Below are 68,359 nucleotides of genomic sequence, written 5' to 3'. Positions count from 1 at the left end.
GGCTGTGTGCAGGCAGGGTGCATGTCGGTGCAGGGCTGTGTGCAGGCAGGGTGCAGGGCTGTGTGCAGGCAGGGTGCATGTCGGTGCAGGGCTGTGTGCAGGCAGAGTGCAGGGCTGTCTGGAGGGCTGTGTCCTCGCAGGGTGCATGCCTGCGTGAAGGCAGGGTGCAGGGCTGTGTGCAGGCAGGGTGCATGTCGGTGCAGGGCTGTGTGCAGGCAGAGTGCAGGGCTGTCTGGAGGGCTGTGTCCTCGCAGGGTGCATGCCTGCGTGAAGGCAGGGTGCAGGGCTGTGTGCAGGCAGGGTGCATGTTGGTGCAGGGCTGTGTGCAGGCAGAGTGCAGGACTGTCTGGTGGGCTGCGTACTCGCAGGGTGCAGGGCTGCGTGCAGGCAGGGTGCATGTCGGTGCAGGGCTGTGTGCAGGCAGAGTGCAGGGCTGTCTGGAGGGCTGCGTGCTCGCAGGGTGCATGCGTGAGTGAAGGCAGGGTGCAGGGCTGTGTGCAGGCAGAGTGCAGGGCTGTCTGGAGGGCTGCGTGCTCGCAGGGTGCATGCCTGCATGCAGGCAGGGTGCAGGGCTGTGTGCAGGCAGAGTGCAGGGCTGTCTGGAGGGCTGCGTGCTCGCAGGGTGCATGCCTGCACGCAGGCAGGGTGCAGGGCTGTGTGCAGGCAGGGTGCATGTCGGTGCAGGGCTGTGTGCAGGCAGAGTGCAGGGCTGTGTGCAGGCAGAGTGCAGGGCTGTCTGGAGGGCTGCGTGCTCGCAGGGTGCATGCGTGAGTGAAGGCAGGGTGCAGGGCTGTGTGCAGGCAGAGTGCAGGGCTGTCTGGAGGGCTGCGTGCTCGCAGGGTGCATGCCTGCGTGCAGGCAGGGTGCTGGGCTGTCGGCATGCCTGCGTGCAGCGCTGTGCGCTGGCAGGCTATGCACCCGCCCGCAGCGTGCGTGCCCATGTGGGCCAGGCACGCACGTGAGGCTGCGAGGGGCGTGGGCGCGCCGGCGCGGGGGGTGTGCCCATATGTGCAGGGCCCACACGTGTGTGTGCATGTGTGCAGGGCCCACACGTGTGTGCCGGAATGGATCGGCTGCGAGCCGTGCCTCTGCTTGCACCCGGAGGTTTCTGCAGCAGGAGCCAGACCCCCGGGGGGGGAGAGGGGGGCGGGCTGCAGTGGGGTGAGCTGCACCCCTGCCAAGGTTGGGTCCCACACCCTGTGTGCTGTGCTGCCCGCCCTGGGATTCCTCATTCCGTAGGAGCTGGGAAGGAAAGAGGAAGCAGAGCCTTCTACACTTCCACCCTTGGGAAGCATCCCTCCCTTGGGCGTCTCGGGGGAGGGGAGCATCCTTCCCAGCCCACCCCCAGGCAGTGGTGGCATGGGCAGGGCTGGGCAGTACCCTAGGAGAGGTGGCAGGTTGGCAAGGAGCCTGCTGCTGTTTATTTTTGCACAGCCTCAGCACTATGAAATAAATGTTGGAGGGGGCAGAGCTGAGGCAATCTCTTCCTGCTGCACCTCCCTGTGTCACTCCAGCAGCTGCGGAAGCCATCAGCTGATCCCAGCTCTCAATGCATGGGGAAAGGGCTGGGCAGGGCCAGGGACTCGAGAGTCATGGGGCAAGTGCCACCAGCCAGGCTCCATCTGTCCATCCCTGAGCCCTTGGTCCCTGGCACTCATAACTGTGGGCTTTCCGTTGGGAAAGGGGAGGTGCCAAGCCCAGGAGTGCCATAGCATGGTAGATGGGGATGTGGGGAAACCGAGGCACGGCTGCTAGGGCGGGAGTCTACACAACCTTTCTCCATGCTGCTGACCACCTCTCTGCAGGAGACAGAAGGTGGCACAGAAGTGGCTGATGGAGCCAACCGTGGGAGCAAAAGTACTTCTCTGCTCCTCCCCTGTCCCCCCCACAGGAAGACAGGGCACCTTCCTGGAGCTGCAACAGGAAACAGTCACAGAACCCCTGGTGTGGGTGGCCTGGGCTTGTTTCAGGCGAGGGGACAGAGCTGTGCCCTGTGTCCTGGGGGCTGCCGCCCTGGGCACAAGCACACACAGGGCATCTTTCATCTGCCCGTGGAGGGGGGCAGCTGCCTGCTCCCCGCTCAGCACCCGCGTGGCTCAGGGTGGCACACTGGCTCCTGAAAGGGCCAATTGAGTGTGGCTGAGGTCATCCACTGGCATGTTTACCCCGTGCCCACAGTCCCGGGATGCGGCCGGCACCCAGGCCGTCCCTGCCTCCCAGCTGGCCAGGGACACACAGCTGCGGGCAGAGCTGGCATTGCTGCCAGGGAGCAGAGGTTCTGCAGCGGGGTCGAGGGCATCAGCATGGCCTTCCAGCCACCGTACTCCCCGAGCCTCTTCAGGAGGAGGGACTGGTAAGTGGGGTCTGGCATGGGCAGGGTTGGGGGACATGTGCCAGCCACGGGGGCTGGAGGGGACAAGCCCTTGGCAGCTCTGTGCAGGACCAGTCCCCTGGCATGTGCTAGGCTCGTGCTGGCACAGGGCAATGTGCATCATCCCCCCACACAGGAGGGACAAACGGGTCCCACATGTGTCCCCCTGGGGAGAAGCAGCCCTCCCATGGGCAACTCTCCCACCAGGGAGATGATTCTTCCTCATATCCCCACATCAAACCTGGGTGCCTCAGGGCACCTGTGCATGCCCACCCATGGTTTATGGGCAGCACAAGATCCCACATGAGGTGCTGGTGCCCTTTGCCACTCTGGACAGTATGGTCCTCATCCTGCCCTGGGAAGGAGGCAGTTTACTGGGGAAAAAGCTGGTGAGGTCTTTTTCTAAGTAGTAGCCATACTGCACCGTGCCTCAGTTTCCCTTTCTGACAGTGAAATGCCCCTCTGTCCACCCTCAGCCCTTTCCCCAGTGAGGGAGCACCACAACTCACCTGCTCATTGGGTCACCCCTGTGCTGGCACCTTCGAGCCAAGTGATGGGCACCTTCAGCACCTTTGGACTGGGGGTTTGGGGTCCTCTGCAGCATCTCTGGGGTGAGGTGCCCCTGCCAGCACTGAGGGTACTGCGCTGTGGCACAGGCTCACATAGAGTTTGCTCAGCTTCAGCCTCTGCCATAGCTTTCCAAGGATGAGCCCACAGGGTCAGTGGCAGAGAGGTGCCTGCCTGGGTCCTGGGCAAAGTCCCCTCAGGTCCAGGTCTGGGTCCAGGTCCAGATGCAGGGGCAGGTGAAGGTGCAGGACTGGGTGCAGGTCCAGAGGGCAGAGATAAGCATGGGGCTGGCAGAGCAGCCGAGAGCAGGCAGCCAAGCACAACGGGGGCATCACCCTGGGCAGAATGCCAGCCTCATGCCCCTCGTGTTGCTGAGGGCATTCTGGGGGCCCTTGCACAGAGGAGATGGCACAAGTGGCTCTGCGGGTGTGGTGCCAGACCGGGTGTCACTTCAGCTCTTGCACGCCCATGTGCACACGCAGGGCCGCCGTTCCCGGCTGTGCAGCCCCCAGCAACCTCCGTAGCCCCAGCACCGTCGGGCACCGCAGCCTCTGCCTCGCCGCAGCCCGGGGAGCGGCCTCAGCCCCGGCGCGGGTCCGGCCCCGCTGCAGTGCAGGCCCCGGCCGCGGGGCGGCCCCCCCCTCCCGGCGCAGCGTTATGCAAGGGCGGGCGGGGCCGGGGCGGCTTGGCACCGGGGGAGGCTTGGCACGGCCGGGTTGTTGTTGCCTGCCGGGGTTGTTTTGCGCTCCGGGGTTGTTGTTCCCTCCCTGTTTTGTTCCGCGCACCCGCGTTGTTTTTCACTCCTGTTTCGGGTTGCGCTCCCGGTTTTGCTTTGCACGCCCGCGGCTGCCCTCCTGCACACCACCACTACCCCAGGGCCCTGCTGTGCGGGCACCTGCAGGCGCACACCCCAAAAATACAGAGAGTGGTTCGTCCTCTGAGACCCCGGGGAGTTTCCCCCCGCCCCAGCTGCACCTCCATCAAAGGAACGGGATGTTTAGGAATGTGGGGTGGCAGGGTGGGTGCCAGGGAGTGCCAGGGGTAGATGGCGTACCAGGGCTCTGGTTGCAGAAGATGAGGGGTGCAGGAGAAGCTTCACAGATGAGGAGTGTAGAGTGGCGAGCACACAGTGCTGAGAGGGCAAGGGTCTCACACTGGGAGGGGGCTGTGCTGTGTTGCGCTGTGGTGCAACTGTGAGGTGCTGGGGTGCTGCAGTGGGGTGCAAGGGTGCAGCCCCTGGGCGCAGGGGTGCACGATGCAGGGATGCACACTGCAAGGGTGCACGGTGCAGTGCAAAGACGCAGGACCATCTGCTACGGTGCTGAAGTGGGGTGCAAGGGTGCAGCCCCTGGATGCAGGGGTGTACGGCGCAGGGACGCACACTGCAAGGGTGCACGGTGCAGTGCAGAGCCGCAGTACCGCCTGGTAGGGGTGCAGAGGTGCAGAACTGGGGTGCAGTACCGGGGTGCAGTAGCGGGGGCACAGGGGTAGCAGCGTAGTACCGAGGGTACAGGGGCAGGGTGCCGTACTGGGGGCAGGGAACCAGGGCGCGGCGCTGTGGGGCTACGGGCGGGCCCGGGCCCGCTGGCCCCTCCCGCCGGGGCGGGCACCGCCGATATAAGCGGGGGCGGTGCAGCGCTCGCTGCAGTGCGTTCGGCTTTCTCTCGTCGTGCAGTTCTCTGCGGCCCTAGCCATGAGCACCGGCATGTACCAATCTCCCATGGAGGTGGCTGTCTATCAGCTCCACAACTTCTCCATCTCCTTTTTCTCCTCCCTTCTCGGGGGGGACGTGGTTTCCGTGAAGCTCGACAACAGGTAGGGGCAGCCCTAGTACCGGCCGCTCTCGCTCCACCGCTTTCGCTCCACCGCTTTCCGCCGTGGCCCGAGGCATTGTCCGGGCTTGGGGAGGGGGGGAGTCGCGGTGTATTGTATCTCCGCAGAGGGGGTGCCCGGTGCAAGGAGTAGAGGGGGTCAGGGTGCACGGATCTAAGGGAAGGGGGTGATCAAGGCCCGTTGCTGACGTCTGCTCCTCTGCTCTTTTCCAGCGCTTCCGGAGCCAGCGTGGTCGCCATCGACAACAAGATCGAGCAGGCAATGGTGAGCTGCTGCCCCCGCCGCACCCCTGCTCCTCACTCCTCGGGGGTTCTGCCCGGCTCGGGGCGCGGTCCCTGCTCCCCGGGTGGGTGCTGTGCCCGGGAGGGGGTCCCCATTCCAAAGAGCCAGTTATTGGGCAGAGCGGCTCCTTTGTCTGCCCGCCGCAGCTGGCCGGGCTCCGGGAGCGCCGCAGTGCGCAGGGGTCTGCTGGGCGGGTGGGGCCTGGGAAGGGCCCTGCAGGGGTGGGGGGTGACCAAGGCAGGTCCCATGGGTGATGAGGACCTGCAGGCTGCCAATCCTCCATCTGGGGACCTGGAGAGTGCTTATGGAAGCAACAAGATGCAGCGGGGGGAACCTGGGTGCTGATTTGGGTGGAGGCTGCAGTGAATGAGCACTCGGCCCTGGCCGAGGTGGGGGGTCAAACAGCCTTTCAGAAAAGTGATACTTGAGTGCCTGGGGGGAGGATGGAAACGACCCCTAGGGTATAACCCTCGAGTAATCAGTCTTTTCTATGGCCTTTTGCAGGACCTAGTGAAAAATCACCTGATGTATGCAGTGCGGGAGGAGGTGGAGGTCCTCAAAGAGCAAATTAAAGAACTGTTGGAGAAAAACTCCCAGCTGGAGCGTGAAAACAGCCTCCTGAAGACCCTGGCCAGCCCCGAGCAGCTGGAGAAGTTCCAGTCACGGCTCCCTGCGGAGGTCCTGTGCCCGGAGGAGCAGAGCCCCGGGGTGGCTGCCCCGGCCCAGCACTCCAGGGGCTCTGCGGTGTAAGGTGGCTCTGTCCTCGGGGTGGGCAGAGCCACAGAACTCTTTCTACTTAATCTCCTGCAAAATCGTTTCCACCTTCATCTCACACGAAGGACTGCCAGAACCCCGGCACTGAGCCGTGCCCCCGGGCAAGCCTGGCCAGCCAGCGGAGCCAGCGGCCGTCTCCTGCACGAGGATGCTCTTCTGCCAGGGAGACCTGGGCAGCCGACCCCTCCCCATCCAACCGCCAGCCGTGTGCCAGGAGTAAACCTATGGCCTGCCTCTCCCAGGCTCTACCAAAACCTGGGGATCTGCAGCACCCTGGCACCTTACTGGGAGTCCACGGTTGGAAGGAGCACGTGCCAAGCCCCCGTGCCTTCTCTGCACTCTGCAGGGGGGGGTCTCTTTCTGGCAAAAGCCTGATGTTGGAGGAAGACCGTTGTTTAGTGAGTGATGCAGATGTGTCCCGCTGCCTACCTGCCCAGGAGCGTGCCAGCCCTGCACCTGACCCTGAGCGGCACTGGCGGTGGCAGTGACGGTGTAGAGCACAGCTGTACACACATCAGTGTGGGGATTACAAAGAGAAAAGAGCTTGGTTTGGTAGCTTGGGCATCTTCTGTAGCTGTGTCTATGTGTAAATGTACGCATGAGCGGTGCCCGTGAGGGGCCCGGCCCTGGGCCAGCCATGCCCACCTCTGTACAGCTTGGGAACTGGAGGCAGGACTGGAAGCCAGTGGCTGTAACTGGGTGGCCGACACTGCAAGTTGCACGGAGGAGGGGACAGAGTCACCCTTCCCTGGCATCACCGTGCCCGCCATGTGTCAGCACCGGGAGGATCCAGACCGACCCCCGGGCAGAGCCACCGCAGGAACTGTGCTCCATCCCTGGGCTGGGGGGAGCCAGCCCGCGCTGGGGGCTCCCCACCTTCCCCAGCCAGCTCTCTGGGAAGTGACAGGATGTCCCTTTGGATGTCAGAAGCGGTGACACAGTTGTGTAAATCTAGGTAGAAATGGCAATAAACTTTACTTTTTATATAAACATGCGCCCCAGGCTCTGTGTCTCTGGCTGCTGGGGGGGGGGGGGGGGGGGGGGCAGTGGGATGGGACTAGGGAGGATACTGAGCTCAAACCTGCCGGGGGCTGGGAAAACCTGGCAGCTCCTTGCTGTTGAAGAGGGTCAGTCTCCTGCTAAACCACCCTGGTTGGGCCAGGATGGTGTTTTGAAGATGAGCAGGAACCCCCTCCCCAGGAGCTGGATGTGCAGCAGGGAGAGGTCCTGACTTGCTAGGACTCTGTCCTGGGTGTCCTGTCAGTGACCAGGGCTGTGTGCTGGGGGAGCAAGCTGGGAGGAGGCTCTTCTCAGGTGTGCACCCCCAAGGTGACTGCTCTTTGTTTTTTTCCTGTGGTTTTGATCAGTTGCTTCTCACAGCTTGAACTACAGGGTGAGGGTCAGAGGATGGATCAGCTGGACTAGACAGTGCTGGATGGGGGCTATCCAGTGCTATCCTAGGGTACAGGCAGGCTTGGATTCAACCCTATGGTGTGTGTGGGAGAGGGAAATAACCTCCACTTTGGGGCTGCTGGGTGGCTGTGCATTTGGGTGAGGGCCAAAGGCTTGGGGGGTAATGAGAACCAGAGGTCTGGGAGCAAAGAGCTATCCCAGCAGTGTTCTCCCTAGACAGAAGTGTCTAGCCAGCAGGAGCCATCAGCCCAGTGAAGGATCCATGCCCAGGGCAGCAGGGAAGTGGCTCTGCTTCATGTTTCTGCTGCTGTAGTGAGGGTGAGGAGGCCCCAGCACGGATGAGTCACAGCAGAGCTGGGGAGCCCGGGGCCTTGGCTCCCTAGAAACGCCGGCTAAACAAAAAACACAGGCTCAGGGGACTCAAAACCGTTACGGGGTGCCTGTCCCCTCCCTGTCCTGGGGCTGTCCCAAACCACAGCTGCATGCTGCAGACACTCCTGTACAGGGGCTCAGCATGCACCATGGGCATGTGTGTGACTCTTGCCCTGCTGGCTGCAAACAGGTTTATGGACCCCTGTACCATCTGCATGCACATCCCTGCACCCATGGAGACTGCACCAAGCCAGAAGGCACACAGGCAACACACCCCAGCCCTACCAGCCTCATGGGCCATGCAGCTGCTCTAGAAGGGCTCTTTCCCACCACAGCTGGATGCTAGCTGTGTGTGCACTGACCACTGTAGGGAGTGCTGGGGATGTCACTGGGCTCCTGGCTGCTGGGAATTGTCTGCCTGTCCTGTGTCTCTTTTGTCAGGGAAGGTTTGGGCTGCAATGATGAGCTCTGTAACCCATCACCCTGCTTGCATTGAAGGGGTGTAGAGATGGCCGTTGGAGACTGGAGCTGTGTCTGCCACCTCTCCCTGTCATCTGTCCCCGTCTTGCCTGCCCCACAACCATTGCTTGCCTTTGTGCAGAGGGGACAGGCCATGGCACCCAGGCAGATCCCACTTAGCACAACCACTCAGCAAAACCTCTGGCTCCAGATCAGCTTCCTCCCACGGGTGGGCAGAGCCTTCTCCTGTCCCACAGCATGGTGTGACACAGTGCCAGCCAATGGCACAAGGCAGCCTTGCCAGAAACCCCTCCCGGCAGCTGGCACATGCCAGCAGAGCTGCAGAAGGCTGAGCACAACCCAGGGGTCCCCCAGGAGCAGTAAGGGAAGAGATGAACCCTTGGACTCAGCACTTAGCAAGCCTGTAGGTGCAGTGGCTGAGGGTAGGGGCTGCAATCCCCACCTCTAGGGTACACAGGGCCTGCCCCCATCTCTAAGGGCTGGAGGAGGTCTGCCAACACCCCTGCATTGCCCTATGCCCTTCCCAGGTCTGGCTATGGAAACACCCTTCCCAGACTGCACATCCACTCCTGGACAGGATGTCCCTTTCCTGTTCGATGTCCCCTTTGCTATGCCACAGGCCTTGAAGGAAGGGTACAGGTTGCGCAGCACCAAAAATGAGATAGAGGCCCCTCCCTTCTCTGGCACTGCACTCTTTGGCTCTCTGCCCTTCCATGCCCCTGGTGCAGCATGGGTACCAGGCTGGTGTGGCACCCAGCCCTCTCCAACAGCTCTGTGCTCCCTGAGCATAAGGAGGCAAACCCAGGCAGCAGAAAGGGAAGCAGAGCCAGACCCCAAGACAAAGCTGAGCTGAGGTCTGCCTGAGGACACGGCAGGGACTGAGCTGGGCTCCCCAGGGTTCAGAGCACCCTGCTGCCCCGGGTGAGCCCAGCTCAGTACGTCCCTGTGGCAGGGTCAAAGGTGACAGCTGCTGTCCGGGCAGTGCGGGGTTAACGCTGCACCATGGCCATCTCCGCGGCCACTCAAGATTTAATGAGTCTTGCTGGAGGCTTCAGAGGAATGAAGAGCTGCTGCTGAGCAGGGTGGTGCTTGCCAGGCTGGGGTGATGAAGCCGGCCCCGGACTCCTGGTACCCCCCAAGCCCTAGCACCCCTGGCCCCTACAAGGGATGCAAAGGTGGCATTGGGGTGGGTGAAGTTTTGTACCTACTTCTTATTCCTTGTCATTGAGCCAGGGTGCACCTGAGTTGTGGAAGAGGATGGGGGTGAGCATGGAGATGAGGATGGAATGGGGTTGTGGATGTGGGCAGGATGAGGATGGGAGTGAGGATAGGGATGGAGATGGAAGGAGGAGGGAGAGAGAAAGGGGAACAGAATGAGGAACATCCCTTTTCTCACTCCCTGCTGGACTGAGCTTCCAGGACTACTTCCAAATGGAGTCTGGTTCAGCTCTGGGCCAAGATGGGGACTTTTTGCTGCAGAGGCAGGGGGGTGCCTGTGTAGCTGATGCTCAGTGCAGCATGCATGGTGCAAGGATGCCTGAAACAGCATGGGGGCAAGAAGGAAAGTTTGGAGGTCCACCCCAGGGTCAGGTGTTTGTGGGGAGACACCCCCCAGCTTTGCACATTCTTGCTCTCTCCACTGCACCCCATCTGGGGAGGCTCTGCTGCAGCCAAGGCATTTGCCTTATGCAAGTGTTCCTCCCTGCTCCTCGAACGCTGTGTCCCAGCCCGGCCCAGCCCCGCGGGAGCCTTGCAGATAAACCAGTGGCTGGGATTTTCCACGCAGCCTTCGGAGCCCAGCTCCCTCCGTGGATCCAGATCAGATGGTGTCTCTGGCCAGGCTGGGGTTACCCCACTTCAGGCTGCTCAGGACCGTTCACAGGCCCAGGGATCCACTTGGGGGGGGGGGGAGGAAAACCAAGCTCCAAGATGAGGGTTCCCACTGCAGAGCAGCACAAGTGGCTGCCAGGCCCAACCTCAGCATGCATCTTTGTGTGGCAGGAGCCAGGGGCAGCCAGAGCCTGCACAGGGGCAGCAAGGGCTGCACAGGCATTGCCTACAGCAACCCCCTTAGGACACATACACAGGCATTGAGGAGACACTGGCACCCCTTCCTCAACTGGGCAATGCACAGGAGAAGGGAGAGATGCATCCTGAGGATGAGCCAATGACAAACTGGGCCATGCAGGAGCCCGTGTCCCCCAGGAACCCCTGCAGCAGGGCAGATGGGGATGAACAGAGGGGCTGCCCCACATCTGGGGCTGCATGAAGGCCTCAGGAGTGCTGAGGGTTGGGATGATGCTCAGAGCTGGAGGGCCTGAACCATTCTGCCTTCTGCCCTGCAGCTCAGCAGTACCTCCCCTTCTTCCATGCCTCCGTTTCCCCTCTGCACTGTTTCTTGTCGCCTTGAAGAGGGTTTCTCCAGGCCAGGGCCCTGTGACATACCAGTGCTCCTACAGACAGTCCCCAGCTGGGGACGGGGCTGCAGGGACCGCACAACAGCCAGGGTCAGACCAGAGACTCAGGCCAGGCACTGGGGAAGGGAGCTGTTGCCAGAGTATGCATGCCAGGACCAGGCTCTGGCAGAGCTGCCGGCAAGACGTAGCTGTGCTCTTTGCCAGCTTTGCCTGCCCATGGGCACTGGCACCTGTGAGGTACAGGCAGTGCCTCCCAACACAGCACAGGCTGTCCCGGCAGGTACCACACCGTTGTACAACCACCCAGACCCGCCCAGGCTGCGGTGCTGCAAGGGCACCCAGCAGTGCCAGCCTACAGCTCCATCAGGGATTACTGCTGCTCACTGGGCTGATTCTCCCTCCCTGGTGCTCTGCCACCCTATCACCCCTGAGCCCCGGCGGGATGGGGACCTGCCTGAGCCCAGGCTGCCATGGCAGGCAGGAGCTGCTTGCCACGGGTACAGAACTTGATCTCGGGGTGGAGGTCACATGAAAGGGTGCTCAGGTGGGTACATTGTGTCTCTCAGTGTTTTGCAGTCCCTAGCACCTTGCCCTGACAGCCACCACAAGCGTTTGTCAGTGTCAGGAAGTGAAATAAACAGCAGGCAGTCGCCTGGCAGCAAGACCGCAGGCGGGGCCGGAGTGCAGGGCAGGGTACACCTCACACCTCACCGAGGCACCCAACCCCAGGGACTGTTGGGGACACCCGAAGGGGGCAGGCAGGGGTTCATATCACAGCCTGCTCCTTCACTCAGCCCTTGGGTGTCCTCCCTGCATGCTCAGGAACTGCAGAATCAGTTTTCCTGTTGGGAAAAAAAGTGCCCTGAGTACTGACACGGTTTGTGGGCCACGTCTTCAGCTTGGTCAGATACTGAGGTCTGGCAAGATGCTGGGTCCATCTGTCCCATAAGGTCCCTGCATGTGGCCCAGGGGTATCATGCATCAGGAAGCCAGCAGCACTGGCTGCTATTTTATCCCCAGCCAACCCAGACAGGAGCCATCTGCTACGGGTCAGCACACTGAGAGCCATAGCTTTGTCCCCGTGCTGAGGTGGCTTTGTGTGCTGGGACAAGCTTCCCAAGGCTGGGATGCTGCTGGGAGCTGCTGGTGCAAGGCTGCAAAAGGATTTCAGCTTCCCAGGTAGAAAGAAGATGGAGCAGTCCCAAGGAGCTGAGCTTAGAGGAGCAGCAAGAAGAAATGGAAGGAGATGGTGTGTGAGGGCTGCACAATGACAGCAACAGGAGGCAGGTGGAAACAGACTGGGTCATGCAGGAGTGTGAAAAGAGGGCACTCAACACACAAACAACCTGAGATTCCTCCTGCCTGTCTGTGACAGCCAGTGTGACTTGTCTGCAAGATTAATGGGATCTATCAGAGGTGATAAGGAGGCTGCTAAGCCATGAAATGTTCCCGAGAAAGTGAACTTCCTCATTCCTGCCAAGAAAGGGAAATTCATTCAGAGCAAACAGCACTAGGACAAACAACTCAGCGAGAAACAGAAAGTTCTGGAAGCCAGACAAACAGCCAAGAGACCCAGAGGCTTTCATGTAGGAGGAGCTGTGCTCGGAGGAGCCTTGTCCCCTGGGGGACTGCCACATAATGAATGAGCAATGGGAGCTGCAGAAGGTGCCAGGGATTAGCCGGGATTTAGGGGCCTGGGGGACCCGGCCAATTTGCTTTAATTGATCATTAGAAGCAGCATAATCCCCGGGACAATCAGCGTGGGAAATCCGGGCAGCCATGCTCCAGGAGGACTTCGCTGGGGCACAAGTCACAGAGGGGTTGTCTCAGTCTGGGCGGGAGGCAGAGCAGAGGGGGCACGGGTTGGTTTGCACCCTGGGGAAGGCTGACCTCTCCATCCTGCCCCTCCGTGTCCCACTGCCACCCCACAGCCAGGACTGTCTGCAGGCCGTGCCCGGGGAAGGGGCAGGCAGCTGGCAGACCACCCCGGTGATGGCGATACTGGTGGCAGTTCCGTGCCAGGTTTACCCAATCCCCAAACACTGCCATGGACGTTTCTCCTGAGCTCAGCACGTAGGTTTCCCTGGCTGTGTTTAAGGTCCCCTGCCAGCCTTCCTAACCTTGTCAATGATTACCCAGGAGAGAGGTTGCCCAAGAGCCACTGGGACATGAACAGGTCAGGCATGACATCCCCATACAAACACAAACAGCTCTGGCCGGGCAGGGTGCCAGCTCCCAACAGTTCCTGCAACAGCCCTTTGCTGACACAGCCTCTGGCGTGAAGAGCCACCCAAGGGTGAGCTGTGGCAGTGGGGCAGGCAGGACACCCCAACAGCCCCTGCAAAGCCGAGATCCAACCATGAGGAGGATCAGCCATCTGCCCCTCTGCTCCTGGAGGAGATAATGTCCCTGAGGTGGTGACACTGCCCCATGGCCACTGCCATCCCTGCCTGCATGCCACATGTGTTTGCTGAGGCAGGTGTGGCAGGGAGGAGGGCACCCAAGGCCACTTGGGTACCATACAAGGAGAAGAATGTGGGCACAGGGCACACCCTGCTGCCTGTCCACCAACCTGGCAAACTCATAGTCACTTCCACCCCGTCCCCAGCAGCCCTGGCTCTGGGGAATGTGACCATTATTCAGCCCTTGCTTGGGGCTGCCTCCCAGTGTGGTGGCTGGTCTGTGACCCTTGTCTCGTTTAGGGGCATGGAGGTGATGGCAGAGGTGCAAAGAGATTCCATCTGATCATTCATGGTGATTTGCCTCCAATCATCAGCCCTCATTGTGGGGAAGGAGACACCCAGCTCATGTATGCCAGATTTCCAGGGCCCTGCATGCAGGGATGGCCCCTGTGAAGGGGAAGATACCTCTGGAGCCCCCCAACATTTGAGCAGCTGCCTTGGAACCTGCTTCTAACCTCAAGGCTCTTCTGCCCCAAGGCTGTGCTAGGACCAGACAGGGCTCTTGGTGTTCCTTCTCCCATGAACACCATGGAGCCTCCAGGAAATCCTCCCACTTGCCAAACGGGTGCTCTGGATGAAGGAGTGGGGTGTGGAGCTCCCCTCCCTCACAGCACAAACCCCACCTCCTCACCACAGTGATGCTTACAGAGTAGCCCAGTCCCCTAGGTCCCTCAGGAAGGGTCTCACTCTGCCCTCCATGCCCTGACATCCCCATCCCATTGCACAGGCAGTGCCCAGATAAGGTCCCCCTGGAGCTCCTGCCCCAAAATGGGCAGAGGGGACTCTGAGGAAGGGACATGGGAGGGGCTGCAGAAGCCGATGCAGCAAGCAGCCTGCCCTGCAACCAGGGTCACAGGCTGCTGCTGAACAGGCAGAGATAAGGCCTGGAGCTGGCTGGCAGGGCCGTGTGGCACTGGAGTGTTTGTTTTGTCTGAGCTCTCCACCCCACACCACCACACACAGCAGCCAGCTGCTGCAGCAGCCCTGCAGGGTGCAGGGTTGGCTTTGATGCAGATCTCCCAGGCTGTGGCATGTTCCAGGCTGTGGGATCACAAGCTGAAGCCCCTGCCATGACTTTCAGTCTTTGCTTTTTGCTGTGGGACCTCAGTGGGGTTTTGCAGAAGGAGTCCCCAGTGGAAGGACCCCAATAGGTCTCACCTGCTGCACCCAGAGCTCAGAGGAGGGGCAAGAGGTAGAAGCTGCTGCCCTCTTGGAGGATGTGTGTACTCTATTTGCACTCAGACCAGCGACAAACAGCATCACATTTCCAGCCTTTCCCTTCCATCCCTGCAGAAACTTCCCCTTGAGCCTATCTAAGCTGTCCCCTCAGTCACTTTGGTAGTTCTTCCATGTCTACAGCAGAAGATGCACCAGAAGGTCAAAGATAGTCTTTGGCCACCTTCAAGCCAAACACAGCTCTTGCCTGAGAGATGTGAGGCATACAATGGGTCTCCTGACCCACCATGAGCATTCCACAGTGTGAAACATCAGTGAGGTCCTGTTTTTAAGCAGCAAACTCTAGACCTGCCCCCAACCCTGCTGTTTCTGCTGCCTGAGCAGCTGCTGCTGCCCTGCACTTCAGGGAGAAGCCCTGGAGAGGAGTCTCACACTGGGGAGATGCAGACAGATGACCAGTGTGTGCTGGGACCCTCAGCTGCTCCTGGGTCTTCCTACAGACACCCAAACCCTCCCCTGCACAGAGTCACAGCAAGTGACACAGCCTACATGGTGCCAGGGGCACTGTGGCTGGGTCAGTGCCACAGGAAGATGCTCATATGGCAGGAGGGGAGCTGTGGGGGTGAGTGCTGGCAGGGCTTTGGCTGGTAGGTGGTGCCTTGGCAGCAGCTTGTTACTGATTCTCCAGGAGGGAGACCTTTGGACTGTGGAAGTTTCGAGGCTCAGGGAGAGTGAGAGTGCAGGCAGAGTCCAGGCTCAGAGCTGGCTGCCCAGACTTCCTCATCTGGGTGCTTACTGGGCTGGAGGCATGCTAGCAGCCCTGGGGTGAATGCCCTCTGCAAGGACTGGTGCATCTCTTCCAGCAGCAAAGCCTCTACACCTAAGAGGCCCTTTTTTGCTCCCATGTTCATTCACATCCCCCCCTCATTCAGCCCCCCTCCAATCCCTGCACAGCATGAGGGGCATGCAGAGCCCTCTTTCTGTCTCGGGAGGTGCCATCCTGTCTTGGTGTGAAAAGACTTCTTGGGGGAGTTGTTTGGGGACTGTTGCAGAGAGCTCATCCTGGGCCAGAGAGCAGCTGGGTCCCTCCAGGCTGTCCCAGCCCCATGTTGTCCCCATATCGATGCCAGTGCCCGATTCCTGCACCCTGGGCTGTGCTCACACGGCCACAGCAGCAGCCCCTGCCCTGCACTTGGCAGCAGGGCAGGACCCCCGGGCACTGCAGCTGCTTGTCGGCCACCTCAGCTCCCAGCCGGGACCAGCTTCCTCCCATGGAGGATCCCAATTAAACCAATTTCTTGGACGGCTCCAGCGATGCAGGAGCCGGAGGCTTTGTAGTTGTGCAGCCCCTGGTGCCACCCCCGGGGTCTCCCTGTGCCCCCTGTGCCCTCCCCATGCCCGGGGCAGCACCTGCCCTCTTGTGTAACACGTGGCCCGATCCTGGGGCGGTGGCACCGCTGGCCCCACTGCTCCTCATTGGGAACAGATCCCAGCAGGGGCCGAGCGCCGGGGCCCGGCCTGGCCTCACCAGGCACAAACAAGGCAGCAGCCTGCTGCGCCGGGAGCCGCAGCTCCTCTGAAGCTGCCGCCCGGCCCGGGCCCCGCCGGTGCCAGCCCGCTGTGCCCAGGAGCCGTGGCGCCGAGCGAAGTGGCACATCAAAGCCCTTCTTGCCTCAGCTCCCACCGGTCCCAGCCAGGCACAAAGAGAAGATTTGGCTGGGGAGAGGCAGGGCTCCTCCTGCTCTGAGCACCCCTTCCCCGCGCTGGAGCCCAGCCCCAGCACACAGCCAGCGCTGCGGTTGGGGTAGAGAGGGATGGGAGCTGCCATGTGGGAACGCAGAAGGTGGCAGAGCAAGTCTGCATGGGTGGCAAGAGGGGCAGCAGCCGGGTGGGCTGAGCTGTTCATCGCAGGGCACAGGACCCGCACGCCCAGAAGCCCAGGACAGGTGGACAGACAGACGGTGGCAGGGACCTCCATTGTATAATGGGAGGATGCTCCGAGGTCCGGCTGCAGGAAACTCCTGGGGTTGTGACATCAGGGAGACAGCCCCAAAAGTGTCACATGCCAGTGGGACAGTGCATGGGCACATGCCTGAGTCAGGGTGGTAGTCCATGGCACCCAGACAGTGCCAGGGCAGGATGGATGTGGATTGTGGTTAGCCAGCAGACAGAGGATGCCTTGTGGATGGCCTTGGCATCCCCAGCACCGTGGGAGAGTGCATCCACACCAGGACACACACAAAGCTCTGCACCATGGACGTGTGCACACACCTGCAGCCATACACAGCTCCATGCTCAGGGGGACCAAACCTTCATCGTTCCTCAGGCAGCCACTGGGATGGCAAAAGGCTCTGGAGATGTAAGACCTTGCTGCAAGGGAGGAGATGAGAGCAGCTCAGCTGCCTGTGACAGCAGCAGTGGAAACTACTGGTTCTGGTACCATCCAGAGCCCCAAGGCTTCCCTGCAGACTAAGAGCTTTGGGGCTGGCTGCCGGGCAGCAGTGCATAGCAAATCCTTGAGCCATGGGCTGCCTGCTGGCTCTGGCAGGCAGTGTCATTATCATTATTATTGTTATTACAGCAAAACCAACAGCAACAATAACTGCTGCTCACTGCAGTTGCATCATTGCTGGCATCACCACCACTATCAACTCACCGGGAAACTGCCAGCCCAAGGGCAGGAAGCACAGCGGACCGGGAACTCACCCTGTGCCAGTGCTTGTCCAGTGATCTGCCCTCTCTGCAGAGGACCCACAGCCCTGGGCAGAGAGACAGGGGTGGAGGTGAACTGACAGCTCTGAAACACTCTGCTATCAGCCTGCTGGGAGCTGTCCCTGTCCCCAGGGGCCTGGCAGGGTGTCACCTGGAGAACAGCCAGGGTGGGTGTCACCATCCAGAGCTCTGCGTCTGCCAGGCAGGATGCCCCACTCGTGGGAGGGGACCTCTTGGCTTTCTGGCTCTCCTCCTGCCCCAGGAAATGTTCCTGTTAATGGGTGGATTATTAGGGAATTAGGGGTTTGTACAGTAAGTAGGTCTGGTCTGTAGGCTGCTGAGGGACAGGGATTACCCTGGGACAGTGGTTGTGTGCTAGTACCTCTCCAGTCAGAGCTGGTGCTGCTGAAGAGCTGAGCCCCGTGGGTGCTGGCACCCACCCTGGCTGGTGGTGCCTGAGCTCCACTCCCTTCAGGAAGTCGGAGCAGGGATGCTGCATGCCTCTGTCTCTCCATGTCACCCTCCTGTCCTTGAACTCCAGGTCTCAGCAGGGTCCTGCTTTGTGGCTGGGGCTCCCAGCTCTCCTAGAGACTGAGACAGGGCTCCCAGCCTCCTGGTGTGGTGGGGCTGTGCCTGGGAACCAACCCAAAAGCTCACTATCTGCCCTAGGCAAGAAGAGGCAATCCCCAGCTTCCTGTAACTGCTCACTGCTCTCTGACATCACACTTAGGAGAAGCACACACACGGCAAAGGCAGCCCACACCCAGCAAAGGCTACCCACCCCTCCTGCTCTGACCTCCCTGCCTTTGCCCAGCCTGCTTCCTTCGGGATGCTGTGGGGAAGCAAAACAGCCAGAGCCCAAGGCCAGGCTGTCCCTTGTGAGGCTGAAGCCAGGAGCACTGTGCAGCATTTCTGGCCGGTCCCAGCTCTGCCCTGCTGTGTGCAGCGCAGCTGTGATGGTACTCACGCGTCTCCTGCTGAATGCCACCACATCACTGCACGGGGGGGGAGCAAGGTTCTTACCCTGAGAGCAAATCCCTGCTCTGAGCCAGGCCAGGATTATGCTCAGGGGATTCTGCAGCAGCAGCTCTGCCCAGGAGCCTCCCTGCTGCCACAGGGCCACAGCACTATGCCAAGGGGGACAGCACACGTGTGGGGACATGTGAGCATGCACAGAGACCCTGCACCAGGCTCTGGGATTGAGTATCCCACCAGAGCCCAAACCTCTGGGGCTGTCACCTGTGTTTTTGTCCTGGGGAAAACAGAGAAGCAACTTGTCGTTGTCACCTCTGCCAGCACCCCCTCCCCACTACCTGGCTGGCACAAGAGCTTTGCTGGCTGGTGAGGCCTGGGCAGTGCCAGCAGAGCAGAGTGGGGCAGACCCTGCTCTCAGACTGGATGTGATTAGGCAGACAGAGGCTGAGAATAGCATGGCTGCGCCACAGGAAAGCTGTAATGCCAATTAATCCAGGCTTGGGGACGTGGTACAATCCTCTGGGGCTGGTGGGGATTCAGACAAGGAGAGAAAATGCCCATGCAGTGTGTGGGTGCCCAACCAACCCCTGGGTCTGGCCACCAGCATGCCCATCCTTGAACTCTATCCCTACCTCCTTGCTTGGGGTGACCTGTTTCTGCCCAGGGCTGTAAGAACTGTCCCCTGCTCCCCTTCCACCACCCTGGGGTCACTTCAGCTCTGACTCTGGTGACCAAGAAAGGTCAGACACTAAAGGAGAAGGTGACAGGGTTGCTTCATGGCTCCAAGGGAGCTTCAATGTTCCTGTCCATCTGATGCTCCCCAGCGTGGGCCAGCCACCCACAGAGCTCATCCCTGTGGCATCTGGGGCGGGCAGGTGCCAGGAGCCGGGCACGGTGCTCTATGTAAGTCCAGCATATCTCCTCCCTGCCTGCTGCTCCCACCACAATGGCAAGCAGACAACCTGCCAAAAATGCCTTTCCCTTCCCACTTCACCTCACAGCAGGACTGTGGGACTTGTGGGGAAGATGGGGAGACATGAAACCCCAAGGCTGGCCCGGCAACCCCACTCCCAAGCTGTCCCACTGCATCCCATCACTAGGATGGGTCCCAGCCCTGATGGTTTATCCTCTGCTGTGACTCAGCCAGCTCTGCAGGCTTATCTTCAGCCTCCTCCTCCCACGAGCTTGCAAGCTGCTTCTGGGCAGCCTCCTTCTGCTCACCATCTCTCACACCTTCTGCCCCACTTGTGCCAGCCCAAGAGCTGGCACAAGGCAGCACAGGGTTATCTCCTTCAGGGCAGCTTTCAGAGGATGGTCCTCAGCACTGGGTAGGAGCCAGCCCTCAAAAGCATCCAGGCACCCAGAGGTGTCCCCCCCCATCCCATCGAGGTGTCTGGGTCAGCAATTATTAGGAAGTGGGAAACACAAGTACCAACCAAGGCACTGGTGGACTGAGAAAGAAGCTGAAGGTGCTTTCCAGCCCAAACCACTTCCAAGAGGGATCAGTTCCCAGACACATCAAAACCAGAACATTTTCTTCCCCATTCAAGTTTAATTTTTGCATCAGGACTGCTTATTTTTAACCAAAGCCATGAAGCTGGGCACAGGCACTGTGCTTCTGCTGACTCTTGTTTTCTTTTGGGAACCCCCCAATTTTCAGGTCTAGAAGGTCCCACAGACAATGTGGAGATCACAGTGGTGTAGAGGAGGATCTCTGGGCTGACAGCTCAGATGTGCTGGGCATGTATTTTCAGGTGCTGGATCCCACTTTGAACCCTGCCCTACCTGATTTTGACTCTAGACTCTGGATCTCCAAATCAAGCTGACCTGAGGCACCCAAGAAGCTTCTGCCCCCCCAGCCCTGTTGTGCTGCGGAAGAGGAAAGCCAAGAGCAGCACAGGGCTCCTTTTTTGTTCAGAGCTGGTCTCTTCAGCTGTTTGCTGTGCAGATGACGTTCACCACGGCTGTTGTACTCTCCCTGGAGAGGGAACGTTTTGAAGCTGCCTCTTGCGTGGCAGAGGCTGACGCAAGGCGCATGCCTGGGGCTGTGCGTGTGCAGGATCAGGCCATCCCGGTCTCTATCCAGCCAAGCACATCACAGCACTCTCATGCTGGAGCGCTTCGAGGCACCGCTGCTGTGCCACCAGGGGACTCTGCCCGGGTGTTCCCCCCGCCCGGGAAGGGCTGCCGCGTCCCCCCAGCAGCAACACTCCCGCCGGGCACAAGCGCGGCGAGCCTGCTGCAGCCACTTCCACGCGTGGAGCCCACCAAGCCCCGGCGCAGTCCTGCCCGTGGAGCTGCCGCCCGGCCCGTTACCATGTTTGGGTGTTTCTGAGCCAGAGGCTGACTCAGAGCTCCGTTCCCGGGACTTGTTTACACAGCCGGAGCAGAGCGGGAGGAGCATGCGCGACTCGGGCTGGCACTGTGGCTGGCACTGTGGCTGGCCCAGCGTGCCCCCCATGAGCAGCTGGCTCTGTCACCCACTCCCATGCCCCTGCGTTCCTTTCAGAGCAGGAGCTGGCAGGACCCCAGCCAAGCATGGGGAGCACTGGTGGGGCTCACACAGTGTGGTGGAGGCAGAGCCAGGTGTGCTGCTCCAAGCAGGTGATTTTGGGCTGCTCTACCCCTCTGAGCAGGATCAGCCCAGCAGCTTCATTTTCCCTTATTTATTTCTGCTGCTGTGCAGTCCCTTACCCTTTGCCAGCTGTGCCTGTGGCATGGTGATGCTCCCATCCTGCCACCAACTCTCTCAGGAGCAGCTGGCATGCATGCCTGACTCAGGCAGCTGATGCCATTGGGGTTTCTTGGAAACCAAACCACTTCTGGGACTGCCTAGAATAGCACTCAGCAAACAGCACAAAACTCCCCAGGGCTGAGCAAGAAGTCACTGCTCTCCTGCCTCGCCCCTGGCGTTGGGCAATGCCTGTGGCAACCCCTGGCACCATACCCTCCATGAGGAAAGGGAGATGGATGTCTCTGGGCCTCTCCAGATGGCTGTTTCCACCCAGATGCCACCAGCAAGCCTGCAGCAGGGCAGGCAGAGGTGCAGATGAGCAGAAGAAAGGCTGTTTGGGGCACTGTTTTTTCCCAATCTCCAGCTCCACAGTGCTGGAATGGGCACCTGGAGGCCTCTTTGCAGCCCTTGTACTGAGGCTGCTGCTTGCAGCCCTCAAAGGACATTTCTTCCTCCAGAAGCTTGGTCACAGCAGGCTTGTTTATCCCATCAAGTGTTTGTTCTGGAAAGACAAACTGGGTTTTTTTGGGGGTTGGGGCTTTTGGGGGGGTTGGGGTTTTGGGGGGGTTGTTTGTTGTTGGGTTTTGATTGCTTGGTTCTCAGCCATGAAAACACCTGGCTTGACATAGAAAATGAGAGAGACTGAGAAAAATACATTGAAGCAGGCTCCTCTGCCTCTGTTCTTCCTTCCCTGTGCACCCTGAGCAATGGGCTTACCCTTAGCAAAGCTCTTCCAGGAAGCTGTGACCAGCCCAGGCTGGCACAGACCTGGCCAGCCTGCCTGGCTGGGTGTCCTGCTCAGGTAGATCTGAGGGCTTGGGCTGGGGGGAACCCCACGGCTTCACAAAGCAGGGACGCCTTTGAACAGGCTGACTTGCTTCTGCATGTGTGGAGCCAAGGCAGAATGTGGCAGAGAGAAGAGCCACGCCATGGTAGGAAGGAGACAACATCACCTCCCATTTCCCCGTGGTGGTTTTGGTCCCTGGCTGGAGCTGAGCAGGCAGAGCAGGGCTTTGCTACGAGACTGAAAGCGAAACCCACGTTTCCTGACTGCAGGCGGCAAGCAGAGGAAGAGAAGGAGCAAAACAGCCACCTGTGTCCCACTGCTGGGAGAACTTTGCGTGGAAGAAGTTGAGCAACAGCAAATGGGGACTTCAGGGAGGCCTTGTGCATGCCTTGGTGGCAGGGGCAGCAGAGAAGGACTAACAGTGCTGGGGAGCTTTAGTCAAGGAGCTTTGTGGGTGTCCTGGGTGCTGGAGCCAGGTGGGTGCTTACAGGGCAGAACAGGCAGTTCTTGCTCCTGTGTGGGAAGCTGTGCAAGAACTTTCTCCACAGCCCTTCAGTCACTGCTGGACCTGGCCAGGGAGCAGGCAGTGTTGCTGGTGTGCAGCAGCTGATCCCACAGCCTTTGCCACTGGGGTGGTGTTTCTAGGGTTTCTGGGAGCCTCTCTAGCACACCCTCCCCAGCTGCCTGCCATGCTGTATGACCATGGGTATCTTCCCAGCCTTTCTGACCACAACAGCTCCCAGGATTTCCTTCAGCTGTGTTCTGTGGGTATTTCAGGGCTTTCCTCCACCCTGCCCTATCCCAGCCATCCCCATTCCCAACCCCAGCGTTGCTCTAAGAGCAGAAACCAAAGCCTGGCCCTTCCTGCCTTCCCACAGTGTCTGACAGCTACTGCCCAAAATAGCTAGAAAAGCCCTAAAATAACTACCACTGCCCACTCATCCCATTCAGTGTCCTGAGGAAGACGTAGGAGAGCGTGCAGGGGTAGGGGTGGGCAAGCAGAGGGCCCAGCCTAGGAAAGTTCCTCCCGTGGGAGCATGACTTCCCTGGCCACGCAGGAAAACAACAGTTGCTGTGGTGACGGCTCAGCGCTTTCTGCTTCCTCCCACAAAATGGGGTGAGTGTGACATCAGCAGCCATCATCCCTGACAGCACAGCTCCAGCCTCTCCCACCCTGACTCAGTCCTGGCCACCTGCCCCAGCCCCGCCTGGCACCCAGCCAGGCTGAGGATTTGGCTTCCCCAGTCACCCTCTCACCATGCCCAGGCATCTCTACCTTTCCTAAAGCTCTCTTCAGGTAGCAGGATGTGGAGCCTGGGTGACACTCAGCATGTTCAGGCTTGGAAATGGGGTTTTCCCATCCCTCCAGCCCTGTTCTGGCTTAGCCAGCAGCATGAATGCCACCCCTGGCTGTGTAACCCCTCTGCCAGTGGTGGATGCTCAGGCAAAGCCACTCCAGTCCAGGTGCCCTTCAGCTGCCTTCCCTTTCCATCCAGGGCATGCTGGGGCAGCCAGCCTGACTGGCTGGACTGTCCAGTGTGCCCACCACACACTTCCAGAGCCTTTCCCAGAGAGTCTTCTCCTGCAGCCTTCCCAGACAAGCACCCTGGGGTGGGCATAGGGATCCTCTCTGAGCTACTTGTCGCCAGCACATCCCCAGCGCTCCAACAGAGTGCTCCTTGTTCCTGTTGACATTTGCAGCTCGTCTCCTTCCTCCAGGGGGGCCATGCCAAGAGCACCCCTGCCCTCTTGACTCATCATGTCATCTGGTCCCAGTCCAGCCGGGATCCCCTCACCCCCGGGGTGCCTGCGCTGCCTGTTTGTGTCTGCTGCTCCCTGGTTACCAGCCCCTGAGTCACCACAGAACCTCCCAGCCAGGGCAGGGAAGCCCAGAGTCACATTTTCCATGAAAGTCTTGCAACGTTTTCAACCTTTCGAGGTGGGGAGAGATGTCATCAGGTTGTGATGCGGAGTAGAGACCTCCCAGGGACCAGGACTGCCTCCAGCCCCATGAACGGGGACCCTACAAGCACCGTGCTCTGCCAGCCCCATTCCCTGCCAGCCCCATCCCCTGGCCAGCCCCATGCTTTCCAGCCCCATGCCCTGACAGACCCAGAGTCAAGGGGCTTCCAAGCAGACCCAGTATGGCTGCAGAGCAGGGCACTGGGGAACATGAGCTGAGATGCCAGGAAGATGAGGCAAAGCCTGGGCAGCCAGGCCTGGCAGTGAGGCTGCAGCACGACATGCAGCATCCATCACTTGGAGGCTGCAGCCTTGCAGCAGCTTTTCCAAGGCAGCTGGAAGATGACACCTCTCAGGTGGCTCTGCTGTGCCTCAGTGTGAGCCTGGGGCTTGGCTTCATTTCTGCCACATGGCACTGGTGGGTCTCCACCACCCCAGGGCTGTGAAGTGCCAGAGCCACAGTGCAAAACCCTCTGGAGCGAGTACACCATCCAGCCAGGGTCCAGGCCCGTCCATGATGCAGACCTCCCACATCCAGCTCCCTGGAGAGCACTGGGCAGTGTGTGCCATACCAGCTGGGCACAGCATCAGGCCCTCTCCACCCAGCCCCAGCAGCCCTAAGGTCTCTTCCAACCCAAACCACTCTATGAATCTATGAAAGTGGATGGAAAGTGTCTCCAGTGTAAAGCTTATCACACCTGGCCCCGCTCTGTGGCACAGTCAGGCTGCAAGGGGTCAGGCAGGGTGGTGCTGACAAGACTCCAGATTTGCCCACCCATGCCAAACTGGGCTCTTGCACCCTGAGAGCAACCTGGGGACACACGCTGCTGGGCTCCGAGATACAGCTCCTCCTGAGTGTGTTACACCCTGATAGTGAAGCTGATCTGCTGCCAGCTGGCCAAATCCTGCCCCCTTAGGGACAAGTGGAGCCAAATGGCTCCCAAACAAACAGCAGCTAAAGCTTTCACGGTCCAGAAAGTAGCTCCAGGGCAGATAAGGATACAAGGAGGGGGGGTGTGAAGTAGTTGCAGGGGAAAGGCATTCTTCTATCCATGCTTTCCCCAAGAAAGATTGGACTGGATGATCCTTCCAAGCTGGTGTTTTCTGATTCATCTTTTGGGGAATGCTGCTTACTCCCATCAGCTCTGAACACCCTTCCCTTTATAGAAATAGAATAGACTAGAGTAGAACAGAATAGAAATAGAATAGAACAGAATTAACCAGGTTGGAAAAGACCTTCAAGATCATGGAGTCCAACCTATCACCCAACACCATCCAATCAACTAAACCATGGCACCAAGCACCCCATCCAGTCTCTTCCTAAACACCTCCAGTGATGGTGACTCCACTACCTCCAGCCTTCCAGGCTCCCATCACCCCCTCCCATGTTCAGCTCATGAGAATCACAGGATCACTGAGGCTGGAAAAGACCTTTCAGATCAAGTCCAACCTTCAGAAGAAGGCAGGAGGTGTGCAAGGACAGGGAACAGGCACTAGCCAGGGAAGGCACGGAGCAGGCAGATACAACAATCCTGTGCCAGCCAGCAGATTGTCACTGGTGGGCTGGGACATGGGGGACACGGGCACAGGAGCCCTGATGCTGAGTGAGGGGTGAGCAGGTTCACTGCGGCTGGGCAGACAGTGGGGCAAGATGACTTCCTGCAGGCACTGTGTCACCTCCGGCCCTTCCTCTTGCCCAGACAGACAGACAGACACATGCTTTGGTGAGCAACCTCACCAAGCATGCTCTGCACACGTAGGGAGCAAACCCACAAGTGGGCACTGAGGTTTCTCACCCCCTTCCTGCCTTGCAAGGTCCGGGGTGGGAGTCTTGATGAAGCCTCCACTACTTTGGAGCTGGCAAAGGTAAAAGTGCTCTCAAAAAGCATTATAGCAAGAAAGGTCAGCAGGATCACAGGGGGCTTCATCCCCTGTTAGGGTTGGAGATGGTAGAGCTCCTCTTGAGCCCCATCTCTCTCCTCCCAGCACCATCCAGCCCCGCAGCCCCCGCCCAGCCCCACCAGCTTGCCAGGAACCAGCATCTGGAAGGGATCAGAGCTGCAAACCGCTGCAGGGAAAGAGGAGGGCTATAAATAGCAGCAAGTTTCCAAATCAAAGACTAAAACCAACAACAAATGAAGAGCACAGGCTGCAGTGCTGGCTTTTCTGCCCAGCCTGTTTGTATACTTAGTCATCTTTTATTCCTAGCTTGTTTTCAATGTTCCCTCATCATTGTGCTGTTCTGGGTCTCTCCTCTTTCCCACTGGGCAGCTTCCCAGAGACACATTTCTTGGAAGGTTGTAACCTCTTTAGTAGTTTTAAACCAAATTCCAGGCAGAAATGTTAGATTTTCTGTTCATTTAGCAAAGCCTTACCCCTGTCCAGGACAGCACTGGCCTTGTTGAACACAGCAGGGTGGTAGGTACAGCTGGGGGGCTCTCATGTTTCACCCAAGTGAGTGGATGATGTTTTCTTGGGAGCTCATTGGTGATAGGAAAGTCTCAGCACCTCCAGGGAGAGGCTGAATGGACACCCAGGTTTGACCATCACAGCTAGGAGGTGGTGGAGGGATGAGCTGCAGAAATCTTGCCCAGCTGCTTGGAGGGTTTCCTTTGGCTCATCCCCAAAAGTCTCATCCCCTCAGGACTACTCAAGCTCAGCATCAGAAACGGGACCCCAAGGGTATTTCCTTGTGTCCCAGGAAGAGGCTTGGCACCCCACAGGTACTTCCCACTCTCCCTGCTGGTGCCCAGGAACTGGCATGATCCATGGGTCACTCTCCAGCTTCTCACAACCACCACAGCTCCTGGTAGTGCATCTTTCATGGGCCACTCATGGCCCCAGAGGCATGTCCAATGGGATAGGTGTGCCTCAGCTCGCAGTGAGTGTGCTGAGTGTTGAAAGACAAGGGAGAGATGAGAAATCTCACCTTTACCCAGCAATCCACTTCCCAGTTCAAAATCCCCAACCACAGCTCATGCCCTCAGGCCCTGGGTGAATGAATCCCTACCATCTCCCTCTCCACCCAGGGCACCACAGATGACTGCAAACCAGGGCCAGCCAGCCCTGGGCAGCACAGACACAGCTTCACGTGCAGCCCTGCCCCAGAGCTGCTGCTGTTTACCAGGTTTAGTGCGCTCTGAGGCTGTTTTCGTGAAGGGCTGAGGCTTGGCAGACTCAGCACTGGCAGCAGTACTGTGCTGCAGCTTGGCCAGGATGGCAGGGCACACACTCAGCCACCCTTTGAGCTATAACCTCATAAAGCTGCTCCAGGCAGCTGATGAATCACCTCTGCCCCTGTGCTGGGGACAAACACGACAAAAACACCTGGGCAGCACTCCCTGAGCAAAGCAGCAGCAGAGCCTGACCCCTTCTTGTGGCCTCACTGCCCTCCACAGCACCCCTGGCCTCCTGCAAAGGGGCAAGGAGATGTTGGTGCTTTGGTGCTGGATCCTCAGGCTCCTTGGCTCATGGGTTTCACAACCACAGCAGCCCCACAGCCTCCAGCTCTCCCCTCCCTGGGCCAAGTGTGGAAGAGGACAGCAGGCACTGGAAGCAGCCAGGGCTGAAAAATGCTTCAGATTTAGTTTCCTCCTTGGGATTCTGGTTGCTGGTGGCTAAAACCAGAGGAGAGCAGGGCCAGCTTCCTGGGGACCTGAAGGCACTCAAGGCCATGGTGGTGGCTGCTAACACTAGCAGTGGCAGCAAGGGCATTGACAGACAAATGGGGACCCACAGAGAAGACATTTGTAGCAATCACACTAGAAAACACCAAGTAGAGCAGTACTTGGTTCCCTGGGGTACCCTGTGGGAATGCTGCCCATCAGTGGGAACATGATGTGTGCCATGTACTCTTGGCCTTTGGACACAGTAGAAATCCAGAGCAAGGTCTTCAGGAGCTAGAGGAAGGCCTTTGGGCTGGATGATAAGATAAGGCTACTTGGTTCGAACAGCTTCATGTCCTCCATCTCCAGACATCAGGGTGCAAGAACATCCTCACTTGGGATGGACCACAGGATCAAAGGCTGATGGCAACAGCTGAGTAGAAAGCCAGACAAATGCTGTGAGGCTGATGGGCAGGGACACCACCCTGCCTTCATGTCTCAACCCTCCCCTTGAGCCCCTCAAGGGTTGGACAGCCCCTGTCCCAGAAACCCAGAGCACCCTAGCTGGGTACCACCCCACTCCTGGGGGCACAGAGCAAGGTGCAGCCCCGGCCTGTCCCATGGGGACCCATCCCTTCTCCTGGGGTGGCATTCAGTGCTGATGGTATGTCTGGGAGCTGCTTATCTCAGGTCATTGGCCCCATGCCCAAAGCCATAGCTGCTCACATTCCTGAGGGTCACTGGGGCAGTTCTCAGAGTTCCAACTGAGCCACAGCTGGGAATGGCCTAGCACCAGGCATGGGTACCAACAGACAGGGGCATGTGCTGGCACTGCTGTCTTGGGCTGGTGTTGGGCTGTGTCCTGCTCCACAGGCTGCCCTGCTCCATGTCCACGTCCCACTGACACAGCCAAGCACTGGTCCCAGGACAGGCTGCCTTGGGGGTACCCCTCCAGCCAGACACCCCCACCAGCACCCACCACTTACCTGCCTCCCACCCTCCTGGCTCACTTCCAAGCAGGGATGAGGAATAGCTGCAGTGGGCAAGCTGGGAATGGGCCCTGCCTCACCAGCATGGTGTGGGGCATCACCTCGCTGTGCCCTCTGGCCAGGGCTGACCTCATCTGGCTGCTGTCAGGAAGGTGAGTGTCACAGCCAGGCACAGCAAGGCAGCCTGCTGCCAGCCCAGCCCAGCACCAGGCTTCCAGAGGGGCTCCTGGCTTCTCTTTCACAGCAAGGGCTGTGCCATCAGCCCACGATAATGTCAGTGTCCTCCCACTCCGGATGAGGGACGCCATCCAAACAGCCTCCAAGGAAGCAATTAAGCAGTTTTGTGCTAATTTGGGGCAAGGAGAGGGTGGCAAGGCTTCATGCCATGCTGCCACTGGGTACACAGGTACCTGCTGGTCCTGTCCCACAGCAGGTCTGGATTCTGGGCCCGGGGTTACCATAGGGGAGAGGCAGCAGCACCCATGCTGCCCCTGTGGTCACCGTAGCTCTGGTAGGGTGAAGCATTGTCCTTGCCCAGCAACCAAGGGCAAGTCCCAAGTAATATGTGAGGATTTGAGCCTCCTTACAGCAGCGGGGAGCAGCCTCCAAGCTGGGCTTTGATGGCAGGTGTAGAGGCTGGTGATGTCACCCAGTGACAGCACACACTGCAAGCCGGGTGGGTCTGTCTTGGAGGCTTCAGCTGCGGGAGTCCCGTGACGATGTGACAATCTCCGCTTGCCTTTGAAAGGCAATGACACAAATGGTGAGTTTCCTGCCTTCCCAATTATGGTGGGGAAAACCTGGAAACTTTCCTAAATACGTGCTAAAAGCATCCACAAAGGAAATGTCAGCAGAGAGGCGGTGACAATACCTTACTTGAAAGGATGAAATACCGAACTCCCACGGACCCAGCCCTGGGGTCACACCCCGGCTCCCCCCGTGCCCACAGGGCACATCTCGCTCCTCTCAGGGGACCAGGTGACAGCGCCTCTGGCAGCGGGGCCTCATCCTGATGCTGCGCTGCCGGGAAACAGGACTTGCAGGAGAACCCAGGACGAGCCACCAGGCGCTTTGCTGACGCAGCACAAAGCTGGAGCGCTGCGCTTGGCCGAGTCCAAGGTCAAGGGCTGTAAATTCCTTGTTATTTTTATCTCCAGGGTAGTAGTCGGCTGAAAACAAGAGGAAGAGCAGCTGGGATGTGGGGAGGGAGGGGTGGAGGGGAGGTGCAAGGAAAGTGGTTGGGTTTGCCTGCTGAAATAAGGGCAAAACCTTAATAACCAGGTGGGAGGGGAGAGAGAAAATGGGCGCTGCAGGGGTGCCCCCAGAGAGGGCCTTGCAGAGGTGGGCAGAGTGTGAGTTTATGCCCCACTAGCCTTGGAGCTGCAGCTGTACGTGTCCTGGCAGCTGGGGTAATGCTGCTGCAGCCCAGGTATGAGAGAGGACTGGAGCACGGGCACAGGGTGCAGGGCAAGCTAGACCCCGGGGTCATGTCTGGGCACACGTGTGCAGCAGAGAGGATCTGCCCTGAAGGCTGAGCTGGGAAACAGCAGCTTGTGGCTAGTGTTGGGAAAGGGCCTTTTCTCCTCTTTGGTGCAGTCCTTAGAAGCAAGGCAGACACCAGCTCCCTCCTGCTCTGCCTGGGGCGAGGATGAGCAGGGATCCTGTGCTTGGGGATCGCTGCTCCATCAGCAGCCACCACAAAGCCAGGGTGCTCAATGGCAAGGTGCTCCCTGCACGCAGTCAAAAGGAGATGGGAGTGCTGGGCTGTGCTCTGGATGTGCCCCCCCCCCCCCATCAGATGGGAGATGGGAGGTGCTGGGCTGTACTCTGGATGTGCCCCCTCATCAGATGGGAGATGGGAGGTGCTGGGCTGTGCTCTGGATGTGCCCCCCCATCAAATGGGAGATGGGGGTGCTGGGCTGTGCTCTGGATGTGCCTCCCCCCCCCATCAAATGGGAGATGGGAGGTGCTGGGCTGTGCTCTGGGTGTGCCCCCCCATCAGATGGGCATTTTGCATGCAGCCTACACATCCTGTGGCATCTCCACAGCAACGGGCAGAACACAGCAAGGGGAGATGGTGACCATGAGGAAACCACGTGCCTTCAGCTCCTCACATCCCACTCAAGGCATCAGTTTAGCTGCTGAGAGAAAGCAGTGATGTTCCTGGGGTGTGAAATGACTAAATGCTGAGTTTTGAGCAGAAAAAAACAGACCAGGAATGGTAGGAGAGAGGAGTCTGGCAGCAGTCGCTGCCGGCTGTGCTGAGCATTCTGGCGCACACCCCCGCGCCCGCTCCCAAGCTGATCGATGGAGCCATGGGGTCCAGCTGGGTGCACAGGGCCTCTGTGCCCACCTGTGTGTCTCACACTGCCACTGGGGCCTGTGGGTCCCGTGGGATCCGGCCAAGGGCAGCTCGTGTCTGTGGACAGCCGCACAGGCTCGCGTGCCCAGCCTCAGCCTTGCCCTCTCTGCCCCAGCCCTGGGGCTGTGCTCCTGGGAGGGCAGCACGGGTGGAGCTGATTCTCCTGCTCCAGGAAGTCCTCAGGTCCCAGACCCTGAGCCCACCGAGGATGAAGCAGGCAACAGAGGAGCAGATTTCCCTGCTCACAGCCCTCAGCCTGCTGCTGGCAAAAATCTGTCTCCTGGCACTCTCCCAGGCCTGCCCTTCTGTCTTTGCCTTATGCCCTGCCCTCCCCTGCCGTCATCTCTGACTGCAGCTGGTCCTGCTCTCTCCACACATCCTGCTGAGACACCAGGGATAATCCCAGGCCCCGAGGTGCTGCGGGGGCGTTGGGCTCTGCAACTCTTGATTCAGGGCAAAATCTCTCTTGGGAAAGCCAAAGTCTGGCTTCAAAGACACCCAGAGATGATGCTCTCTGGAGTCCCTAGGAAAGTCCCATAGCTAGTCTCCAGGTGGCCAGGGGATTGAGATAGCCACCACCCATGGACCCTGCTCTGGGTTGATGGAGCTTTCTTTGTCCCCACAGCTCTATCCTGGGGTGCTGGGTGGCTGAGTCCTGCCAGCCCCTCCATGCCCAGAAAGCCCAAGCAGCAGATGCAAAGTCCACACTGCCCCACTCCTGCCCTTCCCACTGTGCCACTGTCCTCAAGGGACACTTGAGCTGCCCAGAGTACTATCGCTCCCAGGGCTGCATCCCCGAGCAGCAAAGCCAGTCTGCACTGCAGGGCACAGACAGAGGCACTGCCAGGCAGAGCCAATCAACCAAAGCACATCTCTCTCTGCCTGGCAGTGCCAGGCCTGGCAGCTCTAGTATGAGGATGGATGCACGTGAGAATATACTTCATGCTCCAGTCAAACCCAGTGTAAACAAAGCAGTGTGATCTGAGGAGCAAGGGAAAGACCCTGCGTGGGGAGAGGACCACTTCTGTGGCACACAAAGGCCCTTTTCAGTGACCCAGAAAGATGAGTGCTGTGTGCAGCAGCTCTGAAGTTGGGATGGGAGACAATGCAGTGAGTCCACTGCAGACAGAAAGGTCTTTGTGAGCTGCTGAGCATCTCCAGCTCTGCTGCCACCACGGGCCCAAGCACAGCCCAGGCCATGGCACTGGGTGCTCCTGGGGCCAGGTCACCCCAGGCAAGGTCTGCATGGAGAGCCCAGTGCATGGGAAGTGCTGGGGGCACTGGGTGAATACTGGATCACTGGGTGGCACCTACAGGAGTTAAACACTAGAGCTGGCATAAAAAAAGCTTGCAGAAGCTCACCCTCAGCAACTATGGGACACTGCTGTGACAACTGCCAGGTCTCCATTAGTAGCCTCTGACTTGTGCCTCACAGCATCTTTGCAGGCCTCATTGAACCTAACACCAAACCTCCCCTCTCCAGTCCCTAGCTCTGGGACAAATCCTCTGCCATCCCTATGCCCTGTAGAGCAGTAGGAGCATCTGCCTGTAGAGCATCTGCCAAGGGGAGGTGTGGATGAGTGCTGAGTTCATGGAGAGAGGTGTTGTGTAGGGTTGGCAAGGAGCCATGGGAATGCCAGACAGCTCCAGACCCTCAATGAAGCTGCTCACTGAGATCAAAGCTCATCACAAGTGAGTCACCAGCACCCAGCCTCTGAGCAGTGCAATGGTTCCTGAGATAATTCCCTCCTCCTGGAGACAGGATTTCTGCAAAGATCACAGTGTTCTGCAAACTCAGCTCAACAGAAGTGGACACTGCCTGATCATGACCTGAGGGAGGGAAAGTTCTCCTTTTCCATGTCCATGCTGAGCAGGCAAGGAGCAGGAGAGGAGCAGGACCATGTCCCTCTTCACAAGCCAAGCAGGGTGACTTCTGCACAAAACACGGTGCAGGAGCTGTGACCCAGGGGAAGAGGCCAAGAGATTGAGCTGCCAGGTGCCCAATACAGTACTGGCCATCTGCAGGGGCACTGGCACTGCCTGCCAGGCCAGAGGTAGCAGAGCATCCTCACCACCACCACCAGGCTCTACTGGCCCCTTCCAATAGGAGGGTAGGCATCAGGGCATTGCCATGGCTGGGGAGGGCTCAGCCTGAGCCAGAGCTGGCAAAGTGCGTGGCCCAGCCATGGCTCCCTAGCCCTGCCTGGGGCACTGCAGCACCACCAGCAGTGTTACCCAGGCTTGCATTCCCTGAGGAAGGACCACAGGTCTCAGGCACCTGGAAATGCCAAGCCTGGAAGCTGACCAGTGCTCCAAGGGCATTGCAGGGAGGACGTGCTCTCCTGCCAACAGGCAGTGTCTCATCCCTTGTTTTCAACTTTATGTAAGCAGGGAGCCCAGCCCTGCTCTGGGACGTGGTGAAATTGGATCCATATGGAAACAATCAGAAAGGGGAGGATAAGGAGGAAGTTTTGCTTTGTTGACACAACTCTCTGCCCTAAGAAGAAAACAGAGCTGTGAGCCAGTCCAGATGTATTTGCACTGGGATAAAATAACCTGTGAGGGAAGGAGAGGCATGGAGCTGGGATTTGCTCTCAAGTGAACCAGGTTTGGGGGCAGCTTACCCCACATCCAGCCCCAGTGTAATGGCTTTGAGGGTGAAACAGGCAGGTCCTGCTGCACCAGGACAGGGGGGCTCCTGAGGAGAAGATCTTGTCTCACCAGGGAAGTTCTGCTTACCAGGTTGCAGCCAGCCAGCCATGAGGCCAAGGCCAAGGCAGTCACACTATGACCATAAAACACCCACTGGGTTCCCCTCTAGCAAGCCCACCTCTGTCCTCACTCTGCTCCCAGACCCAGTGCCATGCTCCCAAGCCAGCAATGCCCACACAAATAGACTACCTGTGCCCTGGGGGCCTGTTCCCTGCACAGGACAGGGGAAAAGACAAATGCTCCACAACTTTGGGTTAATATCCCAGCACACATGGTCCTGGCTCAGGATGAGCCTCCTGATTCAGCCTGGTGCCTGGCAAAGCAACAATCCATCCAGCCTCCTCACTGGTCCCAGCTGGATGGAGCTGCTACAAAAGAAATTGCCCAGGATCCATATTTTTTGCTGGCTTTCCTTTTTCCCTGTCACTGACAAGGAGATTTACATCAGGCTGAGGTCATCATGCTGTGCTGTGAACAGGCTGGTAGGAGTCTCATCAGAGCTGCAGACAAGGGAAGAGCCCAGCATGGCCACGTGCATGCCTGAGGGGCTCCCAGCAAACACCCAGCCAAGACCTGCTGCTCGTCAGGGGATGCTGGGCACCACCAGAGCTGCTGGAGAAAAGCACTCTGTGGGCACAGTGTGTTCCAAAATTAAAGCAGTTTTATCCCCTAAACTGTGAGTCAGCTTCCAGAGTAGAGGCTGGACACTCCAACCACAGGTCCTGCATCCAAGCTGGGCTGAAACCCAGCTGTGCCCCAGCTGCACTGAGGGCAGATGGATGGGCAAGAGGCCCAGAGAACCCCCATTTCTGGGGTACTCAGGCAGACACAGCCACACTCTCCAGCTCCCCTGCTCGTCTCCGCAGCAGGATCAGGCAGCAGCAGCTCCCTCATCTCTCCTTGGGGCAGGAGGTCCATGAGACAAGCAAGAGCTTTGCAGGGCACTGGGTGCTGGCCGTGCCTCTCACCCCAGCCAAACCTGGGTGCCTGATGCAAGCCCACAGGGAGCTTGCTCTGCTGGCAACTTTCACTGAGTCTTTCATCAGCCAAACGCCTGCTCCAGGTCTTGTGCCTTTCATCAGCAAAGGTCTTCGGAGGGGGAGTCTCAGGAGGTAAATACCTGGAATGTGCTGGGAACGGCTAATCCAGGTCTGCCCTTCTCCGCAGGAGTGGAGGGCCAGGGCAGGTGAGATGGGGCTGCAGGCGCTGGCTTGTTTCCCAACCTGCTCCACAGCAGCACTTGGCCACCAGGCCAGGGCAGGGGCTCCTTGCTCTGACCCCACTGTACATGTGGTCAGACAGGGCCATGCCTGTGCCTATGTCCATCCAGACCAGAATCTGCACACGGTGGTTTGTCCTCTCCTCTCTCAAGAGGTGAAGGAATCCGTGCCAAACCGCTGGAGTCCTGTCATCCATCGTGTCCCTGCCACCCCCTTCTGGTATCTCTGATAAGGTTCTTGGGACACCCTGGAGGACTGTCCCCGGCTAAAGGCTGCTGTCAGCCAGTGCTCAGCAGGGTGGGAAGTGGCAAGGGGACAAGGGCAACTAAGATCTGCCACCCAGGAGCTCCTGGGCAGCAGCACCAAGCTCAGGCTGGAGCACTTCTGTGAGATGTGAATGGCTCCAGCCAGCACTAGGGGCTGGGAATCTGTAACCAGAGGACAGAAGATCCAACTCGGGGGTGGCCAGAGCCAGCTCAAACCACCCCAGGCTACAGCACGAAGTACACGCTCATACCCACGTGTGGAGGTGTTCCCATGCCTGACCCAACTTGTCTCCTTGGGACAATCAGCCAGCAAAGTTAGAGCTACAGCCTGACACCTCCTCACCTCCAGCCTCCAGCCCTGTTCTCACCAATGCTCAGCTCTTCATGAGCTAACAGCCTGCTCCAAAGTGCCCTAAAATACCCCAAAACCTTTCCCTGGGGTAGGTGGCTCAGCCTTTGGGCCTCCTGGGGTGACCAGAGAGACCACCTGCCCCAAGCTGAGCAGCTCAGCTGGGCCACCAGGACCAATTCAGCTTTTTCAGGTGGCTGTTTCCATTCCCTCCCCAGCTCCCCGCCAAGTGTGGATTGTTTTTGGGTAGGAAATGATGGATTCCTTCTCTAATTCCAAATCTGAACGTTGTTTTCTCTTGCATGCCTTTTGTTTGTGTTGTTTGGGATGTGGAAAGTTCCCAGCATTTGTCTGCCTTGGAGACCAGGAGGGGAAGTGAAAGCAAACACTCTGCTCAGCAGAGCACAGGGAGGCTGGAGGAGATGGAAAGCTCAAGCACAAACTAACCCCAAGCACTTTCCACATCTTGGGCTGGCCCTTGGCTGAGCCTTTTGCAATGACCGGGCGTCTTCGTGCCGTGCCTTAGTTCCTCATTCCCAGCTCCCTGTTTCCCATTAGCTGCAGAATCCCAGCCCAAACCAGAGCTGCCTCAGCCTGGCCTGGCCTGATGCAACCTACACGTGGGAGCAGAAAGCTGGGAGCACCTCCAGAGGGATGTGGGCACCATCCACCCTGGCACCATGCACCTCAGTTGGCTCCAGGGCACAATCTCCAGACTCATCCTGTTCCTTCCCCCTCTGCCCAGTCTTACCTTCCATGAGCACCTCTCCAACACCAGACCAGCCAAACACCCTCTCCATCCTCCCAGTGCTCCCAATGTTTTGAGCCTTGCCCTGACCCTCATTTGCAGCTTTTCTTCTTCAAACCTTGGTGAACATGTGTTGGTGTTGACAGGGGAAACATCTGCCTGCACCCAGAGATGGACATCAGTGCCTTCAGAAAACATCCTGGAGTGCCTCTGACCCAAATTCTATAAAGACTGAGGTCCTGTAAAGCTCTCAGGTGTCCATTTTGCCCGTTGAGACACTGAGGACCCTGGATCCCGTTGGTGCAGTGGAGACACCACGCTATGGTCAAAAGCTCCTGCAGGAGGTGAGCCATAGGTGCATGGCAGAAGGTGGAGTTTCTGGGCTGTGCAGTCCAAATCAGAGGTGCAGCTGTGGCATCTGAACAGGCCAGGGTGCAGGGGGGACCCCATCCTCGCAGGTCTTCTTCTCATCCCCTCCCCCTTATCAGGCCCTTTTTAACCAACAGAACAATTTCTGCTTTCATCCAAGCTGCCCGAGGGACCTCCTGCTGCTGCACCTGGAGAACACTCGTTCCCGTGCTGGGCAGAGGGACAGGATCTTTGGTGCTTCCCTAGAAGGTGCAAGCTGGGAGAGAGGAACAAGGGCCTTCCCTGGGAGGAGGAGTAGGATTCATAAGGGAGTTCAAAATGGTCTAAATGCAGACAGAAAAGGCTGCAAGAGGCAGGTGCCTCAGCCCTCCTCCCTGCACCAGCCCTTCATGAACGGTGGCAATTTGGGATGGGAAACAACAGTGAGGACCAGTCCTGGCCCAGCCTGGGGTAAACTGATGCCTCATGGAGAACCCCTTCCTTCCACTTTTCCTTCCTTCTCTGTGTCCTCCTCGGGGTCTGCACAGCCTCTTCTCTGCAGCTGCAGAGGCAGCAAGCTGGGGCCGTACCTTGCCCTCCAGCACAGCACAGCACAGCACAGCCTGCCTGGGTGGTGGCTGACAGCCCCTGGGAGCTCTGTGCCTGCCGGCCCCTCAGCCAGGCCGGTGGCAGCCGTGCCCGTGGCAGCCGCAGCTCGGGTGGCTGCTCAGCAGCCCCAGATAATTTTAGCTCCGCGGGTTAAATACCCGCGGCCGGCGCAGGAAGGAAGGTTGGAGGACTCACTCTACGTAACAGGGCTCCCACCCCTTTCTCACTGCCCCCTCCCACCTGCACCCCCCGCCTGTGAGCCTGGCACTGGTGACGCCACCACAACACTGCCTTGTTGTGCAGAGCTGGTTACGGCCGCAGCTTCCCCTTTCAGCCACAGGCTGGGACTGGAAGTGCCACCCACAGGACACTGCTCCAGGCTCTCCACTGCTGCTCAGCTCCAGGCACAGCTTCCCTTTCTCTGCACCATTCTTGGTCACATCCTACATCCCTCAAGCTGGTGGCTGCTTGGTCCCACAGATTGTCCTTTTCCCCATGCATGGCTGACCCACATGGGTCCTCCCTGGGCAGTGGGGTCCAGCAGCCCATGACCATCTCCAGAGCTATGGGTTGCACTGAAGCACTGAGGGGTGGTCAGTCAGCACCTTCCTTCTTCACACAGCTTGGCTACAGCATTTCTGAGCCAGTCTTTCCACCCTGCACTTGAATTCCAGCACATGGCATGGGCATGGCAGTCTCATGCCGTGTGCCAGTGGCCAAGCAGGACCGAGCAGAGTGCCAAGGAACCCCTACCAAGGCACAAGACTTGTCTATCTATGCACCTCCAGCCGCTGCTGGAAAGGGACACCCAGGAAAGCTGCCTTGTGCCAAGTGGCATTTGTGGTCGTGTGGGAAGGGATAGCACAACCCTGATGGGGGTGAGGCACAAAGCCCCTTGCCCATCCTGCAGAGTACAGCAGCAGGCAATGGCCCAGCACCACTGACTGGGCTGTGGGGACAGGATGGGCTGTGCCTGCAGCACTGCCGAGCCTGCAGCTGCGCCAGAACCTCGCTGTTTGTTTGGGCTCTGAGATAACTTCGAAAGCAGAAGCTGGAGGGGCTGGCGGCTGAACAGTTTGTTCTTTCCGACTTCCACTCGCTGCTGCCTCAAACCACAACGCCCCACAGGGCCCAGCGGCGAGATGCTTCAACCGTAGCCCAGCTGTGCCTGCTCAGAGAGACACCATATCCCCGGGTACCCGTCCCGCAGCGTGCCACCAAAGCCTCCTCCAGCTCGTCTGTCCTGGCAGCCCTTTCGCAGAGCTCTGCCTTCCTCTCCCTGTGCCCTCCTCACTGGGACAGGAGCAGCGGGAATGTTTCTTTTCAGGGGTCTCAGCCCTGCACCCCCAGGCTGGCACCACAGTGAGGAGCTGCTGCCACCTCCTGGCCACGCTCCCGGCCCTTCCGTGGGCTCGGGGGTGCTGCCCGAGTACCCCTATGGGCAGGGCGGCCAGGCTGCAACCAGCACCCAGGGCTGCAGGAATGCCTCTGGGCTGCACCAGCAGCCAGGGTAGCAGAGCTGCCGCTGGGCTGCACCCAGCCACAGGCAGCTGAACAGAGGAAGGAGCGAGAGCCAAACACTGCCAAACGCTGCCAAGCAGCTCTGTCCCTGTCGTCCTGTCCCCTACCCTCCCCGCCCATCCCCACCCCACCCCCCCCCCCCGCACGGCTCTTATCTGCCCCACGCACAGCCGCTCTGAACAGGGGCAGAGAACAAGTGAGGGAAACAAGGCCACTGCCAGACATGTGCCAGGGAGCATGCCAGCATGGCTTTGCCAAAGGGCAGCAACAGGCAGTGGGTTTGGGTTACCTTTGGGCAGCCCCAGGCTCTCCTGGGGACAGGCAGCCTCATTCCCCCAGACAGGGAGGGGCTGCTGGGGCTGCAGGGCTCCGGTGTCAGCCGCTCAGAGACTGAGCCATAAAGGTGGCAGCCCTCTTTGACCAAAGGGAAGGGCATTTTCCCCCAGCTGGGCATCAACACCCCTTACTGGACTACACCACCTTTACTTTCAGCTATCAGAGCATCACAGCCAGTGACAGAGTCCCAGTTTCCAGCAGCAACTGGGAGCTTCCAAGCAACTCTAGGGACAAAAGCTGATGCCCAACATCCAATACAGACTTTTCTGCATCCAAAGGATTGTAATGAGGGCCTGATCCTGTGCCTGACAGCCAGGAGCCAAGCACATCACCCTGGAACCTGACAAGACCCCTCTCCCAGTACAAGGCCACCAGGTGTTAAACACCCCCAGACTGAGGTCAAGCAGCAGGTGAGGAGCAGGGTTTCCTTGGCCACATCTAGGAGCGTGAGTGGGTGAGGTGAGCAAGGAACAGCTGCCCTGGAGGGAGAGGGAGGCCAGCAGAGCTGAGCAGGAGAGAGGACAAAAGGGATGGAGCACAAACCAAGTGAGTGTAGAGATGAGGAGGCTGCAGCCTTGTCCAGCCTGGGGCTCACCCAGCTGAGGGCAAAAGCAAGGCTGACCCCCTACTCTCAGCCCTCCCCAGCTGCTCCTGCTGTGGTCACAGTGTGCCCTGTGCCAGGGACTGTGGGAGGCTGGTGGTGCTGCAGCATGACTGGGCATCATGTCTTGACTCAGGCCACTGTCACCCTGCATGAAGCAGAGCGGGGAGGGGATGGTGGCTCAGGCAGGAGGCACCCAAAGCAGGCAGGGTGCTCCCCCAGGGCGCTTGGCTAGTCATGTGAGGAGCTTATGGGCTGGCCAGAGCAGCACTGTGTAGCCTTAGATAATGGTTTGGTTTTCCAACTCCTCTTCCTCCCTCTGGTGCCCACCAACCTGTGAAACCATGGTGCTGAAAAATGCCCTAAGGATGGCACAGCATTCACTCTTCACATCCAGCTCAGGAGCCACCATGTTCCAGCAGCACCACTCTTCTGTTGTCACCAGCCTCCCACCATGGGCAGGGTGTGGGGAGAGCCCCAGGTTTGTTCAAAGAAGCCCCATGGATAGATCAAGGAATAGAGGGAATGGCTCCTGGCAGGGCTTTAAAGGTGAGGGCAGGCTCTGTGGCAGCTGGTGTGGTTTGCCTTCACCTAAGACAGGGTGTCCTGAGGAGCTGTGTGACCTCAGCAGCTCTGCACCGAGCACACTGGGGAACAGGCAAGATCAGAGCCAGCAGAAAGCTACAGGTTCATGCACTTTCATGTGGTCTTGCAGCAGACTTGTTTTCAACCTGCCTAAGACAAGGACTGGTTCAAGTTTCAGTGTGGGGACAAGTTGTGGGTGCAGCCCAGCTCTGCCCTCCCCCATACCAGCAGCGCACCCTCCATCTGCTCGGTGCTCGTGGCCTGGTGCAGCAGGAACTGCCTGGTGCCAGCTGCTTGCTTGTGACTTCCACCAGCTCCTCACCAGCCCCAGGCAGGGAGATGAAGAACAGGCCAGATGCTGAACTAGTGAAAGGCAGGGACAAAAACCTAGCCTGCAGTGGGGTTGCTCTCCTGTGGAGCCTGAGTCCTCTATCTCCCAGCTGTGAGACTCCTCTGAGGAGGAAGCCAAGCTGCAGAGTGCCTGGGGCTGTCCCAGATATGAAAAGGCAGAGCTGCCCCAATTGTTGTCTCCAGGCTCAGGAAGAGCTTCCCATCGGCAGGATGTTCCCAGCATGGACATCAGAAACAGTAGTCCCCCTGAAGGATGCAGTGGCCATTGTGCCAGGGATGAGGAGCACTGTGCTGCTCCCTGGGAGGTGCACAGCAGCGCACAGAGGGTGGGATAAGGCATTGCTGCTGCAGTGGAGCTCACTGGGAGCCTCCTCCACTGCCCTGGGCCCAAAGGTGTATTTGAGGTCAAGCAGAAGAGAGAGTCCCAACATCAGGAGCACTCAGCTTCACTGCTCTCCCTGGCAGGGAGGGCCTGGCAAAGCTCTTGGCCACCAAAACCAGGCTGCTCCCTTACCCCAGAGACCCAGCTTTGCACACTGCAAGGGGCTCAGTACATGCTGGGCCTTTGCTGGACCCACCTGTCCAGATTTTTCCTAGAAGTCTGGTTTCTGACTGCCTCCAGCAGCTTCCAAGGAAAAGCCACAGCCATCCAGAAGCTTGCTGGCTATGAAGGGGCTGCAAGGGGCTAGCTCCTCCAGTTGCTGCAAAAAGCTGACCACTCCTGCAACAAAACCCCGCTGGGCAGCTCTGAATCTGCTGGCTCAGACTCAGGGTGGCGTAACAGTGACAATGCTGTTCCTGCTGCTTCTGCTGAGGAGCCTGCAAGCTGTCCCGTGGGAAAGAGACATGTATGGCCTGTCTCACTCGCTCTGGTGGCTTCTCCCAGGCTTCCCCAGCCACATCTCTGTTCTCTGTGCCAGCAGCTGCTGGAAACACAGCAGCCCAAGCCTGCATTCAGCAGTACCAGCTGTGCTTCAGGACTGATCCTCTTCCACTGCCCTGCACAGGGCAATGGCTCCTTGCTGAGATGGAGGGCATCCAGCTGAGACTGGGACGTTCCCCCAGCATCTCCACACTCCCCCAGAAGGAACCCCAGCTAGATGCAGCACTGGGCCACATCACAGTTCCACTGCTGTGTGTGCCTGGTGAGCAGGCTGCCTGCAGAGGAGCCGGGCACTTAGGCTGCCTGCAAGCAGACATTGTTCTTAACTTCAGATCCTTTCTCATTTTTGCCAGGCAGAGCTGGGATCAGCTGGTGTCACATCCAGGCTTGGGCTAAGGACCATCCCCTGTGGCACCTTAGCTGGGAGAGAAGACGCTGAGGAGCACAGTGCCCACTGGCACCATGGTGTAACAGTGCCATGACCAGAACCTCTCCACTGAGAGTACTGATGGGGATGATGCTGCCCTGTCCCAAAAAACAGAGGACAGGACATGAAGCAGCACATCCTGCTCCCCTTGCTACAGCCATGCTCTGGAAGAAGCAGTCTTTAGACAGCAAAGAAAGAGCGAGCCTCTGTCTCCATCAGACAGTGGGAGTCTGGTCTGAGGCTGGGGTCCTCTGATTGCAACCCTCCAGAACTGGCTGTTTGAACTCGGTGGGGCTGGGCCACGACTGTCCTCTTGGGGCAGGAGGAGGTGGTGGGACTGTGTGGCCCCACAGTTCTTTTCCCTTGGAGAACTGCAAAACCTCGAGCTTCGTTGCAGTTCCCAGAAGCTCAGAAAGAGCCAGAAGCTGCTGCAAGCCAGACGCCCAGGCTGGCCCTGGGCCAGCTCGAAGCTTCCAGGCTGTTACGTAGAGCTGGAGCCCTGGCACCGCTGCTGGGCCAGTGGCACCACAAACCCTTCCACGTCACCAGACCCAAACAGTCCCTGCCGGCTTGGCCCAGCAGCCGGGCTGGGGGGTGGGGTTTTTGTGCTTTATCAGGGTCTTGCTGAGATGGGCTGTGATCTGGGCGAGTGGGTCATGTTTGTGCAGTGGTTTGTAACTGCAGATGTTATGTAAGCGCCGAGGGTTACTCCAGAGCTGGCTGAGCCTCCCTGCGCCTGCGCCTGGGGCACACAGCCCTGCGTCTCCGTGGGCCAGCGCAGCGCGGGGCTGAGCCACTCAGCAGCAGCTGCCTGTGGGGCTGGGGGGCTGCAGGCCCAGGGCCATGCCAGTGGGTGCCAGCTGCAGGCTCCAGCAGCTCTCTGCCTCCACTTGCTCCCTGCAGTGCTGCCAAGGACGCCTGCGCCTGCTCCAGTGACCCAGCTCCCGAAGGTCGCTGGCTGCGGGCCGGGCTCGCGTCCCAGCTGCCTGCTGTTATTGATTGTCCTTATCACTGCTGGAGAGAACACCGTGTCCCAAGTATCCAGGGGCAGGATAGGGCTTGCTGCCTCCTCTAGTGCTTTTTGCCCAAGCTCTGTCTCTCCTCAAGTGTAGAATGTGCTGGCATCAAGCATCCTGCTGCCCCTGCCTGTGTGTGCAAACCACAATGCCAAAGCTGGGGCCGAGAGGAGAATGCAGCCTCACTGCTGTTCCCCAGCCATCTGCTCCATGAGCAAACCACTCATTGTCCCTTCCTCATATCCCCATCTCCATCCAAGAGTGTGTACTGGGCACAGCATCAGGTTCTGTGCCATTTCCAGGGAGTGTTCCCTCAGCAGGTGCATCCCATCACCCAGCTGCTGTCTTCACGAGGGTCAGACTTCCATCATGCCCTGATCCAGCACCCACCGTCCTGAAGCCTTAAGGGACTCAGGGAGGAATGGTGGAGCCTGACCTGCCACTGCTGGCAGAGCAGATGTCAGTGATAGCAGTGCCCAGCTGGGCTGGCACAACCATCACACATGGTGCAGGGGGAAGAGCCAGTGCAAAACAGCATGAGCCACCCTGGGCTGTGAGCAGCGGTGATGCTGGCTGGGTCCTGTAACTACAGCAGGCATTTGGCCATGCAGTGCAACACCAACTAATCATTTTTATTCACCCTGTGGGCAAGACACAAAGCAGGCAACAGGCGGGTACCCTGCCAAAGCAATTCTAGGCAATGGCATCTGAGCACAAGGGAGCCCTGGGGGAAACCTGTGAACTGGGAATTGTTTCTACCTGGTGGGAAAATCTCACTTTGGGGGACTGCCAGTCCTTTCTGCACAGGAGCAAGGGAAATCTTCCTTCCTCCTCTGCCACCTCCTGTCTCAGGTCACGGTGGAGATGCCAATCCAGCTCTACTAAGACTGCCAAGGGTAACACAGAGGGGAACAGCCTCGGGGTGGCTGTAGCTCGTGTGGGAGCTGATAGTCTGAATCAAGACAAAGAGAGCACAAAGGACTCCAGCAGACACCTGTGATGGAAGCTATGACTTCTCCATTCCTGTCTTTGGTGGCAGGGACTTGTCATGCTGTCCCACCTTCACTTCATGTGGGCCGCAGGATGCCCCACAGGCACAACCCCAGAGGAGTTGGTACCCAATGCTTGACTTGTTCCCCTGTAACACAGCAACTCCTCTGTGCTGGAGCCATGATCCATCCATGTCAGAGGTTACACAGCAACAGCACTTCAGCAGTGCCCTCCCAGCAACACATAACTGCTCCCTGCCCGCTGTGCCCACCCCATCACAGTCCTGATGGCATGGGCAGTACAGCCCCCACCAGGGGACTGGGTGATGGTGTTTGCCATGCACATGGGCCCCTTTCATGTGCAGATGTCACTGGACCAGAGGCCAGAAGGATGTGCAACAGGGTGGCAGTGGGGACATGTTCAGGAGGCAGCAAAAGAGAGGAAGAAAGGGAGGAAAGAGAGAAAAAGAAACAGAAAGATAAACAGAAAGAGGAAACAGGAGAGAGGGAGAGCAGAAGAAAAGAAAGAGAGAGGGAAGGAAGGAAGGACAGAAGTGGGGAAGGAAGGAGAGAAAGAAGGAAAAAGGGGGAGAGCAGAGCCCTTCCAGAGCCCTCACTGCCAGTGTCCTGTCCACAGCAGGAAAGTTGTGATCCTCCCATGTCTTCTCCCTCCAGGTGTTGGCTGACGTTTGGCTCCTTTGCACATTGATGGAGGAGGAACTCAAGCTGTGCTTTTCCCAAGCTGATCCCTGTGGGAGCCTTGGGTCTCAGAGGAAGCCTCTGGCCCCAGTCAAGCAGCTCTAGAGCTCCTGCTGCTGAGGTCACAGGACAGCCCAGATGGCCTGGGTCTGTGCATCCTCATGCTGGTGGCTTCCCACAGGAGGCCATGGGGAAGGTGGCCTTTGGAAAGGGTCCTGTTGTGCCAGATGTCAGTTGGTGATGATTTACTGATGCTGCCCCAAATACTTGGATTTTCCTGCTGCCCAGGCATCTGTGGGTGCCATGCTTGCCCGTGGCTGTTGGCAGGCTTTCCAGATGCCCTTTACACTCCTCTCCATCAGCACAGTCCTGGCCCTTGGGGGCACTTCATGGAAAGCCACACATGATGATATCAGGGATTGAAATGCCCATCCTTGCACTGGGCCTGTGAGGTGTAGCACATGCCAGGCTGTGATGGGGAGCGGAGGTGCCCAGGGACACCTGTGGCACAGGCACACTGGGCAGGTCCTGGACCAGCCCCTGGAGAAAGCTCTGCCTTCCTTTACTGAGAGCTTTGTATGCATCCCTTGGGAGCACAGCAGGACCACAGGGCAGACACAGAGAGCTGCAGCTCCCTGACATTAGCTGGGCAAATTAAATTGGCCTTTAGTACACTAATTACCACATACCAGTGGCAGAGCATGCCCTTTTCACACCACAGACCTGCTGCTCTTTGAGATGTTTCCAATATGCCAGAAGATGATACAGCAGGGCACAGCTGACCCATGAGCCTATAGGGCCCTGGCAAGGGTCACCCAGTACCCCCAGGATGCACACCAGTATCACTGCAAGGCAAGACCCTGGGACAGGGACTGGACATGAGCAGGGCTCACCCCAGCTTGGAAAGGGAAAGCTACCAGACAGCTCACCACCAGGACACAAGAATGGCCCATGGTGAGATGGGGGTGTTGAGTCACCATAGGGATGGTGGCACCCTGGCACAGCCCAGTAGGGTGCCACCATACTCCAGGTGACCCAGTCACCCCCTGCCTTGATTGCGTGCTTAGGACAGCACTTGTGTGGCAAGGTTTGTAGGGCCAGAAAGGGGCAGCTGGGACACCAGCAAATGAGTCTTTGCCTTGCTGGGGACAGTCCCCCAGCGGGGTCAGACACGCTCACTGGAGAGGAGTGGAAAATTCCTCTCCTCATGCAGGCACTCCCTGCAGCCCAAGCACATCAGCTGTCGTCTCGCAGGACTTGGCATGCCCCAGAGTGTTTATCAACACTGTTTCGCAAGGGCCATGGCACAGCTGAGCAGGGCACGCAAATGGCTTGGGCAACCAGCTCTGCTGAAAGCCAGAGCTCTTGGAAAACAGGCCTGCAGCCTGCCCTGGGCAGTGGCTCAGGACTCAGAGTCCGCGGCAGGCTTTCGTCACTGAAGTGGCCATCAGCACCTGATGGTCGTTAGCACCTGATGGTCGTTAGCACCTGAACGTCATTAGCACTGCCATCATCACCTGATGGCCATCTCCTCCTTTCTGGCCTCCTGAATTCAAGGCACTACACTCTTGAGTTCCACTGCTGCCCTGTCTCAGTCCACAGAGCCCTCTCTCCACCCCTTGCAGGGCTGACTAACACAGGGCTGCTCCCTCTTGCTTAGCACCCATCACCCAACTACCAATCAAAACACTAAGAGTTTTAGCACCAATCCCACCAGTTTCCCATCAAGCTTCCCTGCTCATCCCTCTGTTATTAGGCTGTCAAACTCTGCATGCTGGGATGCTCCATCTCATGCGACTCTCCCAGCATGCCCTTGACACAGACACCAATGCAGGATAGTGCCAGTCTCTGTGGCACTGCTCATCTCTTGGGTCCAAGGAGCAATCTCAGCTCCAATATCCACCCCTGAGTCATATCTGCATCCAGAGCTCCCTGTAGCCTTCCTTGGTTTTGGTTTCCCTTGGCAAGGTTGTAAATGACCTCAATATGCTGAACCCCTCTTGCCCAAGGGGTGCTGCTCCTTCCCTTCTGGCTGGGAGGGTAATTACCCCACCCCCTCCGAGAGTTTTGGAGGTATCAGCAGGAACAATAGCATGAATATGCTGATGGTACATCTGGCTGAGAGCTGCCGTGCAGACAGCCGCCCAGCTGTATGCTGCTTGAGAGATGACACAGGCCAGAGGGGCCAGCCTGTCCCCAGCTAACTTCAGATGTGCAGAACTGGCACAACCAGTCCCCTCGGGCAGGGAAGGAAGACAACACATCCCAGATGATGATGGCTGGGCAGGACAGGGGACAGGGAACTGCAAGCAGGCCAGCCCTGGAAATCAGTGTTAGCTCTGCCATTACCCTGGCTGGTGCTGGAGACAGGCTGCTCTACTCTCTGGTGTTGCACATGGTCATAGCTGTGGTCACCAGAAGGGTGCTGAGAAGGCACAGTGCCAGGAGAAGTGTTCTGCACTGCCAGAGATATCCTGAAACCTAGGATTATGGGTTTTTTTTAGCTTATCCTGAAATCACAAGAGGCACCCCAAAGCCCTGCTCAAGTGGGAAAGAGGTATTGAGTTCATGGGGTGGGTGCTAAGCCCCCGGGGTAAAGAAGCAAAGTTTGGAGGGGCCAGCATCTCCCCTTGGCATCAGGGGGTTGCAGGGAAGCAATACCCCGGGGCAGCCAAAGCCCCTCGTAGCTGAGCTGGTGGGGCAGGGACCGGATGGGGGTTCCTGGAGCAGGGACTATCTGAAGGAGGCAGCAGGCACCAACTCAGCGTCATGCAGACCCTTCCCCAGCCCTCCCGGCAGCTAGAGCCGCAGCGAGAGCCAGCTTCGTGCAGGTGGCCAAGAGACCGTCGAGGAAGAGGCAGAAACTCGGGGTCGGTGCGGGGCTCCGGGCGAGCACCGCGTACTCCGGCTCCGTGCGGAGTAGACGGTCGCGGCCGGCGGCCGGTAACAGGGGACGGAGACAAACGGCAGTGGCAGAGCGACCTCTCGTGGCACCGACACGGCCTGGGGTGCTCAGCGCGATGATTGAAATGGCTGCGGGTACAGAAAGCCCAGGAACACTCATCTGCCCATCGCACACCTCGGAAGGAAGAGACAAGAGGCAGCAGTTCCATGACAGCCATGCCTGCCAAAGCACTCCCAACTCTGTCATAAAGCACAGGGTGTCATGCCTCTCGAGGGGACAGCAGGGTGGGCACTGGCACCTGCTCAGACTTGCACTGGCACACAGGAGACAGTCTCCCCAATACCTCGGGGAGCACAGTGGCCATGATATGTCCTCAAGCCACCCCATGCTGGAGCTCTGTTTTATCTGTGCTCTGCACAGCCCGAGTCAAAGTGCAGAGATAAAGTTCAAGTCAGGTGGGGTTTCCCATGAGGAGAGAATGCTCCAGCCACTACGTCTGCAGAAACTGATGAAGTGCCCCATCACTTCTGCTTGCCCCTCCATGCACCCAGGGAGCCATGCAGTGATGTCCTGAAGATCCCAGGTGCCTCTGGGTGCCCCTCTATTTGTACTTGAACTTGTGTGCCTCCTTGTGCAGCACCAGGACTGCGATGGCTGCGGGACAGCAGGGCAAGGCGAGGTCAGAGCCCTTTCTCTGCACACCTGGGTGTCACAGCAGGGATGTAACACCGGCCTGGCTGCCGGCCAGCTGCAGGGAGCCGGCTCACAGAAACGTGGAGCACAGCATCCCTCAGTGGTGAGCCTGGCTAAGAGCAGGCTCACAGATCCACCTCGGCATTTCAAGGTGGTTTTTTCTTCTGGGATTGGGTGGGATCTGAGCACCTGAGTTGTGTTTAAATCTGAACCTATAAATGTCCTTTCTCTCTTCTCCCGCCCCCACACTGTCCTACACACAACCCAGTTCTCTTCTGAAGCTCTGAGGGTAAGTTTTAAATGACTCATTTTGCAAAGGGAAGAACTGCACTGTCAGGCTCTTTTCCTTCTTTTACATTCCCAAAAGGTGTTTGGTTTTGTGTTTTGGGGCTGGGTTGGGTTTTTTTCTGTGCTGAGGAGAGGCTCCAGAACAGCTCTGGTGAGCTTGATGAAGCAGGCAGCACATGGCAGGGTCGACCAGCACAAGCCCCTGCTCCATGCCAGGTGCTGCTGGGCCTGTTTGGTGGGTTTCTGGCCAGTTCGTTGTTACAACAGAGCCTGCAGAGCCACTCCCACCCTCCCACAGCCCTGCTCATCTCCTGTGCTTTCTTAAGCTTTTGGTAATACCAAATGAGCAGGATAATGACAGCCATAAACTCCAAGAGTGCAAGACCCTGGATCACGTTTTTCTCTAACAGGCTGGTGCAGCTCAGGACAGAGTGGTGAAACAGGCTGGGAAGTGTGTGAGCTTCCCTGCCCATTTCCAACCTCCCTGCTCTTGGCTGCTCATTTTTTAATCCGATTGGAATTAACTGGCTCCTCAGTGCACACACAGGGAGGTGTTTGCTTGTTTGGTTGGCTCTGGTAGTCAAAAAGCAGGCTTAACGATTTTGACCTTGGGCTCCCAGATCTCAGGGTGTTGTTTCCAGGGCACATTCTATCCCATTTCTTTCCTTTTCCATGGAAATGAAGTTCCACTAGGCTCCCATGAACACCCAGGAGCGAGGAAAAGCAAGGACACGGCACAGACCTGCACAGCCTGCTCCTGCTGCAACAAAGTGTGTGGGCACTTGGTGTGGGGGGAAAGGCAGAGGTGACATCAGGATTCTGACAAGGCCTTGGGTGTTTCAGCAATGTCAGGGAAATGGAAGAAGCAGCTTTTAATCCTCTGTCAGCCACACAGCTCCAGCCTGCCTGACAAAGCACCACGCACTGCACAGTTCAGCCAAGTATGGCCAGGGCAGAGGTGCCAAGGAAAAGGAGAAACTGGGTCATAACATCAGCAGGGATAAACATTCCCTGTGTCCCTACAGGAGTTTGGGACTCCTGCACCATTTACTGCTGGAGGAACTGTGCCCTGCAGAGGCACCTGGTGGCCAATCCCACCAGGGATGGAGGAACTTTTCCTGGGGAGCCTCGCTCCAAGCCGGGAAACAGTTGTCCTATCCATCTCTCCTCTCCTCCGTTTGCATGAGGTAGGAAAAAAAAAAACAGGTCCCTCTGATAAGAGTTTGTTAAAAAAAAAACACCACCACCCAGCAATTATCAAGGTGACTTTCCTTTTATGGTCAAGTTAGAGGTTTATGGACTTTATCTTCCTGAGGTGTGTGCTGCAGGTTATTTTTGTAACTGCTGACTCGCTGACTTGGCAGCCCTAAAACCTTTCCCCAAGAAATGTATCCCCTCATCTCCCTTGATTTTTCACTGATAATTTAATTGCCAACCGTGTGAAAGGAAAGAGATGCAGTGAGGCCAACCTGGCTGCTGCTTAAACACTTGCTTTAAAAGACCTTGGGTTTTTTTCCCCCTAGCATTACAGACTCTTGCAGCTTTTGTCTGGAGGGTTGATGATTTCCAGTGCTCTTCCAGATACTGTAAACATGTGACTGAAAAAAAATCTCAGCGCTTGTTTGGAATTAAGAATGTTAATGACTGTCCTTTAAAAAAAAAAGAAGAGCTTGAGAAAGAAGCTCAGCGTTTACAGTGCAAAGGAAGAGGGTAATTAGATGGCAGCTTTAAGCTGATCGGCGTTAAGGTCCCCAGGGTTGGCAGCAGCCTGCAGAGCGCTTGTGTTTGGAACTAGCCTCAACTAGCCCCTGACGACAGGCTTTTGGACATGCACACGAAACGGAATCATCTCAGCACGGGACGTTGTGAAAGCAGCTCCCGAGGCTTTGTCGCTGAGCTCAGGGACAGCCTGGTTCAAACCCAGCGCTCCCGAGCCCTTCCACATCGCGCCCGGGGCAGCTGTCGCTGAGGACTCTCCACACAGCCGATGAGGCTGCCCTGAGCACACGCTAGAGGTGCGGCCTGTCCTCACTGGCTGTCGCTTCCCAGCCGCTCTATTCGCCCCGCTGCTGCCTTCTCCCCCGGAGCTGGAAGTGGCGAATCTCCACGGGTACCACACGGCGGCTGCGGTGAGGCGTGGCGGCCTCGGTTCTGCATCGTGAAGCGTGGGTATGCCTGGCTATGCACAGCGGGGCCGCCTGTCTCCCGGTGGGCAGCGCTGCACTCCCAACCCGCTGGGCAGCGGGGCGGGGGACGGACGCCGCGGCAGGCGCGGAAAGGCCGGGGGAGCCGGCCGCCGGGAGAGGCGGGCTGAGGGCAGCGGCGCGGTTGCTGTGGCGACGCGGGCGGGGCGCTGGAGTCACTTCCGGCACGCCCCCGGCACGGTGCGGGACCGGGACGGCCATGACGCTCACGCGCGCGGAGCGCTGCCTCGCGCTGCTGCTGCGGCTGCTGTCACGCGCCTGCCTGGCCCTGCTGGGGCTCGTCAACCCCGCGCCGCCGCGCGCCGTCCCGCCACCGCGCTGCGAGCTCCTGCTGGTGCCCGCGCGGCGCCTGGCTGCGCGACTGCGGGCGCGGGAGGTGCGGAGCGAGGGGGGTCACCGGGGCCGGGGGGGGGAGCGGAGTGAAGAAGTGCACCGAGATCGTGGGTGGGGGGCTGAACGAGGAGGGGCAGCGGGATCCTGCGGGTAGCGGAGGAAGAAGGCAGTAATAGGTCTCAGTGTCGGGGAGCATGCCTGCGGGAGGGTATCTGAGGTGTCCCCCGTCCCTCCCGGGACTCTTGGGGACAACGGGACCAGGGGAGTGGAGGGTGACAGGAACCGCTGCATCCCGTAGAAGGTGGCGGTGGCAGGACATGTGTTGGCAAGGGGGTTCCGGGCCTGCCCCGCATCCCCGCCCACCTTTCACGGCGTTCTCCGCCGAGTTCGGTGTAGGTGACGTGCGTCGAGGTGGTGGAGGCGTACGTGGAGCGGATCAAGGAGGTCAACCCCCTCATCAACGCCGTGGTTAAGGACAGGTAAGCCGCGGGGAAGAGGGGTCGGACCGTGCCGGTTGGCTGAAGGGCAAGGGGCTGGTTGGTGCTGCCGCCGGTTTCCGCTATCGCCCCAGGTCTGGGTGCTGCCTCGCACCGGGAGCGCAGCGGGGGCCGGCCACCCCCGCAGCAGCACTAAGCCAGTGGCGGTTGCTCTCGCCTGCGGGGCAGGCGGAGTTGAGCAGGTTCTGCAAACCGGGAGGTCTTCTCTCCCGTCCCTAGCCCCTGCTACGGCTCATCAGCTTCTGCTCCGCGCAGCGCCCCAGCCCCACAGGGGTGGAGGGAGCCCTGAAGCTTCCCCCGCTGCTGCCTTACAGGTTCGAGGAGGCCCTGCAGGAAGCCCGGCAGGTCGATCAGCTGCTCGCCGAGGGCCCTGATGATGACTTCCTGGAGGAAAAGTTCCCCTTGCTGGGCGTTCCCATCACCGTCAAGGAGGCCTTTGCTCTGCATGGTGCGTTTGCCCTCACTGCCCTCCACCTTCGGAGGCCCTGACTTGCTCTCTTTCAGCCCTGCACATTTGGGGGGGATTAGCTTCCCTTCCCTAGCCTGCACCCCCTTCCCCTGGGCTCTTGTGTTCACTTTTAGCATCCATTGTGGTGTTTCAGGGGAGCAGCCCTCAGTGACGGTCCATGTCTCAGCTGTGGTCCATGTGAGCAGCCGAGCAGCCTGCTGGCCTGATATGCCCTTCCTTCTGTCACACCACAGGGATGCCCAACACCTCTGGCTTGGTGAACCGCCGCAATGTGATTGCCACCTCGGATGCCACAGTGGTGTCCCGCCTGAAGCAGGCCGGTGCTATCCCCCTGGGTGTCACCAACTGCAGCGAGCTGTGCATGTGGTATGAGTCCAGCAACAAGGTCTATGGCCGGACCAACAACCCCTACGACCTGCAGAGGATTGTGGGTGGCAGCTCAGGTTAGTCTCAACCCCTTGACACAGTCCTGCAGCAGCAGTTACAGTGCAGCAAGGAAAGGGTTCCCAGGTGCCCTGCGTGCTGCTGTAACACATCCAACCAGGCCTCTGCAGAGCTCATGGGCCTCACACCTGGGCACAGTGGCAAAGGCCATTTGGAGGTCCAGCTGCTCTGTACCTCCCAGGTGTTATACTTCACTTGCTGTGTCTTGCTCTATGTGTGAACAGCCGGGCTGGGGTGGCATTTGGACAGGGAATCCCTTTGACCCATGTTCCCTGGCTGCCCCCAAAACCTGCTACAGCCAGGGCAGCTCCCACCCTGTGAGAGCCCCTCTGGCACAAAGTGCAGCAGCCACCTCGAGATGCTGCTGCTCTGCAGGATGACTGCTCCACGCTGTGTTTTCTGCTGTGTTTCCTCTCATGCAGGGGGGGAGGGTGGTAGTCTGGCAGCTGCCTGCTCGGTCATAGGTGTGGGCTCTGACATCGGCGGCAGCATCCGGATGCCTGCCTTCTTCAATGGAATCTTCGGCCACAAACCCACGACAGGTAGAGCGGCCACGGGGATCTCATCTGCTCCCCTGCAGAAGTGTCAGGAGGTGGGACGTGGGTGGAACCCATGTGGGGTGCTCCTGCGCTTGTTTCTGGTGGCATTGCTGCAAGGGGGCAGGCAGCTTCTTGCACGGGACAAGCCTGTTGGCTGAGCTGGGGCAGCGGGGAGCTGTTTGGAGGCAGCTTGCCCGGCGCGTGGCAGGTGGGAGGTGTTTCACCCCAGCCTTGCGTCCTCAGCATGGGAGGTTTTCCCAAAGTCAGGCTTTGCAGCTGGGGTGTTGCCCTGGCAGCTGGTGTCCCGGCTGGCTGCTTTGCACCCTGCTGCCAGCTTGCCAGCACCGCTGATGGGTGTAAGCCCTGGTGACAGCTTCCTTCCCTGCCTGGAGGCCGTGCCCTGGCTGGAGGCAGAGCTCGTGGGCGCTCTCAGGGCGATACCCAATGTCTCCCTTGGTGCCTGCAGGGGTGGTGCCCAACGACGGCCAGTTCCCAGATGCTCAAGGGGTGCAGACCAGCTTCCTGTGCACGGGGCCCATGTGCCGCTACGCGGAGGACCTGGAGTTGATGCTGAGGGTCATGGCTGGTCCTGGGACCAACAAGTGAGTTGCTCCCACTGCTCCAAGCTGCTGAATCACTCTTGGCTGCTTTCTGGCCAGCACAGCGGATCAGTCCTGTTTGTACCAGGCAAGTCTGCACCACCCTGTTTGCTCCTTACTGGTTTCCTTCCTCTGCCCTTGCTGCAGCAGGGCCATTGCAGCTGAGCACCACTCACGTGCTCTAGGGAACAGGCAGCCATGGTCACCTGGGTCCTTCTTCCAGGAGTCCAGCAGCACCATCCCAGCATGGCCTTTGCATCCTGGGACTGGCCTTTCTTTGGGCTTCTACGTATGCTTGTTCCTGGGACTGAATAATGAGCTTTCCATCCCAGGCCATGGCCCTATTAAGTCTCCTCATGGCTCCCTGCAGCCAAGCAGCCTTTTGTGTGTGCATACCAGTAAGGGGTGAGCAGAGATGGGGCAGACTGGGCAGGTCCTGCTTCTTGCTGCAGCCTTCACAAACCTGCTGTCTCCATTTCCACTTTTGGGTCTCCATTTCCACTTTTGGGTCTCCATGGCTTTTGTGCAACAGTCCCAACCCCAGCTGTGGCCAGGTTCTCTGGTCACAAGGTGCATCTGGAGAGTTGAGAATTTTCTCAACAGCAACAAATGTGCAGAAGGAGCTGGGGGTGACATGGGGGATGAGCAGCTGTGAGCAGTGGGTGGCTGTGTCTCCTCAGGGACTCTCTGTCCTGCCCCGATGGGTGGAGCAGTGTGTCCTAGGGACATTCCAGGTGTCCTGAGGATGCATTAACAAGCGTGTGTGTGGCTCTGGCAGCTGGGGAGGAGGCAGGGATGGATTTGTGAGCAAAAAGCTCTTCCTTTCCCAGGCTGAAGCTGAATGAAAAGGTGTCACTGGAGAAAATTAAATTCCACTGCATGGAGCACGACGGTGGGTCCGTTTTCGTGTCACCTGTGGACAAGGAGATCTTGCAGGCCCAAAGGAAGGTAGGAAGGAATGGAGGTTGGCTCTCACTGGGGTGAGCCTGGATATAAAACCTGGGGAGACCAGTCTGAGAACTCCTTTGGACATGAATGCCCTGTACTCTGCTCCTCAGGGGCTGCAGCTCCTCAGAGACAGCCTCAGGTCCCTGTCTTGTGCTCCCAGTGGAAGAAAAGTGGAAAGATCTTTTTCTTCTGCTGTGTTAAAGAAGAAACAAGGGGAAAAATCTTGTGGGCAGCTGCAGATCCCTTGCCAGCAGCGCCCACATACTGGAGCACACTGGGGTGTCCAAACCATTTGTCCCAATTTCCACTGCAATGTCTGGTATTTTGCTTTCTGAACACCTCTTGTCCATGTCAGGGAGACCTTCTGGGGCCATGATGCAGGCTGAAGTGATGGCTGTGCGTTTGCCATCTCCCCAGGGTGGCTGCTTGGCATTTAATCACACAAAGGGACTTGTTTGCTTTTCAGTGAAATCTTCTGAGCTGCTCTTGGTGCTCTTTGGAGTGTCTTTTTGGTGGGTGGAGGGCAGTTTGGGGAGCTCCAAGTCTGTTATCAGATGAAGGAGGTCCCACTTTTTGGGGCAGAGGAGAGCAGGCAGGAGCTGAAGGATCCACTGCGTGACAGTAAAGCAAATCTGCTCCCAAACTCTCTCTTGCCCCTGGGTTCCCATGGGCTGAGCCACATCCCTGCAGAAGCAAACCCTTCCTGCTCTTCCCCTTAGGTGGTGGAGCACCTGGAAAGTGAGCTGGGGGTCCAAGTTCGGCGTGTGGCCATCCACAAGATGAAGTATTCCTTCCAGATCTGGTCAGCCATGATGTCATCCAAGGACAGCAATGGGCAGGTGTGTCAGACTGAGCTGGCTAAGGCACGAATTCAGTGGCAGCAGGGAAGAATCAGCTCTTTGGAGGCAGCCATAGAGAGCTGTAAGCTTCCTCGATCTGGCCAGGGCTTTCTCTGTTCCCTTTGTCCTCCTGATCCTTCTTTCACATCATTCAAATCTAAACAGCCCTTTCTCCTTTGCTTTCCTATGAGATGATGATGCAGCTTCCAGCTGAGGAGCAACATGGTTTATAGAGGAAGAGGCCCATGCTGACCTTCTCAGTGCAGGCTGGCAAGACAGCCAAGCAGGCAGTGTCCTGCCTTGCTCTTGCCCCTGTTCTCTGTCGCCTGACGTTGCAGGTCAGGATTTATTCCTGTTAGGATGCCAGGACTGAGGCAGGAGATCAGCAGCTTTCCAGAGGCATGCTCTGTGCATGCAGCAGGTGTTTAGCAGCAAAAATGAACTCTCAGGAGTGTTTTAACCACCTGTGTTCTGCCATGCGGGCCATGGTGGGAAGTAAACCAACCCCAGCTTGCTAAGGAGGCCATGGCTGGCCCCCACTGCCTCCCTTTCTCTGATCTCCCAGCTGTATGACAGCACTAAGTGCCTCCAGGAGACATTCTCCAGAGCATCATGTCTGAGGAGGGGGAGCTGAAAGATGCTGCTTTGGGGAGGGCTCCTGCACAGAGCAAGGTCCCCACTTCTGGCTCTGTGTGCAGCTCTGTTTCTGCTGGTGCTGTGCCACCCCTTGATGGGCAGCTCTGGGCACAGGAGCAGGTGGTGCTGGGATGGTTGGGGTCTCGCTGCTCCCTGTGGCACGGCGGTGGCAGTGCTGAGGAGGGGGCCTGTCTGTGTGTTCCAGGAGGCACAGCTCTTCTCAGACCTGCTGGGGGATCACGGGAAGCCGGTGTGGCCACTCTGGGAGCTGATCAAGTGGCTCGTGGGGATGTCTTCCCACACCCTCCCAGCCATCGGTAAGGCCAGCAGGAGCCTGGGGCGGGCAGAGGTGGGGCGCAGATAAGATAGTCATTAAAACATTGCCCTCCCAGTGCCCTCACTGCCCCTCCAGAGCTCACACTGGGAGCTTCAGACTGTACTTTTGTAGGGGCTCTGGGTGTCTTCAACCACTGCTCAAAGGGGAGCTGGCTGGATCTCTGATAGGTAAGATTGGATATCCTGGGAAAAGTGAGGACAGTGGAGGACAGAAGCAGGGCTTGCTTCTGCCATGAGCCCTGCATGAATGGCTGGGGCTTGAGGGAGCCAGGCAAGGATCTGCACTGATCTTGCTTCTCAGCAGCAGATACCAGAGAATGCTAATTAGTGCTGCTGTCTAATGAGTGCTGAGATCACTCTGCCAGCTCTGCTCAGTCCCAGTGGCTGGAACAACTTGAAGTAAAGAGCAGGCTGAAAGCCTTTCCCTTGGCAAAGCTGGGGAGATGTTGCCTGCAGAGCTGTGCAGGGGCCAATCCAAGGTGCCAGCAGAGGAAGGAGTTTGGGGGTCCCCCCTAGGAGCTGGGGTGGTGCATGTAGCCAGACAATGTGCTCTCCAGCCTTCTTAAGTCATGAGCCTCCTGTTTTCTTTATGTTCCTGTTTGTGAACCTGCTCTGCAGCCCTGGGACTGACTGAGAAGCTTATGAAGCTCAACCCTAGTGGGAATGCCAAGCTGGTGAGCATGGGGAAGAGCCTGCAGGAGGAGATGGAGGCCCTGCTGGGGCCAGATGGGGTACTCCTCTACCCCTCCCACCCCATCACAGCTCCCAGGCACCACTCCCCCATATGCATGCCCTTCAACTTTGCCTACACAGGTGAGTTCTGATTGCTCTGCTGGGTGCAGGCAGGGGCTGTGGGTATCCCCACTGTACCTTCCTCAGAATATTTCCATGCCTGGCAGTGGGGTTGCAGTGCAGAGGGGTGTCTTGCTGCTCCAGAGCATGGCACAAAGATGATGGTCATGTTTCAAAACTGGCATTTGTACCTGTTGTCCATAGTGGGGCAGGTTTGGTCTCATAGAGGGGGTCACCCTGCCCCAGAGGGATGTGCCCATGCTCAGACAGCTGGTACTTGGGTTTAGCAGGCAGGGGAGAGCTACTGCATCTCTTAGGGTGCAGTCTGGGACTTTTCTCTGGTGCTTTCCCACACCTGGGCTTCCTGGATGCCAGCATCATGTTGCAGTACTGTCTGGCTTTTCAAGTCTTGGAGGGATGGTGCCTGGGGCAGGACTGTCCCAAAGCAGATCTTGGCATGCCACAGCAAGTGCCACTTAAGTGTACCATCATTCACAAGTGCAGTTTCCTTATGAGATATGGGTGCAGGGTGTTTGTGTCTGCACTGCCTGCCTTGCCTGTACCACCCTGGCACAGAGCAGCAGCCTCTGCCCCAGGCTGGCAGAGCCAGGCAGTGCTGTGCCCTGGTTGCTGTGCTTGCTCTGATGCAACCTTCTCCCTTCCAGCTATCTTCAACGTCCTGGGCTTGCCTGTGACGCAGTGCCCGCTGGGGCTGAGCAGCGAGGGGCTGCCACTGGGCATCCAGCTTGTGGCAGCCTCCTACAACGACCACCTGACTCTGGCAGTAGCTCGCTATCTGGAGAAGGCCTTTGGAGGTTGGGTTTTACCTGGGAAAGTTTAGCCTGGACTCCTGGCATGGCAGGGAGGCAGGGACAGAGACGACGGTGCCCAGCAAGACAGCGGAGGGCACTGATGACTGAATGCCATCATGGCACTGTCTGCTCCCTCTGCGCCCTCCTGGGTGCCTTCAGCCTTGGGGAAGCCAGGCTGGTGCTGCTAGTCATCTCCTCCCCACAGCACCCTCTGCCATGAGAGACCTGCTGTCCCTCTGGCTCCTCTGCAGCCCTGGTCCTGGGTGGCCTGGGCTGGCAGCAGGCTCCCTGCATCCTGCTTGGGGTGGGCACCAGTCTCCTGGGCATGGAGATGGCAGTCTCTGTAATGCTTGCTGCTTTGAAGACACTGAGTGAAGGCTGAGGAGAGGAGGTGCTCCCAGGCTGCTCAACAATAACTGTTTAGCACCAGCAGGTGCATCCATGTGCTGAGGCAGCTAAGGCATTTCCTGCCTGTGTTGTCTTCCCTTCCTGTCCGGGGGGTCACAGCCTGATCGGTGTCCCCTGTCCCTGCCCTCTCGCAGTGCCTGGCCTCTGCCCCAGGAACAGGAAGGTCCTGGGGTGGGCAGCAGGCATGAGGTGTTCTTGGCGAGGGTGGTATTAAAGAGTCTCTCCAGTTTGCTGCTGGCCATGTGTCTTCTTTCCCAGTGGCTGTTGTCCTACCCTGCTGGGGCACTGGCCTTGTGCTCTGGGATCTGTGGAGGCTGCCAAACTCTGCTAGCCATGGGCATGGTGCAAAGACAGACAAGAAAGTGCTCCAAGGGTGGCACTTGGCTGCTGCTGGGCTCTGCTTGCACTCATGATGCCCACTCTGCCTCCTGGCAGAGCTGAAAGGTGCTGGTGAGCCCCAGTGGTGCCACAGTCCATGGCTTTTCTGGTCTGTGTGGTCACACAGTGCAGCTCTCAGAAAGCATGAGCCCTGCTGCTTTCTGTCCCTGAGGGGCTGCCAAAGGCTTGAGGCAGGTGGAGCGATGCTGAGCCATGTGCAGGTTCCTTGGTGTCTAGGGCAGAGCAGGTGCCAGGTCTGCACCCAGCCTGCAGCACTGGTGGCACAAAGCAACCTTGGTGTTGGTTTTGCTGGAATGCCTGGTTTGTCTGTGTCCTGCCATGTGTCACCCCTGGTCCCCTCCCTATCCCTGTGCTCTCTTATGTCCCCAAGCTGCTACTAGTCCCTGAAGGCAGGTGCTGAGTGCCAAGGCTGGGTGCTTCTCAGCACTTGCTCCCAGAGGGCACTGCTGAGCCGGCCCAGGGCTGCCAGCCTGGGGAGCCTCAGCCTGATGAGGCACCAGCAAGGAGGAAGGAAGAAAAATAACCCAAGCCAGGAAAACAGGCACCAACCCCCAAAGCCAAATCACTTACTGTGGGACATCTCCACAGCCTCACAGAGGACAGAGGGCTGTCCCCAGCCGAGGGAGCTGGGCAGACCCTGCTGGTGCTCTCAGCAAATGCTCTTGGAGCCTGTGTGGCATCACTTGAGCACTTGGCAGAGCATGGTAGATGCAGGCAGCTCCACCATGTTTGCTCCAGGGGGTTCTTGGGATGGCAGGGGCTGGATGAACAGCTACACAACCCAAGATAGGGGGGACTCAAGATGCTTCAGGGTGAAGGGCAGGATGCACGGAGAAGAGGGGGTTTGGCCTCTGCAATCTCAGCCACGGGGTCTCCACTGAACTGTATTTTTAGAGACCTCAACACGTGCTCAGTTTTGCCCTCTGGGCAAGTTGGAGGAGACAGGGTGGCTGGGGTCAGCAAGGGCCTGTCAGGGACCATCGTGCAGCCAGTATTGCTGCTGCCAAAGTGGTCATCCCCTGCGTGCTGCCTGCTCCTGTGGCAGGAGCAGCCCCATCCCTGCCTACCCAGAGGGTTCTTCCTGGGGGCTGATGCTGCTCTGCACCACTGCGAGTCCCAGAACAGCCCTGGGGAGATGTGGCTGGAACCTTCACAGAGGTCTGTTTTGAAGTCAGGAGAGTTGTGCTGGCGTCAGGGCACAGGGAATTCTAAATCCACTGCCCAGCTTTAGCTCTGGCATTTTGGCGGCCTCGCCTCGGGGCTCGGAGTCCTCACCGACAGTGTGCAGCTGCCCGCCACCACTCGGTGGCTGCTCCTCCTCCTTTCCAGCTCCGAACGCTTGGGGAAAGCATTTTGCAGACACCTGCTAAAGTCTTCAGACTCCTAATGTCAGTGCTCAGTCAGGGTAAAATGGGAAGAGCAAGAGGTAACAGATGGGAGTAAGCCAGCCCTGTGGATGTCCGGTCCAGCCAGGGGGATGCTCCCACCCACGTGCCTCTGCAGCACCCCGGGCTCCCCACCTCTGCTAGTGACTGAGTCCCACAGCTGGAGGTGGCGTCAAAGCCCCACCGTGTCACCCCCTGAACAGCAGTGTTCCTTCTATAGCTGGCAAGAACAGGGGAAGAAACTCCTCCATAGCCGAGTGGTGGGGCAAGGCCAAGCTAAGAAGCTGCTGCCGAGGTTGCAGAGGAGGAAAGAGGAAGCAGAACTGTGATGTGCCTCGGTCCCCCTGAGGCTGTGCAGGGCTGTGATACCACTGCTTAGTGGGATCAGCCACAGTGGGTGGCCCACGCGGACTGAGCTGTCTGCTAAGGGCATAGCACCCCAAGGGGTACCTCGGGGGGTCCCATGGCATCCAGGCAGGTGTGCACAATCCCCTCCCAGTGCCACAGGAGGCTGCGGGAGGCGGGGATGTGCCGGTGGTGGTACCACCGGTTGTGCTGGTGTGAGTCACTCCTGAGGCATGCTTGAGTCACCACCAGCGCAGAGAGCATCAGACCCAGACCTTTCTCAGCCCTGTGCCTTGGTGATGCCAGCAGCGAGGCTTTTTGCTGCCTTTTAGGGAGGGACTAGACACCACAAGGGACCAGCTAGAGGGGGGTGCAGCAGAATGTCCTTGCAGCATGTGCGTGGTGCCGTGGCAGAGTGTGGCAGCCACCCCAGGGCAACTGCCCTGCTGCTCTTTCACCCCGTTCCCAGCAGGCAGGCACCCCTGTGCCACGGCTGAGCACACAGCCTGCCTGTGCCAGGCATACCTGCAGTGAGCATTGCTTGTCTGCAGCTTCAGGAAGTCTTCTGTAGTCACAGGTGCCAGCTGCCTGTCGTGTTTGCGGGTGGCAGAACAGCCCTGGCACATCCATCCTCTCACCACTGCACCCAGCATGGCAGCGTAGAGCCGGGGGCAGAGGGACAGGGCACAGTGGGATGAGCCCTGTCCTGAGCCTGCTTCTGTCCCTGGCCAGCTGTACCCTGCTCCGCGGTAAGTCGGGGGGGAGGGAGGAGGGGTGTTTGCCCCTGGCTGCAGGTGGGGGGAGAAGCAGGGACACAACTGCCAGACCTGTGCAAGGTACCTGCAGGGAGGAGGGGACCCGAGGTGTTTCAGGTGTGATGGGAAAGAAAACCCCAGGGTCACCAGCAGCCACGTTAGGGAGCTGATGCCTGTTGCAGGACCGCAGGTGGGATGTTCTATGGTGCCCAGGAGATCCCTGGGACAGGCACAAAGCTCCATGCTGGCAGCCAGCACTTGCCCGGCCCTGGCAGGGAGCTGCTGTTTGCCTGTGTGGGGCTGAAGGGGTGGGAGGCCCTACAATGCCTGTGCAAAACAGGGAGACCTTTGCAGCACAGCCAAGCATTGACCAGCCAAGGAGCAGGTCCTTGCAGAACCTCAACCCTTTCCTCTTGCTCCCTCCCAGGGACACCACTGCCTCCACGGGATGTGAGGCTGGAGGCACAAAACTTCCACGTCTTCCTGTGGTGGGAGCCGGACCTTGGCTCGCCTGCTGATGCCAGTTACGAGGTGGAGTGGAGGAGAGGGTAGGTGGGACGGCAGGGAGGAGGGCGCAGAGGTGCCTCATCCACCTGCACAGGGCTGTTGGGGACCCATGGCAGCCAGAGGATCCAGCAGTAAACATCAGGGTAACAGGACAGCAGAGCTGGCTGAGATCTTTGGAGATCAGCTGGTCCAGCCCCTGTGCAGGCAGGGCCAGCTCAGGACTGTGTCCTCTTGGGATATGGACCACCTTCAAGAATGGTGCCTGGGCAACCTGTTCCCTTTCCTGGTCATCCTTCCAGGGACAAACAAAAGGGTTTGGGGGTGTGGGGTTTCCCCCCACCCCCACCCCACCCCCGCTAATGCTGAAATGGCATTCCCTGTGTTTCAACCTGTGCCCACTGCCTCTCTTCCTTGGTCAGCCACCAGTGAAGACGTCTCCATCTTCTTTATCACAACAATCCTCTCACCCAAAGCCACCTTCTTTAGAGGCTAAGCAGCCTTACTCATTCAGCCTCCCTCACAGCACAGATGCCTCCACCCCTTGGTCATCTTCTGGCCCTTCAGCAGGCTGTCCCTGCTGTGGACATGATTTTTCTTGTAGCAGAGCACGGGTCAGGGTGCAGCACTTCAGGTGCTGTCCCACCAGTGCCAGTAAGAGCTGACTTGAGTCGCTAGCACTGCTCTTCCTAGCACAGCCCAGACTGCTGCTGTTGGCTCTCCCACACTTCCCACCCAGGCAGGACAGCCATGGCCAGGCTCCCCTTCTGGCTGGGAGGGCCCCCAAAAGGAGAAATCCCAAATCCCTGCTTTCTCTCCCTGGGCAGAGCCTTCCACTGGACCAAAGCATACGCCTGCTGGGGGAACAGCACCAGCTCCTCCTGGATGTGTGAGCTGTATTTTGACAAGATCCACGATATCTACTGGGCAAGAGTGAGAGCAGTGGCCAGAGGCCAGCTGTCCAAGTGGGTGTATTCCAGTGAGCTACAGCCGTACAGAGACAGTAAGGACCAGGGAGCTCCTGCAGCTGGGCTCCTGCTCTTCTTGGGGGGACAGTGGGGAGCGGGGTCCTTGGAGAGGTCAGGTGGGATACAGAGGGAAATCATATGAGGATATTGGTGGGAAAAGTGCCAAGAGCCCCAGTAGGAGGAAAGGGATGGGAACAGAGAAGGGGCAGTTGAAGACCAAGGGGACAGAAGAGGAGATGCAGTGAGGCAGTGACCACAGATGGGAGGCTCCATGCCACCCAGGCACTGTGAGTCTGAAAAACACAGTGAGGTGGGGTAGGAAAGAGGATACCCCTCTAGGCTTGCCTTTTAAAAGCATCTCCGGTTGATCCTTGACATGGATCTGGGAGATGCTGAGTGAGGGCATTTTGTTCCAGCAAGAAAGCTGACAGTGGCCAGGCAAGGCAGGAGTAGTCCCTCCAGCACCGCCTTTGCCCTGGTTGCTGTCTTTGTGAGATGCAGGCACAGACTGGCTGTCCTGTCCAAAACCTCTCTTTTGGAGGAGAGAAAAGCTGGAGGACCTTCCCCTAACACACCTCCAAGGGGCATCTTGCAATGAACTGAATGTGCCAGCAGCAGGAACAGGGTGGATGTCAGCTGCTTGGTTTCCCTCTTTGATTCCCTCTGCATCCAGCTGGTATGGTAATGGATGCATTTAGCTGAAAAAGAAGTTTCTGCACTCCACAGTGAGTCTCTGGGGCATCATCTGATGGCTCAGAGGTGAGGTGCTTAGCAGCAGGGAGCCAGAGGTGCAAGCAGGTCTGTCCTGGCCTGGTTGGTATGGTGGAGGCAGTCACTGGCTGTCACAAAGACGTGGTGTCTGCTGTTTCTTGAGCTGGTTTCACAGGACAAAGGATCAGGCTAGACCAGAGGATGCTTCTGCATGCTGGGAGTGGGATGTCCAAGAGAAAACCATCATCTGCCTTCTGTTTAGAAGGGCTTCATTTTCCTCCTCCCTTTTTTTTTCCCTCCCTGCAGCAGTTGTGGGGCCCCCAGCATTGTCCTGGCTGCTCCAGGGTGACATCCTCAGTGTAAACATCACCACACCACTGACTCCCTTCCGAAGGAAAAATGGCTCCTACAGGCCAGTGGACAGAGTGCTGTGGGAGCTGTGGTACCAGCTGAGCCTGCACGAAGGGAATGTCACCCTCCAGCAGGTAGGTGGCAGGGTGGGCAACACTCAGAGGGCACAGGACTTGAAAAGGTGTTCCTGGTGCAGCAAAGATGCTCGTGTCCAGTTGCATTGGATCGGTGATACCTGTGCCCATGGAGATGCCCCAGCCCTGCCCACACCCAGCAGTCCAAGCAGATGAGAGATGCTTTACCCCATCTCAGGGCTCCCAGGCTGGGGGTGGCAGGAGATCTTTCTCCTTGTCCAGATTGCATGAGTGGGAAAACCCCATTAAAGTTTCTGTTCAGTTGGAAGCATGCAGTAGGTGTTCAATGAGATGCTCTGGCAGCTGGACACCTCCCGGGGTGAAGAGACAAGCTCTGGAGGTGCTGGGGAGCAGAGAGGGAGGGTCTGTGCTCTACAGCACGGGGCAAGTGTGTCAAGGCCACACTGGGGAGAGGAGCCATGCACAGACCCCACCTCCAGCCACCTTGGCCACACACCCCCCTCTGCCTCCAGGTGCCTTGCAAACAGAATGGGAAGAAAGTGCCCTGTACCTTCACGCTCCCGAAGCCCAGCACGCAGTACTGCATCCGGACAGTGGCCATGGGCATGGCCAAGGAGCAGATCCGAGAGGCTGAGCAGTGCCTGGTGACTCCAGCAGGCCCTGCAGGTAGGACCTCCTCGCTGGCTCAGCCACTGTGCTTCCATCTCAGGACCTGCTTGTGGCACAGCCACGTGTGAAGGTGTGGGTTACTCACTCCCCAGACATTCTGGTCAAGCTTAGCTTTGGTGGCCCAGCAATGCCCTCTGGCACCGGGGAGATGCTCTCTCACCATTCATTTTAGGCTTGCCCCACATCTCCTTGAACATCACAGCCTGCCACGGATTCTCTGAGGTTGGAGGGGATACCATCTGGGCTCCTTCCATCCTTCAGCCTGTTGTTACCTCCTGGCAGGCTTTTCCTGGGTCCTCTTTGCCATGCTGAGTTGTGTGTTTCTGCTGAGCATGACTGGGCTCTGCTTCATCTGTCTGCACGTCCTGCTGAGCACCTCAGAGATGCACCTTCCAAAGGCACTGGTGAGTGACCAGTCCTCCACCAGCCTCTGCACCATGTGTGCCTCAGCTTCCCCCTGCCTCCAGCTTCCCAGTGCTGGGGGGGCAGCAGCCTGGGCTGAGCAGCCCTTTGAGCACTCTGGGGACAAAACGAACATGCTGAGCTCTTTAGCTAACTTGCTCAGCTCTCCCTTGCCCCATCATGGAGAGGAGGTGGCAGGTGGCTCTGCTGCCCTGGCCCAGCTCAGTGCCCTTTGCTTTCCTGCTCTTCTTGGCTTTTGTCTGAGGATTACTCATGTCTCTGCTGCTCATGTCTCTGAGCAGCTGAGAGCTCTTCTACTGGCACCTGGCAGCTGGGGCATAGCTTGAAAAGCAGCAGTGTGATAGCTTCTGTGGCTGTCCCCCAGCACCAGAGCCCCATGTTGCAGAGCCCTGAGTATCTCCTGGGTGTCACCCCATCAGAAGGACTGCCTGGGACTGTTCTCCTCCCGTGGGATGCACGGTTCCTCACCCTGAGGCTGTTGGCAGTCTCAGTAAGCCAAGGCTGACTGCTTTGCTGCCTGTTTTCTGGCAGGCCGTCTTCAACAGGGACCTGAGTGTGCCCATCAGGGTGCCCACCCTTCAGCTCAAGGAGGACTCCCTCTCCTTTCTCCTGCCATCTGTGCTCCCCTCCCATGGGTTGCAGACAACACCCACTGCTCAGCTGCTCCCAGGGACAAGCCTTTCTCAGGACTTGGGTGGGTACTGTGCCAATGGGTTCAGGCCAGACCACCATGAGGAAAGGAACCTATCCTGCACCTTCACCCAGGTGGGTCATGCCTTGGGCTCCCAAGTTTCCTTGCAGCTGGAGAAAGGTGAGGAGGCACACAATGAGGATGATGTCCTGGAGCAGCCAGTGCCGGTGGGACTGACCAGAGACAGCTCCATGGGTGACAGGGACTACCAGACCTCCAAGATGTGGCTCTCCTTGCACCTCCAGCTTTATTCTAAATGCCAGTACCCAGCCATGGGATCAGGAGGCTGCCTTCCTCTGCCTGCAATGGGCAGGAGCCTCAGCCAGGAGGACCTGCAGGAGAGCCTTGGCATGGCAGGGCACTGCATACCACTCAGCTCCGTGAGACTGCCAGCCCATGAGGAGGATGACAGTGGGCAGTGATCCATGCTCTCCAGCATGACCACAGAACTGAGCTGCAGCCAGGTGACAGCACTGTGCAGCAGGACAACTTGGAGCCAGCAGCACCGGGCACCTCCAGCCCCTGCCAGCTGCCCCAGCTGCCCACTGCCCGCCCACAGGGATCAGCCTTCTCTGGCTATGAGCTGCGTGTGCCAGCGGACATGACGCCATAGTGGGCAGGCAAGGGCACAGCAGCAGCTCCTGGCACTCGAATCACAGCAGCAAGCAGAGCTCGAGGAGCAGCCTTAGTCACGATGGCTGCCTGCTGGGACCTGCCTGTGTCCTGCTGGGGACGGGAGAGGGGCAGGCAGCTGCACGGGCAGGCACTGGGCACAGCTGCTGTGAGTGGGTGAGATGAGCCTCTTCAGAGCTTCCCTCCGTGGTTTTGGTGCTCTTGAACCACAGCATAGGAATAGAGACCACAGCTGAAGCCCCCAACCTTTTGTCTATTTATTCACCTCTGTGTTTGTCTCTCTGTACAGCAAATTTATGTGTGTGCTCATGTCCATAGGAACTCCTTTAATGGAAGAGGAGGTTTTTATTATCTAATTCCCCCCCACCCCTTGTGTGGAAATCCTGATTGTGCACTCAAGTTGGTTTGTAAAGAAACACTAATTTATTGTGGGAAAACTGGCCACTGTGCTGATTCTCTCTGTGTCACAGAACCAGGACTGGCCTGCCCAAGCAGCGTCTGGGACGGGCACTGGGAAAAACTGGAGTTCCTCTGGGAGGAAACTGCATCCACAGCTGGTCTGTGTGTTGCTGTCACGGGGCAGAAGGTGGCTCCTCAGCAGCTGCTGGACATCTACTGGACATTCTGGGGCTGCTTAGCCTGGGGAAGAGGAGACTCAGGGGTGACCTTATTCCTGTCTACAACTACCTGAAGGGGGGCTGTAGACAGGCAGAGGTTGGTCTCTTCTTCCAGGCAGCCAGCACCAGAACAAGAGGACACAGTCTCAGGCTGCACCAGGGGAGGTTCAGGCTGGAGGTCAGGAGGAAGTTTTACACAGAGAGAGTGATTGCCCATTGGAATGGGCTGCCCAGGGAGGTGGTGGAGTCACCATCACTGGAGGTGTTCAGGAGGAGACTTGACAGGGTGCTTGGTTGCATGGGTTAGTTGGTTGGGTGGTGCTGGATGATAGGTTGGACACGATGATCTTGAGGGTCGCTTCCAAAATGGTTTATTCCATTCCATTCCATTCCATTCCATTCCATTCCATTCCATTCCATTCCATTCCATTCCATTCCATTCCATTCCATTCCATTCCATTCCATTCCATTCCATCTTGGTTATTGCTTCCCCAGGGATTCACCTCTGAGCCCTGTCCTGTGGCTGTTGGCGAGGCTGTGCCTGCAGCCATGCAGGGACTGTCCCCAGAGCTGCTCAGTGGAACATGTGTGCTGCCCACACACCTTTTGCTGCCAACAAAGTTGCCAGCGGGGGGGGAACTCAGCTGAAACAAGTCTGATAGTCCTTCACTTGTTTCACTTTCTCTTTTTGATAAAACGAAAAACCAGGTCACAGGTGCCATTCTGGATTGCATGAAATGGCTTTTTGTGAATTTTCAGGTGTTTAGAAAGCAAACCAAAAGTCAAGGCAGAAGAATTCCCCCATGCTAAACCAGGCAGAGGTCAGAGGATTTGAGCTCTTGAGGCAAACAGGAGCCAAAACACTGCAATCTGTAAGTCTAAAGTCACTGGGTGGTGGCAGGGCGTTTGTGGCAGGTATCTGTTAAGCATTGGTCAATGCTGCCCTCTTTGCATGCTTGAGGTTCTCCAGGCCAGGCAAAGAGCAGGCCTGGTGCCAGTCCAGACCTGGGCTGCTTGCTGGGAGCCGCTGGCCTGGCACAGTGGGACTCTGCTGGCTCCCGTGGCCATCTTGTTGAATGCTGGGCTCAGCTGGTGCTTCTCTAACAGCCTGCCAGGTCTCTAACAATCAAAACCAAACCAGCTCCTCTCTGAGTTTTTGGCAGGGTGGTGGTGCTGGGATCCCCGTGGGTGACTCAAGCAGGTTTCTCACCAGTAGTGAGGACTCAGCCTGACCCAGGAGGTGGCTGAAGCAACTGGGATGTCCCTGCTCTGTAGGAAACAGATGTTCATGCAGAATGGAAAAAGGCAAAAGGCTGGTGACATTTCCAGATGGTATTTTAGCAGCTGAAGTTTCTGAGTGCATGTGAGAGGGTTTTTTTTCCTTCATGTGTGAGGGGTTTTCCCCTTCACCTCAGAGATGTGAGCAGCATGTGGGGCTCTGCAGAGCACAGCAAGAAGGCGTGATGCTCACTGCAAAGGTGAGGTCTTGGCACACCCCAACAGAGACCTGCCACCACCATGTGTCTGGATGACACCCCAGGCTGCCTGGCTGGGTGTTAGGAGTAGAGCAGGAAGGGATAGGGCTGGGTCCAGAGGCAGGCCCCCAGCCACAGGCAAGCCCATGAAGCAGGACATCTGGCTAGGTCCCTGTTGCAGCGCCAGGCATGTGAACAACCCGGCTCCCACGCTGTCCTCATGGATGTCCCATGCTCCCTCCGCAGCCTGGAGATGGGTGAGGCAGCGACGGATCCTCGGACATCCAGCCCACAGCCCCCATCAGCTTGGAGGTCAGCCAATGTTCCTCCTGCTGGCCCCAGCCCCAGGGCCCCAGCATGGTGCCCGGAGGTGTTTGGAGCGTAGGTTTGTGGAAGCTCTGACTCACCGTGATCGATGGGCTCGCTCCTGGCTCTCTGCTGCTGGCTGCATTGGCAGCCTCTGCTGCTACCAGATCAAAGCCATGAGAGGAATGCAGCTGAAAACAGCTCTTCATTAGAAACAGCAGGTTTAGGGCTGTGCAGGAGGGTGGTTTTTTATTACTAATTCTCAGAGAGCTGAGCTGCCAGCACAATGAAGTATTGGAGGGTGGAAAATTGCTGTGCGGGGGCTAACGGGGCTTTTGCAGCTGCCAGGAGACAAAC

At 58.4% G+C, this 68,359-nt stretch overlaps 3 protein-coding genes across 5 annotated transcripts in view; all 3 read left to right on the top strand.

Annotated features, from left to right (window-relative positions):
* Window positions 1-6,817, top strand: part of TSC22D3 (TSC22 domain family member 3) — a 17,512-nt gene extending 10,695 nt beyond the window's left edge. The window contains exons 1-3 of one of the 2 annotated variants that reach the window (XM_068151866.1): window positions 4,569-4,753; window positions 4,984-5,035; window positions 5,558-6,817. In XM_068151866.1, coding sequence (XP_068007967.1) covers window positions 4,632-4,753; window positions 4,984-5,035; window positions 5,558-5,803 — 420 coding nt within the window. In that variant the 5' untranslated portion in view covers window positions 4,569-4,631 and the 3' untranslated portion in view covers window positions 5,804-6,817. Of the gene's footprint in view, window positions 1-4,568; window positions 4,754-4,983; window positions 5,036-5,557 lie in introns of those variants that run through there. The other variant, XM_068151865.1, reaches the window with a different exon arrangement.
* Window positions 6,818-50,200: 43,383 nt separating this feature from the next.
* Window positions 50,201-57,904, top strand: FAAH2 (fatty acid amide hydrolase 2). 2 transcript variants are annotated; one of them, XM_068151863.1, is made up of 11 exons: window positions 50,201-50,399; window positions 50,753-50,835; window positions 51,168-51,301; window positions 51,556-51,765; window positions 52,189-52,308; window positions 52,772-52,907; window positions 53,735-53,852; window positions 54,572-54,691; window positions 55,533-55,644; window positions 56,282-56,476; window positions 57,121-57,904. In XM_068151863.1, exons 1-11 carry the CDS (start codon window positions 50,223-50,225, stop codon window positions 57,294-57,296), a joined length of 1,581 nt encoding a protein of 526 aa, XP_068007964.1. In that variant the 5' UTR covers window positions 50,201-50,222; the 3' UTR covers window positions 57,297-57,904. The 2 variants fall into 2 exon arrangements, with proteins under 2 accessions (XP_068007964.1, XP_068007965.1); XM_068151864.1 differs by lacking the exon at window positions 52,189-52,308.
* A 2,850-nt stretch (window positions 57,905-60,754) lies between these two features.
* On the top strand, window positions 60,755-66,032 carry LOC137448091 (interleukin-20 receptor subunit alpha-like). Its single transcript, XM_068152254.1, is given in 7 exon segments — window positions 60,755-61,107; window positions 61,891-62,066; window positions 63,049-63,227; window positions 63,701-63,854; window positions 64,140-64,261; window positions 64,812-65,388; window positions 65,391-66,032. Coding segments are annotated over 7 exon segments (1,755 nt in total). The 3' UTR covers window positions 65,585-66,032.
* The last annotated feature ends 2,327 nt before the right edge of the window (window positions 66,033-68,359 follow it).

Source organism: Melanerpes formicivorus, unplaced genomic scaffold (genome assembly GCF_026170545.1).
Source record: "Melanerpes formicivorus ecotype bairdi unplaced genomic scaffold, bMelFor1.0.p_v2 SCAF_22, whole genome shotgun sequence".
Classification (NCBI taxonomy): Eukaryota; Metazoa; Chordata; class Aves; order Piciformes; family Picidae; genus Melanerpes; species Melanerpes formicivorus.
This window is presented reverse-complemented; position numbering and strand designations above follow the sequence as displayed.

Coding starts and splice junctions, on each gene's coding strand:
- FAAH2 (XM_068151863.1), top strand. CDS start 50,223: ATGACGCTCACGCGCGCGGAGCGCTGCCTCGCGCTGCTGCTGCGGCTG. Junction 50,836..51,167: donor AACGCCGTGGTTAAGGACAG/GTAAGCCGCGGG, acceptor GCTGCCTTACAG/GTTCGAGGAGGCCCTGCAGG. Junction 51,302..51,555: donor GGAGGCCTTTGCTCTGCATG/GTGCGTTTGCCC, acceptor GTCACACCACAG/GGATGCCCAACACCTCTGGC.